Source organism: Nuphar pumila, chromosome 4, assembly GCF_984573655.1.
Source record: "Nuphar pumila chromosome 4, dmNupPumi1.hap1.1, whole genome shotgun sequence".
NCBI classification, from domain to species: domain Eukaryota; kingdom Viridiplantae; phylum Streptophyta; class Magnoliopsida; order Nymphaeales; family Nymphaeaceae; genus Nuphar; species Nuphar pumila.
In genome coordinates, this window is record NC_143252.1 from 106,735,503 (window position 1) to 106,807,591 (window position 72,089).

General features: G+C 36.6%; 2 protein-coding genes across 3 annotated transcripts; both read left to right on the top strand.

Annotated features, from left to right (window-relative positions):
* Positions 1-37,771: 37,771 nt before the first annotated feature.
* Positions 37,772-41,807, top strand: LOC149840443 (glutaredoxin-C5-like). Of its 2 annotated transcripts, XM_090004431.1 has the most exons (2): positions 37,772-37,788; positions 41,486-41,807. In XM_090004431.1, the coding sequence occupies exons 1-2, from the start codon at positions 37,772-37,774 to the stop codon at positions 41,805-41,807; spliced, it is 339 nt and encodes a 112-aa protein (XP_089860557.1). The 2 variants fall into 2 exon arrangements, with proteins under 2 accessions (XP_089860557.1, XP_089860556.1); XM_090004430.1 differs by lacking the exon at positions 37,772-37,788 and having other exon boundaries at positions 41,436-41,807.
* Positions 41,808-50,147: 8,340 nt separating this feature from the next.
* Positions 50,148-50,519, top strand: LOC149840444 (glutaredoxin-C1-like). The gene has a single exon (XM_090004432.1). The coding sequence runs from the start codon at positions 50,148-50,150 to the stop codon at positions 50,517-50,519; it is 372 nt and encodes a 123-aa protein (XP_089860558.1).
* Positions 50,520-72,089: the final 21,570 nt, after the last annotated feature.

Sequence of the window (72,089 nt, forward strand, 5' to 3'; positions counted from 1 at the left end):
TTAGCATTCAACTAAGTTTATGGTGTGATTTTCAACAGGTTTTACTGTTTTTCAGTAAATATAAGGAGCTCTGAGCACTGTACTTGTAAAGGATTTTCGGTGAAAAGCAATTCAAATCGGCTAAATACCCGAGGTGAGTGTTATCATCATAAATTTTTTCTCCTCTCCCTCTGCGACAGTGAGAAGAAACGATTCTGCGAGTCAAACTCGACCGAAGTTTTTGAAAATAGTTTTGAAAATTACTCGCCTCTGTTTTGAAAATTTATGGAAAAATTCCGTGGAATGGGATCCGTCTGTCGGTACGAGGTTTGACCGTTCCTAGCGCCTTTACCAGGGGTAATCGAACCAATGATCAATTGTGTATTTTGACTAAGTTAAAGAATCTAAATCATGCTCTATTTTCCTAGAATGCACAAAGAATCAGGCATGTGCTATGGAATTTTGAAAAGATGCAAGTTTTGAACGGATGATGTTTGCTTGGAAAGTTGAAATATGCTTGGAAAATGATTGGAATGTGCCTTGAAAATGGAATTCCTGGGAAAATCATTGAACTTCATTGGAAATTAGAAATTTGCATTGAAAAATATATTCTTAGGAAAACTTGGACTTTAGGAAAATCGATTTTGAGATTTGGATTGCTTTTCTGAGGAAATAAATTTGAGAATTCTGAGAAAATTAGGAAGTTCATCGGAGAATGACTTTTGAAATGGAAAATAGATTATCAGGAAAATCAGATCTTTGAAAAATCGATTTTGGGATTTGAAAATGAAATTCAGAATATGGAAATCTTGGAAAATCTTGATTTGAGCTTGGAAAATACTTTGAAATCTCATGTGAAAACTTGGAGTTCTGAGAAAATGAGATCCTGAGAAAGACTTAGAAAATTTTGGGAAAACTGATTTTTCTGAAATAGAATTGGAAAATGAATTTGAAAATAGTGCAAATTGAATGAATGAATGAATTTAAAAGAGAATTTCATTAAGGAATTGGGAAAATCTTTTTGAGTTTTGAGAAATGCAGTGCATTTTTGAAGTTAGCCTAAGAGTGTAGGCTGAATGTGGCTAATACGAAGATCATAAATCTTGGTTTTCTTTGTATTATGACTATTGCCATAAATATGAATCCCACTAAATTCATGAACTTCATAAGAGCTTGTGCATGTGCCATTCGTGTCAACCTTAGTGATTTTGGAAAATGTGCATATGCAACATACATCAAATATCAAATTTTTCAGAAATCAAACTATATGCAATGCAATCCTATTCTAAGCTGAAAAGTAACTCTTATTACAAATTATTACAACTTGATATTACATTGAATTGAAATAAAAGAATAAAAGCTAAGTCTTCTTCTTGGATGGTCCTACAAAACTAGAAAACAGTGTTAGCACATAAATGTAGGTTTTTTATGAATTTATCTGAAAATATTGGAAATTATCGGATATTATTCAGATATAAACCCAGAATCATACCCCCTTTGATATAAACATGAGAAATAAGTAATAAAATTAAAAAATAAACTTGGAAATTCGAAATTGGGGTAAAAATAACCAAAATGCCCCTGATGACCTTGAAATCAAGGTTTCTAAAAGATTTTTTTGTAAAATTTTGAGTTTTAAAAATCAAATGAAATAAATCAAACATAATATGATGAAATATGATGATATGCATGAAAATTTAGAAAATTAAAGTTTGGAATTTCAAAATTTAGGTCAAAATGACCAAAATGCCCCTGATGACAAGACTATGGCCTTGAAACCAGGGTTTTTTGAAATAAATTTTGCAAAAATGATAAATTAAAATGCAAATGAGACTGAAATCAACTCTAATATGACATGACATGCTTATTTATATGATAAAAACCCTAAAATAGCAAAAATATCACAAAATATCCAATTTGACTTGATTTTTGCCTGATTTTTGCCTCTGAATTTAAAAATAAACTAACATATAAAGCAAATGAACTTGGAATCGAGCCAAATTTGGCATGTACACCTAGAATAACTCTAAAAACAAAATTAAGCTCAAAAATCTATTTTTTTGTTATTTTATTAATATGGAAAATAACTAAAAATCCTAAAAAATCAGAATTTTGCCTAAAATGTTGATTATAAATGAGATTTTGGATATCAAACTTCCATAAACATTTTCCAAATTTTATGGGGTGATAGAGGCCAGTTAGGCAAAGATTTTTGCCTTTTACAGATTCTGGTTTTGACCTATGGTCGGAGCTGGACAGCTCCAGCAAGTTGGATCGGAATCTGGCGACTCTAGGATTTAGGGCAAACAGAAAGGTTCCGGGAGAAAATGTGAGGAAAATAGAAGACAGATGGGAAAATGGCTGGAATTGTGGAAAAATGTCCTTGAAAAACAGAGGCAAATTTCATCTTTTTGTAGAATTGGGATTTAGGTTACGGTTTGGAAATGAGCACGTTGTTATCAGAGACCTGAATCTCTGGAATTTCTGGATATTGGAATCTGTCAGACATAAAATATAATTTTGGGAAAAATACGTGGACAATCCAAAAAATTTCCAAATTTTGTAAAATGATAGAGGAATAGGTTAGGAACAACTTTAGTGTTGAAAGTTTTGATAGACGACTCATGGATTGAACAGACACAACACATTAAAGTCAGTCTATACCCTGACAAGGAAAAATCAAGGTTTTTCCAAAGGTCTGGGAAAATTGATTTTTAACAGAGGTCAAATCTACTTATAAAGATCCCAAAATTTTCAGACAATTAGTAGATTTTACCTTGATACTATTATAATTTTTAGGGGGAGACTCGGATCTCCCACGAGGGTGATTCCGGATCCTAAAGTCTACTAAAGCTGGATCTGGAATATCTAGAGAACTAAAAACCTAGTTCACTGTTTGATTTCTAAAAGGAGGTTGCTGAACCCGATTCCATCTGAACTTTTTTTTAAGATATTAGTAACAAACATACGCCCTTAACATAAAAAATTCAGAATTTTACGCTATGAATTTAAATATGCAATAATGATTGGGCCATATGTTGGATTACAAGAAAAATATGTAACATAAAATCAGGCTATATGAATGACATGATGATGAAGAGATCTTAGGATGCAATGTTTGAATATGGGACATGATAATGAATTGAAAATACAAAGGAGGATACAATATTCCATTGATGTTAATAATTGGAATGAGAGGTTCTATCCATTAAACGGATGAACCGCTTCATTCACGTGATCTAAGCATGCTAACCTTATAATATCTCTTGTATGTCATTAGGTATCTAAAACTACCCTTTTAACATAGGTATTTCAATTGATTGCATATGAGATGCATCATCTTGTTTAAGAGGATAACAAGGGATACATGTGTAGAACAAGAGAAGGCATCAACTTTTACCTTGGGTGGCAAGTGCACTGGTTGAGCTTGGAGTGGGTGTGGGAGGCTAGAGTTATTGCTGTAGCTGGGTGACGATGGTGGAGGTTGTCAAGGTTGAAGGAAGCTGGAACATGGGATTGCAATGAAGGGACTGTACCAAGAGAGGATGCAGCGGCTGAAGTGGGGCTGGAGAGGGTTATTCTTGCTGCTGAAGATGGAGGGTTGCTTGATTTTGCTGTGTAAGGAGGTGGTTGCACCCAATGAAAGGCCATTACTTGCTATAATGGCTGATGGAGTCCTTGGAAAAGGTGGCTGCACCTTGTGAACCGGCTAGAGGTGGTGGAAGGCTGAAGCAATGGACTTCAAGGGGCTGCAAGAGGTAGTTGTTGCTAGTGTAGCTGGAACCAAAGGAAGAGAGAAAGAAAAGATGGGGCGTGAAGAAGAGAAGAGAGTTTTTTAGAATGAGAGAGAGAGAGAGGTAATGGTAGAAAGAAAGGGGTTCAGCCGTCTATTTTCTTTTTTAACAAAGAAAACTTAGGGTTTAATGAGTTGGGGGCTAAGGTTGAGAGGGATTAATGAGAGATATGTTTACGTGAATGGCATGGGCAATAGGGAAAGGAAGAAAGGGAAGGGAAGAAAGAAAGAAAGGGAAGAAAAGAAAGGAAAGAGGAAGGAGAAAGGAAAAGGAAAGAAAAGAGGAAGAAAGAAGAGGGAAAGGAAGAGAAGAAGGGGGAGCTGGAGGATATCCACGTGAGTGGGAGAGGACAGGGAAGAAAAGAAGAAGAAAAAGAAGAAAAGAAAAAGGAAAGGAAAGAAAGAAGAAGAAGAAAGGGAAGAAGAAGAAAATGAAAAGGGAAGAAAAAAAGAAGAAGAAGAAAGAAAATGGGGAAGGAAAAAGGAAAGAAAGAGGAAGGGAGAGGGGGCTGGTCGACCCCCTTGTGGGTCCCACCTTAGGTAACAAAAAGAATAAGTAACCTAAAAAAATAAAGAAAATATAATAATAAATTTTTTCTTATATATATATATATATATATATATATATATATATATATATATATATATATATATATATTAAAAGGAAATTGCAAATGGATGAGCCATCTTAGAGCGGGTCCAAATTCCAATTTTGAAATTCATTTTGAATATTAGAGGGGTAAAATAGTTTTTTCAAAAAATTTCCAGACAAAACGAGCTATTTTTGGTAGTTTTTGAAACGAGCTCGGATTTTGAAGTTCAATACCTCGTTGCGAAGCAAATTCAGTGTAAAATTTTAAATTTTGAGTTTGAAAGAAATCTAAATTGTTATTCTCGAGAAATATTCTCAAATTTAGACTCTTGGGGGTAAAAATGTTAATTTTGAAAACCCAGGGTTCGAAATTGATTTATGAAAACCTTTAAAACTCAATCTGGATTAAAATTTATGAAATTGGAGTTCTGGACTTCGAAAATAAAATGAAATGTGATGAAATGTTATGAAATGCTGAGAAATGATATGAAATAATGAGAAATGACATGAAATGCTATGCGAAATGCAAACCCTGGATGGAGAATTTTGGATATTAGACCCTGATTGGTAGTTGTACTAGTTCAAAAAGCATTAAAATTGATAAAATTTACAAAATAGTTCAAGAAATGGTTTTCGGGCTCTATCGAGCTAGAGTGACACTAAAAATCATGGTTTGAGCTGAATTGAACTGAAATGAGCTGGATTGGGCTGAGTTTTAGAGTTTCAGAACTCAAATGAACTGACAAGACACTGACTCAACTGACCTTTCCGACTAAATTTTCAAGAAAAGCTGCCATTTTTAGAGAAATGGTACATAATGGTCACTAGAGTGAAGTGAATTATGAATCTGAGCTGGGTTTGAGCAGAAACAAAGATCAGTAATACTGACATAAACTAAAATCAAAGTTTGAACACTATCTCAATCAAGTAAACTCAGCTCAATTTCAGCTGAAATAACTGAAATGGGCTAAAATGGGCTCATAGACACTTGAAAATGGTTTTGAACTAAAACTAGAGCACTTGAACTTTTGGTGAGCTCAAGTTAGACTCTGGAGAATATGACTGACTATGAATGACTGACTCATAAACAATTGACTTGGATTTGAGTGAGAAATGAGCTCATTTCTGAAGAAATGGTCTCATTTTGGCAGGAATGGTCAGAAATGAAAATGACCTTCTCACTGTGAGCTCAGGTGAGCTTGAAATGACTGATATTCTAATTGTTCTGAACTGACCAATGAGCTTAGTTAACTCCGGCTGACTAGGGTCCAAGATGACCTAGGGGTAAAATGGTAATTTTCCTAATAAAAGTGTGTAAAATGGTAGTTTTCTAACACAGACTCGGAGTTTGACTCCTACATTGACTTAATAGGGTTAGCACTGCACGAAGATGATTGTTTGAGAATGGATGAGCAAAATTTGGGGTGTTTACAGTGAGTAAGTGATGCAAGCGCGTCACATGTTATTTAATTTATTAGATGCAACACTTTTTTGTTCACACACTCACTTAGTTATGGATATCTAGGACTGCTTTGATGGAGTTTGGAGATCATGTTGAGCATGACTTTAATGTATGAGAATAGAAGTATTCTTATTTTTTGAGTACGGATTCCATGCTAGGCATGGTATTAGTTAGCAAGATATTGGAGTATGTTTGCTGCAGGTACATGTTTGATATTGTTTTGATATAAATGATTTGAATGTATTACAATGTTTGATGTTTCTGTATCCATGCTTGCATGAAGTTATTTTCCATTTGATTATGCCTTCTATGTAAAATTGTATCATAAATTTTTTGTTCAAATGGATATATTTGTGTCATCATAGCATTATTAAGATTTTCTTTTAACTAGTGATGAAAATATCTGTAATATTTTAGGACAAAATGACTGCAAACCGTGAATGAATGTATTGTAGTATAGTTGATAACGAGGTGTCGCATGAATATATGGATGATGTTGATAGTTTTATTGAATTCGCAAGGGCAAGTGTCAGTACAGTGGATCCTACCGGTCGAATCAGATGCCCCTGCACGATATGTAAAAACAATCAATTGTAGAACCTCATGGCGTTAGACATCACCTATACAAGAAGGGTTTTGTTAGTGGTTATCAAAATTGGACGCTTCATGGTGAAGAATTTTGGAATAATTATGATGCAAGGGTGGATGTGGTGCACAATAATTCATATGTGGACCTGATATTTGATGTTGCAGGACCATAAATTGGTTCTGCTTTGAGACATAGTGATGCACCAACTAGGGTAGAGGAAGAAGCAACAAATGATGCAACTAGTACATTCTATGACTTACTTAGAGATGCTGATAAACCACTGTAGAATGGTTGCGAGAGTCACACTATCCTGTCTGCAGTTCTTCAACTACTGAATTTGAAGTGTGAGTTTAATTTGAGTCAATCATGTTTTGACCGTCTGTACTCTATTATAAAGAGTATGTTGCCCAAAGATGAAAAATTGCCACAAAATCTCTACCGTGCGAAGGTTATGGTCAATGCTCTAGGTATGAGGTATCAAAAGATAGATGCTTGTCCCAATCACTGTATGTTGTATTTTAAAGATCAAGAAAAAAGCAGATCATGTCCATTATGTGGACATCCTCGGTTCAAGTCAAAGACAAAGGAAAATGGTAGTATAAGGTCAAAAGAAGTGTCATATAAGTCAATCTGCTACTTCTCTCTCACCCCTAGATTGCAACGTCTTTATATGTCTTTGAAGACAGCTAAACAAATGATATGACATGCAAATAAATTTTGACATGATGAAGACAAGATCACACATCCTGTTGGGGTAGAAGCTTGGAGGCACTTTGATCATACTCATCAGAACTTCGCTTTGGAAGTAAAAAATGTTAAGTTAGGTTTATCTACAGATGGATTTAATCCGTTTGGGGGTAGATCAACCTCATACTCGTGCTGGCCAGTATTTGTCACACCTTACAACCTTCTTCTAAGCTTATGTATGAAGCGTCAAAATCTTTTCTTGTCTCTATTGATCCCTGATCCGATGTCTCCCGGTCAAAATCTTGATGTATATTTGAGGCCATTGATTGATGAACTGAAAATACTGTGGGATGATGGTGTTCTGAGGTACGATGCCCACAAAAAATAAAACTTCAATATGAAGGCTGTTGTTCTATGGACAATCAGTGACTTCCCTACATATGGTATGTTATCTAGTTGGAGCACACATGGGAGGTTAGCATGTCCGTACTGCATGGAGGATACAAAATCATTTAGATTGACGCATGGAAGGAAGCCGTGCTGGTTTGATTGTCACCGTCAATTTTTACCCAGCGATCATCCGTTCTGACAATAAAAGAATGTGTTTCGAGCATGCACAACTGAAAAAGAAGGTCCACCAACAAGGTTGTCTGACATAGAGATTTTAAGAAGATTGTGATACTTTCCATATGGACAGACAGATGCCCGTAGGGCAACACCCTTTATTGGATTTGAGAAGAATCACAATTGCACAAAAAATCTATATTTTGGAAACTACCATATTGGCCAATCTTATTGATACAACATAATTTAGATGTCATGCATGTGGAAAAAAATGTGTTCGATAATGTATTTAATATAATAATGAACGTGAAAGGGAAAACGAAGGATAATCCGAAGGCATGTATGGATTTAAAAGTGATATGTAAAAGATCAGAATTGAAACTCAAAGAGTACAATGGCAAAGTACTGAAACCAAAGGCCAAGGTATGTCATTGGTACAAATCAAGTAAAGTTGGTATGTCAATGGTTGAGACAGTTGAGATTTCCAGACGGCTACGTTTCTAACATTGCTCGGACTGTGAAGATAGATGATGGAAAGTTATATGGGTTGAAGAGCCATGATTGTCATGTCATTATGCAACGGTTGATACCCCTATCATTCTATGATATGTTAGACAAACCTATATGGGGGTAATTGTTTGAGTTGAGTAGATTTTTTAGAACATTGTGCGCAACTGAAGTTGTAGTATCTGTGGTAAAGAATCTAAAGGAATCTATCATAACTACTATTTGTCAGTTGGAGAAGATATTTTCACCAGCATTTTTTGATGTTATGGAACATGTGGTCATATATTTGCCATATAAACTTAGGGTTGGTGGACCTGTGCAATATCGATGGATGTACTCATTTGAAAGGTATATGTTTATTTAAATTTTTCTTTTCAATACTATTGAGAAATTTATTGTAATCCGAGATGTATATTGTTGACAGATGCATGTTTGACCTCAAAAAAAAAGTTCAAAATAAAGTTGTCGGTGAAGGCTCTATTTGTGAGGCGTACACCTTGGAAGAGATTTCAAATTTCTCATCTATGTACTTTGAACCTCACATTCCAACACGTTACACATGCCCACCTCATAATGATGATGGAGAACAATTAACTGAAACTGACAAATTGTCTATATTTCAACCACTTGAATATGCATTTGGCAGTTGTCGGTGAGGACTCTTGAAAGATCGAGAGGAAGACGCAACACAAATATATATCCTTTTCAATTGCTCAGCAATCGACCCATACATTAAGTAAGTATAGTTAATACATAACATTAAGTTCTATACGTGTGTACATGGTTCGGTAAAATACGTTTATGTTAAGTGTAGATGATTTAATCTGGAATTGCGAAGAAAACTTTCACAACTCACTGATGCAGAAGTACAGAAAGAACGTGAAAATAAATTCATGGTATGGTTGAAAGAGTTGGTAAGGATGTTTGTATATATTTTTTTCTTTATACAACAATAAGATACTTGTCGTGATCATAGTCCTTGTTTAGGCTTATAGGTCCACCATGGTGATGTTAAAGATAAAAAAATATGTGATTTACAGAATGGTCCGTCTAAAGTTGTGCAGTGTTATAACGGGTATATCGTAAATGGTTATCATTTCTATATAAAAGACTACAGTGTTAACAAGTCAACCATGAATAGTGGTGATGCATCAAGGGTAGCAACTATGGTGAAAATGAACATGACTACTACAGTGTTATAGAAGAAATAATGGAGTTGACTTACTTAGAAACAAATAACAAGTTAACTTTATTCAAGTGCCAATGGTTTGATCCCACAACAACTAGAGTCGACAAAGTCTCAGGCATTGTGAAGGTGAATGGTAAGTCAAGGTTTGGAACATGTGAACCATTCATATTAGCCTCACAAGCTCAACAAGTGTACTATACATCATATCCGACTACAAGAAGTCAGATATAAATGAATTGTGGGCAGTTTGTAAGGTGAAGTCTAAACTATACTCCGAGTATGATCAGTTACATGAAAACAAGATTGATGAAGATGATGAATACTATCAATCAGATGATATGTATGACTTCTCTTATGGTCACGATGCCACACATGGTATGCATGTCATATCTCTATTGGCTGATGGCACATGCATGGAAGAATGTGATCCAAATGATATACGAAGTAGATGGACGCTAAATGAAGAAGAAGAAGATGATGATGACGAAGAGAAGGAGGAGGAGGAGGAGGAAGAAGACTATGAAAGTTAGACAAGTGATGATGAGTCATTCACGAGCTAGTGAAATACAACTTGTAATACAATTTGATCTGAATGATCTAAATGATTAGAATGTTTTGAATGTATAGAAATGTATTGTACTGATTTGAATATATTGAAATGTGTTGCAATGTTTGAATGTCTTGCATGAAGTTTTTTTCAATTTCATATGAATGATTTGAATGTATTGTATTGATTTGAATATATTTAAATATGTTGCAATGTTTGACTGTCTTGCATGAAACTTTTTTCAATTTGATATGAATGATCTGAATGATTAGAATTATTTGAATATATTGAAATGTATTGCAATGTTCAAATGTCTTGCATGAAGTTGTTTTCAATTTGATATGAATGATTTGAATATATTGAAATGTATTGCAATGTTTGAATATCTTGTATGAAGGTTTTTTCAATTTGATCTAAATGATTAAAATGCTATGAATGTATTGAAATGTATATTATTCATTTGAATATATTGAAATATGTTGCAATGTTTGAATGTCTTGCATGAAGTTTTTTTCAATTTCATATGAATGACCTGAATGATTTGAATGTATGAAAATGTATTGTATTGATTTGAATATATTGAAATGTGTCACAATATTTAAATGTCTTGCATGAAGTTTTTTTCAATTTCATATGAATGATTTGAATGTATTGAAATATATTGTATTGATTTGAATATATTGAAATGTGTTGCAATTATTGAATGTCTTGCATGAAAGTTTTTTTAATTTGATCTGAATGATTTGAATATATTGAAATGTATTGCAATGTTTGAATGTCTTGCATGAAGTTTTTTTCAATTTGATATGAATGATCTGAATGATTAGAATATATTGAAATGTATTGCAATGTTTGAATGTCTTGCATGAAGGTTTTTTCAATTTGATCTAAATGATTAGAATGATATGAATGTATTAAAATTTATTGTATTCATTTGAATATATTGAAATATATTGCAATGTTTGAATGTCTTGCATGAAGTTTTTTTCAATTTCATATAAATGATTTGAATGTATGAAAATGTATTGTATTGATTTGAATATATTGAAATGTGTTGCAATATTTGAATATCTTGCATAAAGTTTTTTTTCAATTTCATATGAATGATTTGAATGTATTGAAATGTATTGTATTGATTTGAATATATTGAAATGTGTTGCAATTATTGAGAATTTAAAATGTATTGAAATATATTGAAATGTATTGTATTCGATTTTCAAAATATTTTAAAGAAATATTTAAAATTTTTATAACAAATTAGCGACGGAGTAGCGACGGATAATATCCATCGATGCTCCATCGTCAATTTGAGGTAGTCGTCGGTTTGCGGTGGAATTTAAGCCGTCGCTAATTAGCGATGGATATTCATTCGTCGATAAATGGTAATGACGAAAATAGAGACAGATTGAATTCCGTCGCTTAACCAAATCGGTCTCTGTTTAACAATGAATTCATGACGTACATGATCCGTCGCAACATAGCGACGGATTGGCGGTAGATAAATTTTGTCGCAATTTAGCGACTAGGGTTATGCGACAGATGATATCCGTCGCTAGTCCGTTGCAAAATTCGTCATAAACATATACAATGATGGATTAGCGACGGATAGCATCCGTTGCCATTACGCATTTTTCTTGTAGTGATGAGACTATTTCACATCATCAAAGTCCAAAAGTACTCCATAAAGAAGTGGTCCTCAAATTGTTTTCTCCTTTGAATTAACTCATCATCTCTTCTTACATCCAACACATAGTTGAGATACCCTTGCCAAGATTCGGTTTCGATGAGACAAGAATGCAATCAAGGTTATTGTCACGACAACCATCCGTCATCTTGGATGAGGTGTGTGGTAGGTCCAGCGATTCACAGCCAAAACCATCATCAACACTATGGCCTCTTTGCATAGCACCGTCCGTCAGCTTGGATGGGTTATGCATAATCGGCATAACGCCATCTGTCATCTTGACATGATTAATTGAATCCATGATTTTATGAACACAAATAATCGAAGGGTGTCTTCCAAAAACACCAATTAACTCGATCATAAGCCTTAGCAAGTCAGTTTTGAAAAGCACATAGTGTTTCTTGCTTCAATGCAATGAATGCAATAATTCATGGTCCATAAGAACCCTCAAGGAAAGCTCTTTGATTTTGTGAAATAATTCATTGTGGAATGGAGCTCATGCGATTGACCATTAGCTTTGAAATAATCTTGTAAAGAAAGTTGCACAAGCTAATTAGTCTATACTTGGAAAGTGAATTTGCACATTCTTCTTTTAGAATCAAACACTATATGCGTAGTATTAATGCTCTTGAGAAACTTCCTCTTCTGGAAAATAGCTTTAATTGCCAAACAAACATCCTGTTTAATAATGTGCCAAATAGAAGTATAAAAACTATCTGAAAATCCATCACGGCCAGGAGCACTTTTCCCATCTAATCCGAACACTGCTTGTTGGATCTGACTCTATAACGGTGACATTTAGGTGTCTATGTTATAGGGTTTATAATTAGGGCATGGTATTGGGCCCTAATTCGAACTCTCTCTCTCTCTCTTGCCGGACTGCCTCCTCCCTCCTCCCTGCTTGGGTGATGCCTCCGGCCACCACCTTCGATCCCTACAAAGGGTGACACCGCCTAAACCCTGCCAAAGGATATCTTCGCTCTCTCAATGTGATTTCTCTAGGTGACACCGTTGTTCACCACCTCTGATCCTTGCTTGGGTGACACTGTCAGACAATCTATGTGATCTCTCTCTTCTCTGCTCAGGCGATGATTCCTGATGAGCCTCTCTCTGCCCTTTGCGAGTGTGTGTATGATTTGAAAACTTGTATTCTTTTCTTAAAAGCATTTAATCTTCAAGTGAAGTACGAGAAATCTATATTTGGGAAGACCTTTGCTATGCCCACCAGCCATTGTGTGATCCCTTTCACACATAGTTTGAAAACCTAGTAACTTCTTAACTCATTTAGTATCAGATATGTCCAGTAATCCTAAATAGTGTATGTATGTTTTTTTTTTTCCAAAAGGAACTGAATGAAACGAAAATCAAATACAGAAGTGGAAAAGTGCTTGAGAAAGCTGTTCAAAAATGTTTCTGGCACATTTAGGCCACACTGGCCATCAGTGCAGTAAGGATTTGTGAGCAAAGGCAAAAATAGTTGCAAAAATATGGAAATTACAAATCGGAATAGAAAGTCGATTCTTCAAACACACCATGGAGTGAGAAACGGCAGTTTTAGTTTGAAATAGGGATAAATATTAGGTTAACCTTACAAAAGGAAACAATGAGAAAGATAAATTGAAAAAATTAGACAGAAATATTGCTTCCTACAAGAGTTTTTCTTAAGAAAATAGGAATCATGTTGGGGTTAGAATCATTGCAACCGGAAATGGTCCCTTTAAAGTTATGTAAGGGACACTTTCCATTTTGCTTTTTGAGTGTTAAGGAGTTCCTCTAAAGATGTTGAAAATATGCTCAGTTTCAAAAGATTTAGAAAATATACAAACTAATTTTTGGATACCCGCATTGATCCACTTTATCCTTAAAAATACAAAAGTTGAACAACTTAAATATGTAAATGAAATCTTTAGACACTTTTTGAATTGTCAAAAGAATTCTCTTCTACCCTTTCCCTGAAGTAGATGACTATTACTTGGAAATCATTTTAGAATTGAATGCTGAAAATTTGATTCAGCAATTCTGAAGTCACTTGAATTCACACGAGAAACTCCAACTTGTCTCCACCAACAAATCATGGTGCCCATGTTGAAGATTCTGTTGACATCCAATCCTAATCAAAATATTTAGGTAGCATGAGAAATAGCTAGGCGACTAAACAACACTGAAGATAAAAAAGAATGAAATAGAGCACCAAAATCGTAGCTCAAACCCCTTGGAACATGAGAGCAGATCAATTAAGCATGATGACTAGCCAACCCTGAACATTTTGCCCAACCATGAAGAGAAAGCATCCAATGAGGGAGCATATTCCCTACAAGCATGCATGTATAGTGAATTTAAAAGCATTAGCTTACTGCTTGGAAAACACAACCATATGATAAAACTTCAAAAAGGGTGCTGAAAAATCCTTTAAATTTCATAGAACTTAACCGGGTCAAATGACGCTAACGTGCTGTAACATAGAAATCATTGAACACATGATGGACAACTATTTAATAAGGATTGTTGTGTAGATTTATTCGTTTTTGTGTTGTAGATGTCATTTAATAGGTCTGTTTTAGTTATGCTGACATTGTGAAGTGCATATTAGCATCATAATGATAATTTGACATGCTTTAATATATATATATATATATATATATATATATATATATATATATATATATATATATATTTGTTGAATTGGTATAAGCAACAGGTTCAAGTTTCATCCGGGGATATTCTGCCCCTCAGCCATGAAAAGTATAAAAAGAAGAGGGGGAAACAAAGAAGTTTAATCTTTCAATCGCATTCCCTTTTCTTGGTTCAGGTTCAAGCTTCAGATGCAGTCATCTAGTTTTGATTCATCAGTTTGAGGCATATATATAAGAGAGAGAGAGAGAGAGAGAGAGAGAGAGAGAGAGAGAGAGAGAGAGAGAGATCATTATGTTAATTCATGACAAATTCAATTTCACCAATATTAACAGCTGCTAATGAGAAAAAATATGAAAAGCAAAAAGTCAAAAGCTTATGAGATACACTCAGCTGATTGAAAATGAGACTTTCCAGTAGAAAATCATTTCATATATCAAGTGGTTGCTTGTATTGACAAGCAATCTGAATGATTTGCAAAGAGCTCGCCTGATAAAAAGCATTTTAGTTATTTACTAGCATGCATGAATCTCTATATGGTAATGGTGTTTTATAAGAAAACATCATTTTCTCATTTTTTATACAATCATCATAGTATGTCATGAAATTCCAAATTTAAATGTTTTCAAATGACTGTAGTTAAGTTTGCAAGCAGAGTTTAATTTAACGAGAATATAGTTTATCATCATGCTACCGTGAATAAGCAACTTCATCTATCATAAAGAAGGGTGTGATGAACGTCTTACAAGCATTATAAGACATTATAAACATCTGAAGCAGAAAGACATCCTCTCCGGGGAATCAATTATGAAGCATGGAAAATCTTTGAAACTTTTTCATCAAAAGCTATTGGACGATAAATATTGGATAAATATCTATAAGTAAATAAATGTTCAAATTTTTAGATTTTTGTCTACTAATTTGGTTAACATGAGACATCAAAGAAAAATTCGGTGAACAAAGCCCAACAAATGGTCTAACATATCACTAGATTATCTTTGTACCTCAAAAAAAATCATACGAAAGTAAGTTATTTATTTCCTAAGTTTTTTTTTTATATAGTAGTACAATGTTAAATATGTTAAATGCAATAGATTCTAAATTTGTTATTTGCATACTCTTGAAATGGAAATGAAAGAACTAATGGCGAGTGACTAATAATTAGGAATGAATGTATACATAAAGGACCATTTTTATTATTATTTTCGTAGAATTTTAGTATTGGGCTTCACAAAAAAAAATTAAGGGACCGTTGAGCTGTGCTTTTTTTGTGGTAAAACTCAAGAAACAATTTCGAACGTTGAGTGGGAAAAAGGGAAAATTAACCATTGTAATGCAATCCAAATGCTGAAGGAAAGATTCAATACCATCTTTCTGGAACAATGAAAGTGAAATTTCAACCGAGCCCTAGTTGATTTCATGTAAATGGGATTTTGGCTTTCATGTTCTTTCCCCCTTCGAGAGTTACAATATAATAGTATATGCTTGGCCAGGTCGCTCAATTGGCAGCAGCACTAAGGAGAAGGTGCTGACTCCTTGATTTCAGGTTCAACTCCCACAGTGTGCAGGTGCCTTTAACTGGTGGGCTACGCAAGTAAGGCTTAGATGTTGGTGACATCAGCTACGGTTTATTTCATAGGGGGGCTGGGCTCACCACATGGGGTTTATCTTGGGCTAATTATGTGACCCAGCCCTTGGCGAGAGTTCCTTGTCACACACACACACACACACACATATATATATATATATATATATATATATATATATATAGAGAGAGAGAGAGAGATGAAAACCTACCCACTAAAAAACATGCCGAACTTACCCACCACACAATTTATTGGATTTTTGGTATTTTTTTCAAAATTCTCATATGGATACCATCTACATGCTTATTTTTATAGGAATCAGTTCTTGGAGCATTTTACTTAGATGCATGGATAGCTTTTTATAAGTTTTAAGAATATATCCAAAATTCATGATCCAAATTTCAATTTCTAGTAAATCAATCATAATGAATACATCTATACAGTCAGAATTTAAAAAAAAAACACAAAAAATTTTCCATTGGGTAGGTTTGGCATATTTTTTAGTGGGTAGGTTTTCATTTCTCTACACACACACACACACACACACATATATATATATATATATATATATATATATATATAGAGAGAGAGAGAGAGACAGAGAGAGAGAGAGAGAGAGAGAGTGGTGGTGTGCTGCCCCTTTTTTCATTAGGTCACTATTAGAAGACTCAAAAAATCACAATTTTACGTGTTTTATGTTAGATTTGAATTGTTAAATGTGTTTATCATTGCTTATTTATTAAGAAGCAAACTTTATTTCAAATTTATTTGATGTAAAAATGTGAATATTTTATCTGAAGAATTTAATACCTAAAATGAAATAAAATATAGTGATGCCTATATGATGCCTAAATTCAAATATTAAAATGTTAAAGACTCAAACATCCTCACTAAAATGGAAAATCTCACCAAAACCCAACAATGGCTGCCGCCCCACTTGGAGAAGACGACAGCCCCTTTAAAAAAAAATTGGTTCTATGTTAAGTATGATGTAAAATAAAAAATTGATTGTGCTATACTACCAAAAACCTATTCTAGAACATCAAATATGCACTTAATCTATCACTAAATAACATAAAATCTATGTAATTTGGAATTTCAGAAATAAAATCTAACGAAAACTGGACTCGGTTTAAAAAAAAATTAAAGAAAAAGAAAAGAAAGAAAAAGAAACGGACCTACCAGTCAGTCTGAAGATGGTCCACGGTTCGAGGATGCACCCACGTCTTTCACCTTAATGAATATATCCTTGCACTTTCAGCAGCCTTAGAGAAGCAAGAAGGTGGAAGGAAAATCGATGGATGAGAGAAAAAGTAATGCTTGAAAAACTCTATGGCGGTGAGGCGATGCCTGGAAAACTCCTCGTCACGATTAAAACATGTCCAATGGCTTGTTGGTTTTATGCAAAAATATAATCACCAAGTGAAGATTAGACACAAGAATAAGACAAAACAATAAGAAGATGGAAGGGAGAGGGAGGTGGAAGAATTCCGAAAAACTCCACAGTGGGAAAACACCCGAAAAACTCCTCGGTGCGATGACAAAACGTATGAGCTTGAGGAGGAAGATGATAATGAAGGACTCTCAACCTTGGATAAAAAACGCCAGCCTAGAGGACGTTCCCTATTTCTTTATTCAATGTTATTTTATTTTTAAAAATACTTTTAATACAAAATTATTTGCAAAGAGCCTCAAATATTCCTCTAATTTGCTCACAGGACCTAGGCACTACCTGGTAGTTGAGGACGGGTTTTGAAGCTTGGATTGGATTTCATGCTATACTCTGGTCCACGATCCATGATTTGATAAGTTTCATGTAGGTCTGGATCTGGATCTTCTCTAAATTTGCTCCGTTACACAAAAATACTCATAATTTTACCCTTTTAACTCTGAATTGGACAAAATTTTGAACATAGCTCCTTAACACCTGGAACAATATAAATATGGGTTGTAAACTATAGAAACATGGATAAATACATGCATACTATGTCTAAACTATAATGCATTTCATGCATTATCACTTGTCATAATCACATGATTCAAAATAAGTTTTCTACTAAAAAAAATGTGTAGATCACATATGTAACATTTGATCTACAAAAGATTAGAATTTTTTTTTAAGAAAAACGTGATTTCTACTCATTAGTTCCTTACTTTCGTTAGTAGCCAATATTTTCCAAACACACACACACACACACACACATATATATATATATATATATATATATATATATATATATATATATATATATATATATATATATATATATATATATATATATATAGAGAGAGAGAGAGAGAGAGAGAGAGAGAGAGAGTAATGGGTCCGTGCTAAACCCATTTGATGTTAAACCGTGTACTAAATGGGGTTTTCAGCTTTTCTGGTGCTTTTTATGTGGTTTCGACCCTATAAATGTGTTGGGCATGGTCGATTTACTAAGAATTCACACCCGGATAATGTGTTTTATGTAAAAAAAAATGATGTTTGGAACCTCAAAATTTTACAAAGATTTTGGACTGATGATTTTTCAAACTTTTTAAAAACCCACCCATGTTTTAGAATCAAACTTTCCAAGAGCTGATTCCTATAAAATCTAGTACATAGATCACATTTGTATGGTCAGAATTTAAAAATAAAATGAAAAAAGCTTGAAAAACATATTTAGCACGCGGTTTAGTACCGACCCATTACTCTCTCTCTCTCTCTCTCTCTCTCTATATATATATATATATATATATATATATATATATATATATATATTCAAACACTTAAATTGTTTGAAGATTATTTGGACAAAGTGTCACCGTTGATCACGTGAGATCAAACGGCGATGCTGTCATCTATTTTTTTGTGCTACAGACTTTTAGCGATCTGATAAAAGAATGGGTGAAAAAATGCAGGTTTAGTGGCAGTTCAAAAACCACTAGATGTGCGGCAGTGTTAAAGATGTGCGGCATTACACTGAGCGTCCGAATGAGTTTGAAGGAAAACCCGTCATATATATATCACCATGCTAGAGTGAGATCACTTGAAGCAAACAGGATCATGGTACATTTGAAATATTGGGTATCCAGCACCAAAGCTCGGGGGGTTCTCAATGGTTCGAGGCTATGCTAAAATTAGGTGGGTCCACACCCTAATCCGATTAAGAGGAGCTGAAACCAGGTTCGAACCCAGCTCCGACCGAATCTTTCGTAAGAAAAACCATACCGTGGGTATGATAAGAATGATGTAAACTAAACACGATCTATACCTGATACAATAATATCTTTTCATGTTTCTTATATTAAAAATTTGCAGATCTTAATCATGGTACTATTGCTACCAAACCCTCGCCCCACTAGATCCAGTAAGTGTCTGGACTGGGTCGTACCCCCACTCATTGACATCCCTACAGTAAAGCAGAGAACTCAATGACTATGTTATAAACATATTCATGAGCATATGACAGATTTTCCTACATACTTTTTGCATGTTAATTTCTACATTAATGAATTATTGTTTATAAAGGAATATTTTGTCTACTAATCGGAGGGGTATATATGATACTGCTCTGTACGTTCTTAACATGGTCTGTCCATTGGCAAGGCCCAAGGTCTCTTGGGTAGAGCGGATCCTGTCAAACGCTGGGTGAGGGGTGGGGTTTGTGGTTGTAAACGCTGGATGAGATTGCTAATCTCACCTGGGGTTTGACAGGATCCGCTCTCCAAAGGAACTTTTTTGGGCCTATGTCCAGTTACATTTGGTTCATTTGCATTTTGATGGCTTTTTACTCATTAAGTTTTTTTTTCGTAAAGCTTAAGAGATTGAAAATATTTTTATCATTTCCTTTTCTTTTCTTTTTTTTGCAAAGGAAGCTATATCTATTATTTACCTTCCCACAACGGATTGCTTCTTCAGTGGAAAGAAAAGACCACTTCCAACCAAACACAGGGGTTTACCTTGCAGGTGGGCCCATTAAGTGACCTGGTTCTCGGTGAGGGCTCCTCAACATAAAAAAAAATAAAAATAAAAAAATAAAAAACTACTTGAAACTGTGAGGGCTAAATGAGATAGCTGGTCTGCTATGTTATAGGGACACACCATTTTGGCAGCATGTTCCTAGTGACACTACCGGTAGTGGTGCAAACAGATCGGATTTTGGATCAGATATTTTTAGATTTGAATCCAAACCCAAAGTTTACAACAACAACAAAAACTACTACGCCTTCATCCCAAAACAATTGGGGTCGGCGATATGAACCAACAAAGAAAATCATTCTGGATCTTCCATATGAATCCTTCTCCTCCAATCATTTCTATCCAATGCCATGTCCTCGGTGAGGTTCAAAGCATTCATATCCTTTCCTATCATCTCCATCCAAGTCTTCCTAGGCCTACCCCGACCTCTTTTAACTAATATATTTTCCCATTTCTCCATCCTTCTAACTGAAGCATCATTAGGCCTTCGCCAAATATGTCCAAACCACCATAAACGATTATCTCTCATCTTATTTTCAATGGGTGCAACACCTACCTTCTTACGTATCTCCTCATTTCGAATCTTATCTTTTATTGTATTTCCACACATCCATCTAAGCATACGCATCTCAGCTACACTCATTTTTTGAATATGATGTCTCTTGGCAGCCCAACATTCCGTACCATATAGTAAAGCGGGCCTAATAGTCATCCTATAAAACTTTTCCTTCAACCGCAATGGCATTCTACGATTGCACAACACTCCAGTTGCACTTTTCCATTTCATCCACCCAACCTTTATCCTATGATTTACATCTCCATCAATTTCTCCATACTTATTGAATGATAGATCTCAAATTTTTGAAACAATCATCCACCGGTATTTCTTGCTCACCAAGCTTCACTACACTCCCATCACTACTTCGTTGCTTACTAAATCGACATTTCATATATTCTGTCTTACTCTTACTCAACTTAAAACCTCTTGCTTACAATGTCTGTCTTCATAATTCTAACTTAGCATTAACCCCAACTCTAGACTCACCAATCAAAACAATATCATCAACAAACAACATACACCACGGTACATTTTCTTGAATTGATCTCGTAAGCTCATCCATCACTATAGCAAATAGGAAAGGGCTTAAAGCAGATCCTTGATATAACCCAACCGTTATAGGAAAATTGGTTGTCACCCCTCCACAAGTGCGGACATTGGTTACTACTCCTTCATACATATCCTTAATTATACTAATGTACTTGAGAGAAACACCTTTCTTCATCATTGTCCACCAGAGAATGTCCATAGGTACTCTATCGTATGTCTTCTCCAAATCAATAAAAACCATATGCAAATCTTTGCTTCTCTCTCTATATCTCTCAATAAGTTGTCTAAGAAGATGTATAGCTTTCATAGTTGATCTTCCAGGCATAAAACGAAATTGATTCTCCGATATCATGACAACCTTTCTCAGCCTAAACTCAGTATGACTCATGAGTTTTATACCACGATAGTTTGTGCAATCTTGTATATCACCCTTATTCTTATATAGAGGCACCAAAGTACTCTTCCTCCACTCATTAGGCATCTTATTTGTCCGCCAAATCTTGTTAAAAAAATTTGTCAACCATTCTAAACCTTTCTCTCCCAAGCATTTTCAAGCCTCGATAAGTATACCATCTGGGCCAACTGCCCTTCTTGATTTCATTTTCTTCAAAGCCTCTGCAATTTCTTTTTTTTTAAATCTTGCGCATGAAGTCACAATTCATCTCATGAAAAGGAATGGACAAGTCTCAAAGATCCTGAGCATGACTTCTATTAAATAGATTATCAAAATAATCTTTCCATTTCTCCTTAATCTCTTCATCTTTGACTAAAACCCTTTGTATTTCATCTTTGATACATCTAATCATACCCAGATCCCTCGATTTCCTATCTCTCATATTTGCAAGCCTATAAATATCCTTCTCGCCCTCTTTGGTATCCAACTTGTCATAAACCTCCTTATATACCTTATCCCTCGCGTTTTGAACTACTTTTTTAGCTTCCTTCTTTGCTATCATATACTTCTCCAAATTCTCATTATCATGACTCTTACTTAGATTTCTATAACACTCTCTTTTAACCTTAATAGCTAATTTGACATTCTCGTTTCACTATGATGTATCATTACCTAGCGGTGCACCGCCTTTAGACTCACCAAATACCTCTTTAGCCACCTTTCTCATGCCACCCGCTATCTTATTCCATATTGAGTCTGAATCCTCCTCGAGACACCAATCAACTTCCTTAACTACCTGCTCTACAAACATTCTTTTTTTAGCTCTTTTCAGCGCCCACCACTTAATTCTAGGATCTATCCTATGTCTATCCCTTTTGCGGTATTGTCTAATTCTAAGATTTAAAATTAAAACTCTATGTTGTGTAGCTACACTTTCTCTCGATATAACCTTACAAACGATGCAACAACCCCTATCTCTCTTTCTAAGTAGGAAAAAATTTATCTGACTCGTATTAACCCCACTTTTAAATGTTACTAAGTGAGACTCCCTCTTCCTAAACCAAGTGTTTGCTTAGATCATATCATAGGACAAACCAAAATCTAAAATCCTTTCTCCACTTTCGTTTCTTTCTCCTATACCATAGCCTCCATGGATACTCTCAAATCCATCCCTACTAATGCCTACATGTCCATTAAGGTCACCGCCGATGAAAAGCTTTTCACCATAAGATATCCCTTGTACTACTCCATCTAAATCTTCTCAAAATTGATGCTTAATGGAATCATCTAAACCTACTTGAGGTGCATAAACACTAATAATATTAATAATATCCGTACCTAATACTAATTTAATAAGTAAAATCCTATCACCCTTCCTACGAACCTCAACTACATTATCTATAAACTCACAACTCATAACAATCCCTACTCCATTCCTATTTCTATTTATTCTTGTATACCAAATCTTATATCCCCGAGGTTCTATCACTTTTGCCTTCTCACCTACCCATTTGGTCTCTTGTAGACATAAAATATCAATTTTCTCCTACACATAACATCTACTAATTCTACCAACTTACCAATTAAAGACCCTATGTTCCAAGTGGCTAACCTAATTTTATGGTCTTGGACTAACTTCTTTACCCCCACCCGTCCAACAAAGTGAGGGAACCCTTGCCTATTTGACACTACACCCGGGCGCCGGTGTAACGCGTCGCTTCCGGGAGACGACCTAGAAACCCTTGCCCATTTATCACTGCCTCCGGGCCTATAGAGTACAATGCGTCGCTTAGTAGGGAACGCCCCAACGAAATTCTCATATTGGTTCATATTCATAGGGTATGACTAAGTTTTTATGCTGACTGTCACTGACCTACCACAACCCTCCTATTTTATCTGGGATTGGAACCGACAGTGTATAACTAAACAGTTATACACAGGCGGAGTTAATTAATTTTTACCGAAGAGCCAAGGTTGGATCCAAATCTAAAATACATATGGTCATATCGGATCCAAAAAAAAAAAGAATAAATACAAGCTATTTGCATGGATTAATCGTCTTGGATATTGATTCATATCAACTCCAGATCTGACTTAAAATTATAATCCAAATCCAACCTGAATCCAAAAGTAATCTGATTGAGCATATCCAAATCCAATCTAAATGCACATTTGGATTTTACTTAAAGAATTGAAGTCCAGAAATAACATGCCTGATCTGGAACGGATATCTGACCATATCTGATCTGTTTTCTTCCCTAACTAACTAACTCGTGGAGATGGACACTAATAAGTACAACTATTATTTTAATAATCTTTTAATATTTTAGTAAAAACTATCTTTGATATTATAATAATAAAAAATATTTTTTATTAATTAATTTAAAAAAAGTTATGTATCCATGTGTCCTATTTTTTAAAACATTTCGAACTTGCAAGTCGAATTTGTTGGAGTGGGATTGGCTATGTGGAAGGCCAACTATATAGTCAGCTCAGGACAACAATGTGCAGTTTTTGTGTGGACGAGAAAGATCGTTGTTTTCCTTCATGCCTTGAAAGCTTTGCGAGGCACAGTGGCGTACAAAATATGTGTTTAAAAGGAATGAATCCTTTGGGTCAAGGAGACACTGAAAGGGCAGTGTTTGCTTATTGCGAGCTCACCAACCACCAAGAAAGTGAACTATGAATGAGGGCTTATGCGCGACGGAAGGTCACAGTGGATTGCGGTGGACCGTTGTTGGAGTTGCTAGAGGCACGCTAAGGTATGAGACTCAGTGTGTTCGAAAGTTGCGACAATTGTGGGTTGAAGCCAGAGTGTAGGCACACCTTTGGGTTCGAGGGTGCCTTGTTTGGTGAGGGCAGTGCAAGGAGAAGCTCGACTGTCGCTCTGTGTTGAGGGCAGCGCGGGAAGGATTGTCTCGGCTGTCGCTCTGTGTTGAGAGCAACGCGAGAGGGAGTGCCTCGGTTGTCGCTCGTGTGTGCCGGCATACTCTCCACGGACCACAGTCAGGATGACAGGTGGTGTGCAGACCGAGTATGGCCGAAGTGGCGCAACCTGAAGTGACCGAGCCAATGAGTGAGCAATGAGGGCTTACGGGGGAGCCAAGTGAGTGGAACCTCCAGAATGGGCTTCATCTTGTTTTGGCGGTCTATGTATGAACCACATGGTCGAGTGGTGAAGTTGGGGCGAATGGGGGCGCTCGAGTGTGAAATTGGTGGTGTGCAATGAGGGCACACGTGTGAAGCGAGCTGAGACGGCAAGATGTCGTGCGGGCATGGGAGACCCGTTTGAAAATGAGGACTACGCTGGGGTCCTGTGATTCTGAAAAGGGAAAGGAACTGAATGGGAAGGTGCACATCATCCAGATGGATTGCGTTGTCGAAGGGAACTCCTTAGGTGTTAAGCGAAGAGATCGTCGAGGACGACGATGGCTTGAGTGGGGGAGAATGTTGCACATGAAATCTCGGAGAGCCTTGCAACGTGCCATAGGTATGGGACTTGGTGCGGTGCATGGGGTTGAAGAGACGTATGCATGCTACTGATAGTGTCGTGTGCCTGAGCTTTCACTCATCTTTGTGACATAGCTACCGGTTAGATCATACTATCACAATCAAGAGGTCTCGGATTTGAATCCCGTGGCATAAACTGCAGGAAAGATCACAACTAAGAAGGCTTAGAAAGTTGATGCATTGATTAGGGTGGAGGCCATCATTTTTGTTGTCATTGTTTTCTTATTACACTACAAAGAAGAAGAGAAAAGAAAAAGAAGGTGCAACAAAGAAACAAAAGTGGGGGCAACATATCCCTTTATTTGTGGCCTTCCAAGAATGCAAAGCACACTACAAGAAAAACATCAATTAGCGACAGAAATAATCCATTGCAATTTTGCGACGGATTAGCGAGAGAAAATTAGCCGTCCCTAAAATTGGAATTAGTTACGAGATTTGCGATGAAACAATTTTGTCGCAAAATCTGTCGCTAATTAGCGCCATATTTAATTTTGTCGCAAACTATATCGCAACTTAGCGACAAAAATTTTTCATCGCTAATTAGCGTCGATGTTGGCAATGAAATTGTTCTATCGCGAATCCATCGCTAATTTTTAATGTAAAACGCCCTTCTAGGGCACGGAATTAACTCTGCTCTCTCTCTCTCTCTCTCTCTCTCTCTCTCTCTCTCTCTCTCTCTCTCTCTCTCGCGCGCGCGCGCGCGCGCGCGCGCGCACGCACGCGCTGCTCGCCCCGACCACCTCCCGCTCTCCGACGACTGCCCTGACCACCTCCCGCTCTCCGGTCACCGCCCCGGCCATCTCCGCACCCGCTCTTCCGTCGACCGCACTGACCATCTCCGCCCTCGTGCTGCTCTCCGGCGATCGCCCCGGCCATCTCCGTCCCCGCTCTTCTGCCGACCGCCCCCGCGCTGCTCGCCATCTCCACCCTCGCTCTTCGACGACCCACCGACATCTCCCTCCGGAGACCGTGTGGGCCACCTCCCATTCTCCTCCCTCGGTGGTTCCCCCTCTGTCGCCCCTTTCCCTCGGGTGAGCCCTCTCTCCCACTCGCTATATTCCGGCCACCCAACGCCCTCAGTCTGAACTGGATGAGCGTAAATGGGTTCACTTTGATCCCTTTAGAGTTGTTTTTTGGATCATTTTTTGTCTTTCTTGATATATTTTTCTTATTGGGTTTCCATCATTTTGGGTTTTCTTGTGCTTGGAGATCGTGAATGCGTGGTTTCAGTTGTGATTTTCTTTGATGAGTTACGGGTTCTGATCGATGTTAATTTCATTTTTCTTTGCATATGTTTTTTTGTTTGTTCTTATTTCTAGCTTAGATTTGTCATAGATAATGATTTTAATATGATTTTCCCTACATTTTGCTTGTTTTGCCATTTTTTTTTATGAATCTGTTGTTTCTTCTCTCTAGCGTTCCCAACTTCTTTGCTTAATTTTCTTATTTATTCATAATTTGCCTAGATCTGTTGCATTTTAGGGTTTTAATCCATTTTTGTGTGCATTTTGCTTGTTTTATCCTTTGTTTTGGGCTCAATGCATGTTGTTCTTAGTAGTTCCTCTTAGTTGTTTTATCCTTTGTTTTGGGCCCAATGCATATTGTTCTTAGTAGTTCTGATCGATGTTAATTTCATTTTTCTTTGCATATGTTTTTTTGTTTGTTCTTATTTCTAGCTTAGATCTGTCATAGATAATGATTTTAATATGATTTTCCCTACATTTTGCTTGTTTTGCCATTTTTTTTTTATGAATCTGTTGTTTCTTCTCTCTAGCGTTCCCAACTTCTTTGCTTAATTTTCTTATTTATTCATAATTTGCCTAGATCTGTTGCATTTTAGGGTTTTAATCCATTTTTGTGTGCATTTTGCTTGTTTTATCCTTTGTTTTGGGCCCAATGCATATTGTTCTTAGTAGTTCCTCTTAGTTGTTTTATCCTTTGTTTTGGGCCCAATGCATATTGTTCTTAGTAGTTCTGATCGATGTTAATTTCATTTTTCTTTGCATATGTTTTTTTGTTTGTTCTTATTTCTAGCTTAGATCTGTCATAGATAATGATTTTAATATGATTTTCCCTACATTTTGCTTGTTTTGCCATTTTTTTTTTATGAATCTGTTGTTTCTTCTCTCTAGCGTTCCCAACTTCTTTGCTTAATTTTCTTATTTATTCATAATTTGCCTAGATCTGTTGCATTTTAGGGTTTTAATCCATTTTTGTGTGCATTTTGCTTGTTTTATCCTTTGTTTTGGGCCCAATGCATATTGTTCTTAGTAGTTCCTCTTAGTTGTAATCTTTTCCATGCTTTTTTGGGTAGTCACTCTCAATGATGAACAATTGTTTCTTGTTGTGGTTAGATTTAAAAAGATCTGAAGCACTGTAATTGGCAAACGTAGGTTAGAGTTCATAAATTCCATTTTACAGAGTTTGGATTATCTAACTAATCCGTGAAGTGATCACTCTCTGGCTCTTTGTGACTGTTAATCTCTAATCAAAATCATCTAGTCTTTTCAGCGTTTTGCTTTTTATTTAAGAGCATGTTTTTTACTTGTTTGCTTTTGTTGAGTTGTTAGAGGCAATTAATCTGATGACACCTTTTTTCTTATAGATTTTTCTATCGTTGGTAGTTAGACTTCTATTAGTTGTACCACACTGGCAAAGGCAATATAGGTTCCTTTTGTGCATTTCTCACACAATTATGACTTTTCTTCAAAAATGATTCAAATATGTTTAGTATCATATTAAAGGTAGGGATCATGTATAACTTGTTTAAACATAAAACCCTTGGTGTGAGTATGCTTATGTGAGTTGTGAATGAAGCAAGAAATAGTGTGGCACTTTGAAGCACTCAATGTTCTTTTTAAGGGCTTGATTGAGTTGGTCAAGTTGACCAATCATGTTTATTTGACAATTGACATAATTGGCTTTTTGCATTGTATTGTTTTATATATTTGTGCTTTGCAGGTACGTTGCTGAGCTAATTGCGCGATGATTAGTATTAAGCATCGCATGTGGCTAAAAAGTGCAATGCAAAAAGAAATAAGAAAAAAATACAAAGGCAAAAACAATGCAAATCGGGTAAATACCCATGATGAGATCACATGTTATTTAATTTCTTGGATGCAACACTTTTCTGTTCACACACTCATTTAGTTGTGGATATCTATGACTGCTTTGATGGAGTTCAGAGATCATGCTGAGCATGATTTTAATGTATGAAAATAGAAGTTTTCTTATTTTTGAAGTTTGGATTCCATGCTAGTCATGGTAGTAGTTAGCAGGATATTGGAGTGTGTTTGTTGTAGGTATATGTTTGATATTGTTTTGATATGAATGATTTGAATGTATTATAATGTTTGATGTGATTATATCCATGCTTGCATGAAGTTACTTTCAATTTGATTATGACTTCCATGTGAAATTGTATAATGAAAACATGCTTTAAATGAATGTATCGTGTTATGAATGAGTTTGTACATGAAAATGAATGATAAGTTATCAATGCTTCAAACATGTTTCAAATGAATGGTTTTGCACATGAAAATATTAAGTTATCAAATGTATGCATCATAGTTTGTGTGATTATATGATTATATATATATATATATATATATATATATATATATATATATATATATATATATATATATATATATGTGTGTGTGTGTGTGTGTGTGTGTGCGTGTGATATATATCAAATCATTACATCTACCACGAATGCATGATAAATTTGATATTTTCTTCATCATAGCATTCTGATGATTCTCTTTTAACTGGTTAGGATAATATCTGTAACATCATACGACAAAATAACTTTAAACCGTGAATAGATATACCGTAGGATAGTTGACAATGAGGTATCACTCGAATATATGAATGGTGTTAACAGTTTTATTAAATTTATAACGGCAAGTGTCAGTACAGTGGATCCCATAGGTCGGATTAGGTGCCCCTGCAAGATTTGTAAGAACAATCGATTTGTAGAACCTCATGGCGTTAGACATTACCAATAAAGAAAGAGTTTTGTGAGTGATTATCAGAATTGAATGTTTTATGGTAAAGAATTTAGGAACAATTTTGACGCACGGGTGAATGTAGTGCACGATAATCCATATGTAGATTCGATATTTGATGTCGCAAGATCAGAACTGGGTTCTGCTATGAGTCCTAGTGATGTACCAACTGGGGTAGAGGAAAAAGCACCAAACGATGCAGGTAGTAGATTTTATGATTTACTTAGAGATGTTGATGAGCCACTTTGGAATGGTTGTGAGAGTCACACTATCCTGTCTGCAGTTCTTCAACTACTGAATCCGAAGTCCGAGTTTAATTTGAGTCAATCATGTTTTGATCGTCTGTGCTCTATTGTGAAGAGTACGTTGTCCAAAGATGAGAAATTGCCACAAAATTTCTATCGTGCAAAGGTTATGGTCAATGCTCTAGGTATGGGGTATCAAAAGATAGATGCTTGTCCAAATCACTGCATGTTGTATTTCAAGGATCAGAAAAACAATATATCATGCTCGTCATGTGGGCATCCTCGGTTCAAGCCAAAGACAAGAGACAATGGTAGCATGAGATCAAAAGAAGTTTCATACAAGTCGCTTCTCTACTTTCCTATTACTCCTAGATTGCAACAATTGTATATGTCTTCAAGGAAAACTAAACACATGAGATGACATGCAAATAAAGTTTGACATGATGAAGATAAGATCACGCATCCTATTGACGTGGAAGCTTGGAAGCACTTTGATCGTACTCATCAGAACTTTGCAATGGAAGTGAGATATGTTATACTCGGTCTATGTACAGATGGATTTAATTCATTTGGGGGTAAATCAACTTCATACTCATGCTGACCAGTATTTGTAACTCCATACAACCTTCCACCAAGCTTATGTATGAAGCATCAAAATCTTTTCTTGTCTCTATTGATCCCTGGTCCGACCTCACTTGGCCAAAATATTGATGTATACTTAAGGCCATTGATTGATAAACTAAAAGTATTGTGGGATGACGGTGTTACCATGTATGATGCCCATAAAAAATAAAATTTCAATATGAAGGCCATTGTTCTATGGACAATCAGTGACTTTAAAGATCAGGAAAATAGCAGACCATGTCCGTCATGTGGGCATCCTCGGTTCAAGCCAAAGACAAGAGGCAATGGTAGCACGAGGCCAAAAGAAGTGTCATACAAGTCGCTCTGCTACTTTCCTCTCACCCCTAAATTGCAACGATTGTATATGTCTTTAAGGACAACTAAACACATAAGATGACATGCAAATAAAGTTTGACATGATGAAGACAAGATCACACATCCTATTGACGCAGAAGCTTGGAAGCACTTTGATTGTACTCATCAGACCTTCGCAATGGAAGTGAGAAATGTTAGGCTCGATTTATGTACAGATGGATTTAATCCATTTGGGGGTAGATCAACTCCATACTCGTGTTGGTTAGTATTTGTAACCCCATACAACCTTCCTCTAAGCTTGTTTATGAAGCGTCAAAATCTTTTCTTGTCTCTATTGTTCTTTGGTCTGACCTCTCAGAGCCAAAATCTTGATGTATATTTAAGGTCATTGATTGATGAACTGAAAGTATTGTAGGATGATGGTGTTCTCACGTACACTGCCCATAAAAAATAAAACTTCAATATGAAGGTTGCTGTTTTATAGACAATCAATGACTTCCCTGCATATGATATGTTATCTGATTGGAGCACACATAATAGGTTTGCATGTCTGTACTGCATGGAGGATACAAAATCTTTTAGACTGATGCATGGAAGAAAGTTGTGCCGGTTTGATTATTATCGTCGATTTCTACCTAGAGACCATCCGTTTCGACAATAAAGGAATGTGTTTCGAGTAGGCACAACTGAAATGGAAGGTTCACCCATAAGGTTGTTTCGAATAGAGATTTTAAGAAGATTGCTATACTTTCCATATGGATTGACAGATGCTCGCAACCTGACGCCCTTCCTTGGATTTGGGAAGGATCATAATTAGACAAATAAATCTATATTTTGGGAATTACCATATTGGCCGACCTTATTGATATGACATAATTTGGATGTGATACATGTGAAGAAAAATGTGTTTGATAATGTGTTCAATACGGTAATGAATGTGAAAGGGAAAACGAAGGATAATTCGAAGGCCCGTATGGATTTAAAAGTAATATGTAAAAGACCAGAATTGAAACTCAAAGAATACAATGGCAAAGTACTTAAACCAAAGGCAAGGTACGTGCTTGGACCAGATCAAGTAAAGTAAGTATGTCAATGGTTGAGACAATTGAAATTTCTAGATGGATACGTCTCTAACATTGCTCGACTGTGAAGATAGACGAGAGCCAATTATATGGGTTGAAGAGCCATGATTGTCATGTCATTATGCAACGGTTGATATCCCTAGCATTCCATGATAAGTTAGACAAACCTATATGGGGGTATTGTCCTAGTTGAGTAGATTTTTTAGAACATTGTGCGCATCGAAAGTCATAGTATCTGAGGTAAAGAATCTCGAGGATTCTATCATCACTACTATTTGTCAGCTAGAGAACATATTTCTACCAATATTTTTTATGTTATGGAACATGTGATCATACATTTTCCATATGAACTAAGGGTTGGTGGTCCTGTGTAATATCAGTGGATGTGCTCATTTGAAAGGTATATATTTTTTTTATATTTTATTCTTTAATGCTACTGAGAAATTTATTGTAATCCGAGATGTATATTGTTGACAGATGCATGTTTGACCTAAAAAAAAGGTTCGGAATAAAGCAAGAGTAGAGGGCTCTATTTGTGAGGAATACACTTTATAAGAGATTTTAAATTTCTCATCTATGTACTTTGAACCTCACATTTCAATATGTTATACATGCCCACCTCGTAATGATGATGGAAAACAATTTACTGTAGCTGACAAACTATCAATATTTCAACCACTTGGGCATGCCTTTGGCAGTTGCCGGTTAAGACTCTTGGAAGATCGAGAGCAAGACGCAATACAAATCTATATCTTTTTTAATTGCTCAGTAATCGACTCATACATCGAGTAAGTATACTTAATATGTAACACTAAGTTCAATACGTGCGTACATGGTTCGATAATATAAGTATTTGTTAAGTACATACGATTTGATCTGGAGTTGCGAAAAGAACTTTCACATCTCACTGATGCAGAAGTACAGAAAGAACGTGAAAATAAGTTTATGGCATAGTTGAAAGAGTTGGTAAGGATGATGACATGCATTCTTTCTGTGTAAACAACAATAGGTCACTTAATTGGTCATGATCACAGTCATTGTTTATGCTTATAGGTCTGCCATGGTGATGTTAAAGATCAAGGAATATGTGATTTACAAAATGATCTGACCAAAGTTGTACAATATTACAACGGGTACATCATAAATAATTATTGATTCCATATAAAAGTCTACGGTGTAAACAAGTCAATGATGAATAGTGGCATATGCGTCAAGGGTAGCAGCTACAGTGAAAATGAACATGACTACTACAGTGTTATAGAAGAAATAATGAAGTTGACTTACTTAGGCATAAATAATAGGCTAACTTTATTCAAGTGTCATTGGTTTGATCTCACAACAACAAGAGTTGACAAAGCCTCAGGCATTGTGGAGGTGAATCATAAATCAAGCTTTGAAACATATGAACCATTCATATTAGCCTCGCAAGCTCAACAAGTTTACTATACTTCATATCCGAGTACAAGGAAGTCAGATAGAAATGAATGGTGGGCAGTTTGCAAGGTAAAGTCTAAACTATACCCCGAGTATGATCAGTTACAAGAAGACAAGTTAACTGAAGAGAGTGATTACTATCAATCAAATGATATGTATGACTTCTCTTATGATCACGATGTCGCGCATGGTATGTATGTCATATCTCCATTGATCGATGGCACATGCATGGAAGAATGTGATCCAAATGATATACCAAGTGGATGGGCACCCAATGAAGAAGAAAATGACAAAGAAGAAGAAGAAGAAGAAGAAGAAGAAGAAAAAAAAGAAAAAGAAGAAAAATATGAAAGTCAAACAAGTGATAAGGAAGAATTCTTGAGCTAGTGAAATACATTTTATAATACATATATCTATTTGATGTGAATGATTTGAATGTATTGCAATGTTTGAATATATTACATGAAGTTAATTTTGATTTGATTATGTATCTTCAATAGGTATAGAGTTATGATTTGAATGTATTGAAATGTATTGCAATGACTTTAATGATTTGAATGTATTGCAATGTTTGAATGTATTGCATGAAGTTAATTTTGATTTGATTATGTATCTTCGATTGATATAGAGTTATGATTTGAATGTATTGCAATGACTTGAATGATTTGAATGTATTGCAATGTTTGAATGTATTGCATGAAGTTAATTTCGATTTGATTATGTATCTTAGATAGGTATAAACTTATGATTTGAATGTATTGCAATGACTTGAATGATCTGAATGTATTGCAATGTTTGAATGTCTTGCACAAAGTTTTTTTTTATTTGATTATGTATCTATGATGATATAGAGTTGTGTAACTGATCAAATTGTATTGCAAGTTAAGGATAAGTTATCCATGATTAGCAAGTTGTGTCATATCTTATGTTTTAATGTATTACAATATTTGATGTGAATGATTTGAATATATTGGAATGTATTGCAGTGACTTGAATAATTTGAAGGTATTACAATGTTTGAATGTATTGCATAAAGTTATTTTCAAATTGATTATGTATCTTCGATAGGTATAGAGTTATGATTTGAATGTATTAAAATGTATTATAATGACTTGAATAATTTAAATGTATTGCAATGTTTGAATATCTTGTATGAAGTTATTTTAGATTTGATTATGTATCCATGATGATACAGAGTTGTGTAACTGATCAAATTGTATTGCAAGTTAAGGATAAATTATCCATGATTAGCAAGTGATGTCATATCTTATATTTTAATGTATTGCAATATTTGATATAAATGATTTGAATGTATTGAAATGTATTACAATGATTTGAAGGTATTGCAATGTTTGAATGTATTGCATGACATTTTTTATTTGTTAGAATATGGTTCGTGGAGATTATAGTGGTCGAGCACCCAGTGGTAGCCAGTCTCAGCCTTCATCTTCATGGGCTGCTTCGATAGGTATATCATTTAACTAATTATATACTTGATTATTTTAAATACGCATTATGTGAATTTCTAACTCATTTTTTTATAGATGATGCTTTGCCTGCACATGACCCACCTACACCAGTTGTTTATACAAGTCACGAGACAACGCTGGATGCAGGGTCTTCTTAGTCTGACACACGATGACTCATTCAAATAGTGTATACCGATAATCGACCATAAGTATTTCATTTTCACTTATCCTATACTTATCTTATAAATATTGTATATTGATAGTTAATGTATACCAATTCATGTCCAGTGCGAGGTTCGAGCTACAAGAGAAAATACGAGAGATTAGGCATTCACTAGTTCAACATCTACCAGAACCGGTCGCTCAATGGAAAGAGTACCTGAAGGAGGTGTTTGACAGATTGTGGTCCTCATTTATGGTATACAATCGTTTCCCATAGTTAATGTGTTTTATATTTAATTTTTTGTTATAATCATGTCTACTAACTTTCTGAAATTATTTATAGGCTTTGAATCGCTTTGCAAATATGATGGAGGAGCAGAACGCAAGGAAGGTGTGGCAGAAGGTGGTTGCTAGTCGATTTGCAGACATGCTACACAATATGAAGACTGCAGCAAGAAAAGCATCTGGCAGGATAGATGATCCACTGCAGTGGAAGGGCCATGACCCTCCTACTATCAGGTCAGATGTTTGGAATGCAATGTGCGACAAGTGAGCGGGGCATAAATTTCAAAACCGTTCAGCGAAGGCTGCATAAAATCGAGCGAAGATGCTCGATGCCCATCTACACATAGGTGAATCTAGGACTTTTGGGAGCCACCTGAAGAAAATAGTAACTCATCAATATATATTGTCTATTTTATAAGTATTGTTGCATACCTGTTAAATAAATTTTTTATCATTTAACTTTGCAAGAAGCAGAAAAAGGAGACATTGTGCCATACAAGGATGTGTTTGTTGAAACACATAAACATAAGACCACGGGAGAGTTCGTATTAGAGAAGGCGAGAACGACAACGGTATGTATTTATTGTATTAATAAATATTGTAATATACAAGTTATCATAAATATTATAATTCTTAATTATTAATCCACATTGTAATCATTACTTTGTAGGAGTCATACGAGTAACAGATAATAGAGTGATATGGCGATGACTCCACTCAGCATCCGCCTTTTGAACCTGCAGCATAAGTGACTGCAACAGGTGAACCCAAAAAGGGTCGTGTGTTCGGGTTTGAGAGTAATATGAACACTTCACCAGTCATTGCCTCCTCCAGTCACGACTCTCAGACATCTCTCGTCAGCATCAACTCCAAGCATTCGACTGACCCGCCTAATTCTTGGGATGGTGTCCACCAGCTTGTTAAGGACACAATGCACGACTATTTACATGAATCAATTTCTGACATTGTCCGTAATGAGTTGTGCAGTTTTTTTCGAGACAGAGGAACCTCGTTTGCAGGTGCCTCTCATGTATGAAAGTTTCATGTGATTTGTTTTATGTCATTAGATTTCAAGCTAGTATATACATGATTAGAACACATATTTGCATGATTAAATCATTGTGAATTTTTTATGTTAGCCTTAGAACACATTTGACTTCGTTAATATCCTTCACTTTATTGCTAGCTAGATTTTTGTGTAATTCACTCATGTTACTTTGATTGCCTTAACTTAGGTGCATTGCATATAATTTATTTAATTATATTTTGTTTATCAATACTAACATTTATTTTCTCTTGTAGGATGCTGGAGATAATCAGCGTAGAGGAGCTGAAGGGGTAGATCGAGACAATGAAGAAGATGACGCACGAAATTTTGACAATGATTGGATTCATGCATTGAATTTATTGTACCTTCTTGTTGTTTCAAAAGAAAATCTTTGTAAATGTTCACTTGTAAATAATTAGAACTTGACGATGATTATAGTGGATCGATAAATTGTTTTAGTTGCTTTTTATATGTATTTTTAATGTGTACTTTATTTTTTATACACAAAAAATATAAATTATACAGAAAATATAAATTGTATCACAAGATTTTTTTCTTGATATTTATGTTTTAAACAATTTTTTTTAAATTTTTTTATTGTCTATGACAGATTGGCGACGAATATTATCCGTCGCTATTTTGTATCGGTGTCTAATTTAGCGACGAATTAAGGATGAATATTTATCCGTCACAAAAGTGAATCAGCCAATGTTTTGTGACAGATTAAAATTCGTCGCTATAATAGTGACAAATTAAAATTCGTCGCCAAACCAACTTTTTGCATATTAATGATGACCTTGAGATGAATCATGACATTCACTAATTCATCACAAATTAGTGTCAGAACTTATGACAAATAGTTTTTGTCGCTAATTAGCAACTAGAATTTTGCGATGAAAGTTATCCGTCGCTAAACAGTTTAGCGACAAATTAGGGACGGATTGAGATCATCGTTAATCCACATATTTCTTGTAGTGGCATGGCAACTTTTAGAAATTAGCAAAGTTTGTCTTCCCATTACATGATCTCTCTCTCTCTCTCTCTATATATATATATATATATATATATATATATATATAAAGCATTATTTAGTAGAAAACAAGTTTTGAATCATGTAATTATAGCATATATGTATGTTTTTAAAGATTTTTTCAAATCAACGACTCACAATGTATCAAAATTTCATAACTTATAAAATTCTATTTTTATGTCCAAAAAAATAGTATCCAAAGTATGATTCTTATCAAATAAAATATGTTGGGTACATCCATATATGGTTTAATAGATAAGATACAGCCTACAACCATGATTTCTAGTACCTAGGAGTAGGTACTCCTGGAGCACCTTAGCATTACTATATATATATATATATATATATATATATATATATATATATATATATATATATATATATATATATATATATATATATATATATATATATATATATATATATAGCCGCCCAAGAGTGCAAAGGATGACAACTTCTAGAAATTAGCATTGTCTGTCTTTCCATTACATGATCTCTCTCTCTCTCTCTCTCTATATATATATATATATATATATATATATATAAAGAAAGAATTATCAGTGAAAATGTTTGAACTGCTGATCCCAAACTAATTTAGGTTAAGAAACTGATTAAAGAATAAAAAAATCAGGGAAAACTAAACTGAGTTGCAGCCTGCCCCACTCTCAAATCTTACTACAATTTGAATATACAACAAAGTTGAGCTAGATCAGGGTGAATCTAAATGGACCCACCATGGTGTTCAAGGCTGGAATATTACACTGGTGGTGATCCATTGGACTCATTATTAGAATTGTGAGCCAGTTAAATTTTGTTCAGTATGCATGACTGAAACCAGTTGGATCTGTAATTAAACAGATTTAGAAGCAACAGGATCTGGACTCGTTTTTTTTTTTTCGGTTGGGGGGCTCCCATCTGAAATCCGAGTAAGCTCTGTAATATTGCATTAACCATTTTGGGAGGATGGATCAGGTGATTTGACCAAACACAATTTTTTGTGTTCATGGTTAGGGGGTACCTGCCGTTTGGAAAGTCTGTGGCTAAGATGTGAATAATCCAATAAATGGAGTCAGTTTGTAGGGATGCAAACTGGTCGGATCTGGAACAGCCAAATGCACAAAATAGGATCCGAAACGGCAAAAAATTGCCAAAACTCTATCCTGGATCCCACTCATTTGCATCTGGATAAGCCAGACGTCAACTCAAGCCAAGACATTTTACAAAGCCTTCTATCTTTTATAAAAAAATTTGCTTACTTAAACCTATAGCCAGGGGTTCAAAGAGATGTCTACAAGAGCTCTGCTGGTTGACCAAAAGATACAGGGCTGATACCGATACTAACAACATTGTTCAAGACTTCCTCCTCAACAGTTGTCTTCTAAAAGTATTCAACAAAACTCTTGGTCATTATACCTAAAAAGAATATGGGTTTCTGCCTCAGGCGCAGGTCAATGGATCCTCTGTCTGGTTCTTTAAGATGCACCGCAGCCTGCGGCAAGGCTGCCCATTATCTCCACTGCTTTTTTATATTGCTCTAGAGTGTCTGGCGTTGCTTTTCAAAAGTGCAGTCGACATTAATTTCATCAACCCAGTATCCTTTCATGGCCATGATTTTACAATCCACCAACCCAGGATCGCTACCCACCGCTTACTTGGGCTGGTCACTCAGAACTCGATGAATCAAAGCACACGCAAGGCAGCCGGCCGGTTATTGAGAAGGTGTCCTCCCAGCTTCAAGCTTGGAAAGCGAGATATCTATCCTTGGCTGGGAGAGTTACAAAAATTAAGTATTTCCTCTCCTCCATCACTTGTTATTTTATGTCAGTTTATAGCATCCCTAAGAAGGTGGACCAGCAACTATAAAAAATCATGAGGCAATTTCTATGGAGTTGGATCCCTACAAAAGCGAAATTATCCCTTGTTGGGTGGGATGTATGTGGTGGTCTTGGAATTCAGAAACCGAAGATCTAAAGAACACCCCACTTCTCTGCAAATGGTGGTGGGACATTGCCCTGGATGACAAAGGATCATCGTGGTTATCTTTTATCAAGAACAAGCACAATCTGATCGACCCTACTAATGCTTGGCTTATCTCCTCTTCTCTCTCCCCTATATCAGCAATTTGGGGATGCTGGATGAAAGCCTGGCCAACCTTCCTTGAACGATGCTCTTTCGATACAAATGATCATGAGAAACTCTTTTTGAAAGTCAAGCTGGGGTTAGGCAGACCCCTACCTGTTATACAACGATACCATTGGGATTTGAACTTGCAACGTCCGAACACAAGGTGGCGTGCACTAGCTGCTCGTACCAAACAAGCAGAGCCCCAGCCCCCTTTGGTAATCATGAGAAACTCTGTTCTAGTTGCAAGGTCGATCATGTCTTCTCCGTCTCATCGTGCTGCTGCTTTTTTTTTTTTTTGCACAGAGAAAGCTGGGGTTAGACAGATCCCTACCAGTTATACAACCATATATCATTGGGATTCGAACTTGCAACATCCCCAACACAAGGTGATGTGCACTAATTGCTGCTCTTTAGCCACGCCTAGGTCCTCTCCTTTTTCGGACCATTGTATACGGGGCTCGGGCCAATCGACCAGATCCCAGGTTTTTGCTTGGATCCTATCACTGGATAAGGTCCAAACCCGATCGAACATGCAGAAATGGTCCTGGCCAGTTTTCAAAACTGTTATTGAAGGTGTGACCGAACCCAATCTATCTGAATGTCTACCTATAATAATACTTCAGCTGCAAAATATGTAAGCCTAGCTAGTTAGGAAACAAATAAGTTGGATACGAGCGCATATCTTTATATCTTTATGGATCCAAATCTACATCCAGATACTGAGAAAGAACTCTGAACATAAACTCAAGATCCAATGCAATAGAGTTAAATCCAGACAGAATTTTAAATGATAATGTAGGAACTCAGTATGGGCCGGTTTGTTGGATTTTGATATTATTTCTCGGTTTCGGTGTATATGTAAAAATCTCATTTATTTTGATTTAATAGAAAAGAACTATATATGTTCACAACTTGTTTAATTAAACATACATATCTTAGCTGTCTTGAATTTTGGACCCGCAATGATCTATGACCTGACTCAAGAAATATGTTGGAGATCATACAACGAGAATTTTAAATGGGGTTTATGGAGATAATGAAAGGCTTGAGACAGACTGAGAAATATGTTAATGAATTTCTGCTTCTCCTTGGCCTGTGAACATGAGACCCAAGTGCCAAACCACATAAATCTTATATCCTTCTTTTTCTTCTTCTTCTTTATCTCTTTGTGGTTGGCTTTATGGTTTGGTTCGTTGTTTAAATAAAAAAATTTAAATACTCATGAATATAACACTCAAGCAGGGTGTCTAAATCCAATCCGTTTGAAGCCCGTAGGAATCCCTATTCCCAACAGATTCAGTATTTAATTTTGCATGGAGATCTTAATCCAAATCCAATTAAAGTGTAAATCTAGCTAGGGTTTTAAACTAGTGAGATCCGGATTTAGTTTTAGCTTTTTTCTATCTGTCTCCAAATCTGATTAAGTCAGATCTGATTGTCAGAGTCAGTAATGCATAGATCCGACCCGGATCCGATTTATGGCATCCCTATTCCATAGGGACAAGTTGGTCATTAAGAATCTCATCCGGGACAAACCCGAAAACCTAGAGAGAGAGAGAGAGAGAGAGAGAGAGAGGATATTATTTTCATGGGACCCACGACATGTTCAGTTTGAACGTCATCAGGTCCACGACAGGAGACCGTTATGACATCGCGGCAGCTGACGTGGCAAGCCGCTGCCCTCCGGCTCGGCTTTACCGTACAAAAACGGGGAACAAAAAAAAGACTCTAACCGACAAAAAAAGCCGTATAGGCCCGATCCACATCAAACCAAATCATTCACCTTTCCCTGAACACACCCAACCAACCATAAACCAACCCACACAAGGAAACCCCAAATTCAAATAAAAAAACAAAAGATAAAATAAAACCCCTCTAAAACCCTAGCCCGAACCCTAAGGTGACGTTGGGAAGACTGTCTATGCATAAAAAGGGGGGCAGGTTATAAAAAACCATTTCTTTTTTCCTACTAAAAGAGTCAACGAGGAGAATGACTGCAAAGCCCGTCCGGATCTTTAACATACCCCCCAACCCTGCTTTTTTGGGGACCCCCCAACACACTCGAATCAAATTTCCGCATCGGCCTCTGTAGAGTAGGGTCCAGGTGTGGGTCAGTGGGCTCAGACCCTCGACCCAAGCTCTCCTTTCTGGGGTTGCCCCGACAACAAGGACGGACAAGCCGTCCGTTTACCAACAAAACCCTCCTCAGTCCTGATAAAGCCTGCCACCTTTGTCCACTACCCTCCCCGTCCCACCAACCATACTCCCAAATATGCCCTGCTCATCGTTTCCAAATAACCAAAATATCATACTTCTAACTTTTTGGTTGCGTCACAATCATGATATCAAACCAGTTAAAATAATAGTTTTCTTCTTGGAGCAGGTTACTGGACTAAGATACAATCTTTTATATATGACCATATAGCTTTTGTATCCCAATCGGTTAATCCGAACAGATCGAGTAAGTTGGTCAGAAACTCAGACTTAACAGAACCAAACCCAAAACTATTTCGTCCGCAGGCGAGGGCATATCTGCCATTTTCGCCGTCCATGTCAGCATGTGGATGCGGTGACGACCGTAACAAACAGCAGACAAAAGGAAACATACGAAAGCAACCCCGATTAAATAAATAAAAAAACAGGAAAAGGAGGGAAATCGACGGCCACCACGCTGTCCCCTTCACTATAAATACCACACTCCCCACCCTCCATCATCCCTCAACTCTCTCTCTCACTCCAACACTTCACTTCTTCCTTTCTTCCTCTCTATCTATCAATCTCTTCACATTCCATTCCCTTTTTTTGTTGGTGGCGGTGGTGAGGGATGATGCATTACTCGGCGGAGGCGTGGAGGATGTACGTACAGCAGGCGAGAGGGGACGCGATGGAGAGGGTGGAGCGGCTGGCGTCGAGAAGCGCGGTGGTGATATTTAGCGTGAGCTCCTGCTGCTTGTGCCATGCGGTGAAGAGCCTCTTCTGCGGGTTGGGGGTCAGCCCGACGGTGTACGAGCTGGACGAGGACCCGCGCGGCAAGGACATCGAGAGAGCGCTCTCCAGGCTGCTTGGTAACACGCAGCCGGTGCCGGCGGTGTTCATCGGAGGCAAGTTGGTGGGGGCGATGGACAGGGTCATGGCCTCCCACATCAACGGTAGCCTGGTGCCTCTCTTGAAGGAAGCTGGCGCTCTCTGGCTCTGATTCAGAGAGACTTATATATATATATATACACAAAGCGATGAGTCTCTTTCCTTCTCTTCTTTTTTTTTTCAACATAGCGAAGAGGGTTTTATGGGGAGATAGAGAAAGAGAGAGGGAGTCGTTGGGAGTGATGGGATGGGTTATATTCATTCCTAACTCCATTTTGATCACTACGTCTCTCTCTCTCTCTCTCTCTCTCTCTCTCTCTCTCTTATCGTTTCTTTTCTGCTTTGGTTACAGGATTTTTTTCCTTTTTCTTCTTTTTGGTTTTGGAGGCTTATTATCGTGTCACTTACTAGTAGGTAAAGACTGGATTAAGGAAATGTAATTGGTGGGGGAGTTCCTTACTTTTGTATAGAGAAAAACACTTGAATTTTTATGAGTTGGGTCTTTTGCTTATATCGTACTTCTGTACTCGACTTTTTCTTCTTTTTCCATGTTTTTCTTTTTGCATTGCTTGGGGTGAACCATGGTCTTGTTTGGATAAGGCTCTCCGGTTTCTTTACGGTGCATGAATTTTAAGAGATGGGTATTCGTTACATTAAGATTTGTATGGGATTTGCATGGTCACAACCGTTCTCTCTCTCTCTACTTTTGTTTTTAAATAACCAAACGGAAAGTTGAGGGATTCGAACTCGAGACCACTCGGTTACGATAGTGAGACTCTCGCCGGTGCAGTTGCAACATGAAAGGCTATGATATGGACCTAATTCATGCATCAACTTAGCGTTCATTCAAAAAGTTTACTATCTGACTTGTACTATTGACTAAGTATCTCATTGAAAATCTCTGTGTAATCACCACTCCGGCTACTTTTCCGGCCACCCGTTCCTCTCTCTAAGCTTGTTATCCTTTCCGGCCGGTAGATGGAGATTCTTGTCAGAAAAAACTGTTAGTGGGGACGGGGAACCGTTTTCCATCTCTCTCTCTCTCTCTCTCTCTTGCTCAAAGCAAGCCGGGCGGGGTGTACGGCGCGTGCTAGGTTCGTTTCTTGTTGATGGGATAAGCATCGGTGGGGACCACGCCCTGGCGCGCATGCAAACAGCCTCTCTTTCCCTCAGCATATTCGCCACGTGCCACGTCAGTTTATATGCCGTTGAGATGGTAGTAAGTCCACGTCAGACAGGCTTCTCTTTTATCCTCTCCACGTCATCTGGATTGAGAAAAAGTTTGACCGTGCGGAGAACCTAAGCGACGTCAGCCACTCACACGCGCGCCACCACCACCACGTGATCGAACCTCCGTCCCTCCCAAAGGGCTCACAAAAGCATTTCTCCATCTTTTTCAAAAATTACATCTATACCCTTGAGGAAAGGTTGGGAGTAACGGCAGGAGGTTTAGTCCACTAGACGGGCAATTAGGGCGGCTCATGTTCGCCGAAGGGGATCGTTCTAACTTGTAAAATAGGCATGGCAAGCTGAATATGAATAATAGGTATTTAGCTATATTTGACATGTATATTTTTTATAATCCAATTTCTTCAAGCTTTAAAACAATGTATTTCTCTTATAAACAAGCCAGCTCGAACTCGGCTCATTATGAGCTTGAGCTTGAGCTTGGTTCACTACAATAATGACCTAAGCTTGAACTCTTCAAGCTGAGCTTCTTCAACTCGTTTACCGGCCCTACAATTCATTTTCGTGACATGAAAGTAAACTTGAACAAGCCAAAGCTGGTGGCGCCCCAATAAGGACGACGGCTTCAATGTTGTTGATTACAGGACCGAATTAAAAGACAAATCCTGGGGTTAAAAAGAAAAATTAACGTATGAAACGATGGCAAAAGAACCTTGAGTTGGCTTTACCGCCAGTAAAAAGTTGACTAGCCAGAGGTGGAGGACTTTGCTTTAAAAGATATGTATGGTAACATTAGTTGAGATTTAGCCCAAGTTTACCAGGCACTGTGTGTGTGTAGCGGGGGGGGGGGGGGGGGGGGGGGCAAGGTTCTTAGTAATCAAAAAAATAAGAAAAACACTACAAGAAATTACCTTTTTACAGTTGCACCTCTTATACAACATCAATAATGAATCATGTCATGACATACATTACATAAGTATAACATTTTTACTGGTGTGACCTTTTTTCACGGCAATAAAGTAAACATCTTTATTGGTGTGAGTGTATTTTGTGCCAGTAAAGATGTACATTTTACTGCCACGATATTAGTTAGCATCAGTATAACACTATTATTGGTACAAAAAAAATCATGCCAATGAAATAAACGTCTTTACTGGCACGAAAAAAATTGCCTCAGTAATAGCTTACGATGAAAAAATATAAATTAAGGTTTAAGAAACATGATCTACATCCCGCGTATGTTGACATTATTTTATGAAATCATCAATAAAAGTTATAAAATAATTATTACCCTACGAGTCGAAGTAATTTTCAAAATCACATATATCACAGTGTATTAAATCTAATAATTTAAAAGTTCTTTCAATACTCTGAAATGGCTTTTTGGCAAACTTCACATTAATATAAACATCACATTTTTAATTAAGAAGTTTAGTTTTGCATTTAGGAATAATTCTTAAGTTACTCATGCTTCCCAGAGACTTATAATTTATGTCTTATTCTAGCATGTCATAAAGCATATTGAGTCAAGCATATAAATACAATAATAATTAACTTTATTACTCAAATTAAGTTTGAATAACCCATTGATGATGTAGCATTTGCTTACAAACTTATGGTTCTTCAATGGTATAATTCTGTCAGATTTTATTACAAATTTGAAACCATCAGTTGTAAGCAGATAGGCAGATGCATGACTTTTCGTGACGGTACGTGATACACATTTTGCGGGGTTAAACATTTCTCGAAAATGAAGTGAAGTTATACACTCCATTTTTCATGAACTTTAACTTCATATTTATTTCTCATATAAATCATATGGTCTTTCCCCACAGTTGCGTATGTTTTGAAAATACTTCTATCATTCCACAAATAGATCAACGATCTAGAATCCGCACACCAACTTTTATCCGAATTAATCAAAAATATCTCACTAACTATAGCTACTAGGTCGTCATCGGGTTTACTAACTTTATTGTCTTGAAATTTCTTCCCGTGTCGACAATCTCTCTCATAGTGCCCAGTTTTCTACAAGTATAACATGAAACAATCTTTCTCTTTTTAGTATCAAATTTGGATTTTGTTTTCTTATTCTTAAATTTGGGTTTGAACCTTGGTTTGCATTCAACTATGTTACCTTAGTACAAACTTCTTTTACTTCATCTTTTTTATCTTGAAATCAAGCTTCCTCCTTGATTTTAAAATATTAAAAAAGTTATTCAAATGTAAAACTCTTCATTCTTATGTTTTAATTCATTTCAATAATCTTTTCAAGATGGAGATAATTTGTAAATGATTACAGCCAATTGGAATGATTAATCAAGGTTCATACCCTTAGACATGATTTGATTAACCAAGATCTGCATCTCATGGGCTTGAGTTAGCAGTGGTTTATCATCGAAGAATTTAAAATTCATATACTTGTTAACAAAAACCTTATGATTTATGACATTGTTTGCTTTGTACTTACTTTCAAGGGCTTCCCACAACTTCCTTTTAGTGCTAACTTTTGAGTAGAAGTCAAAGAGGGTGTCAGATAGTGCATTCAGTATGTTCCATGACACACGAAGTCATCCTACTTTCACTTTTGTCTCTTGTATTTTTTAGCAATGGTTTTGTCTTCCCGTACTTTAGAACAGTCTTTCGTGAGCACATACACTACATTTGCAATTTTGAGGAAGATAATCACCTTGTGTTGCCATCTTTTGAAATTGGTGTCATCAAACTGACATAACTTGTGTAGCTCCTAGTTTTCAACCTTTATTACTTTTAGAGTTTGTGTATTTTAATTGCTTAATTTTTAATTTATTTAGTGAATGTATGCTAAATGTGCTTTTTCTCATATATGATTTAGATTTTAGGGTTTTCTATTTTAATATAATTTATTTATTGAAAGCATATTAAATATATTTTTTCTCATATATTATTTAGATTTTAAAGGGTTTATATTTTAATTATTTATTTTATAATTTATTTATTAAAATCATATTAAATGTGTTAGTTTTCTTATATATAATTTAAATTTTAAGGGTTTTATATTTTTATTATCTATTTTATGATTTATTTTTTGAATGCAATCTAAATAATTTTTTTTCTTGTATATAATTTAGATTTTATAAGCTTTATATTTTATTTGTCTATTTTATGATTTATTTATTGAATGAATGTTAAATGTACTTTTTTTTCCAGATATGATATAGATCTTAAAGATTTTATATTTTTATTATTTATTTATTTATTTATTGAATACATGTTAAATATATTTTTTTCTCATATATGATTTAGATTTTATGGGTATTATTTTTAAATTTTTATTTTATATTATTAAATACATATTAAATATATTTTTTTCTTACATATGACTTAAATTTTATGAGTTTTATATTTTAATTGCCTATTTTGTTATTTATTTATTGAATATATTTTATTATTTATTTATTGAATGTATGTTAAATATATCATTTTTTCCATACATGATTTAGATTTTAGAGGTTTTATATTTTAATCATTTATTTTATGATTTATTTATTAAATATATGTTAAATATGTTTTTTCATATATTATTTAGATTTTAGGGGTTTTAAATTTTAATTTTATATTTTATGATTTAATTATTGAATGCATGCTCAAATTATTTTTTTCTTGTATATGATTTAGGTTTTAAGGGTTTTATAATTTAATTGTCTATTTTATAAGTTATTTATTAAATGCAAGCTACTAAATGTATTTTTTTCTCATATATGATTTATATTTTAAGGGTTTTATATTTTAATTATCTATTTTATAAATTATTTATTAAATATATATTATTTATTTTTTTTATCATATATTTAGATTTAAGAGGTTTTACATTTTAATTATCTATTTTTTGATTTATTTTTTGAATTTATATTAAATATATTTTTTTCTCATACATGATTTATATTTTAGGGGTTTTATATTTAAATTTGTATTTGATTTCAACTTATTATTTAATTTTTAATTGATGCAAAATCTTAGACTAGTATCATTACAACCATCAACGCATGAATCTAAAACATCTGCTTAGTCATCAGGTAATTGTTATGTCATATTGATAATTTAATATTATTTATTGTAACCAACAAATTATCAATAATTATCTTTTCAATACAACGGCTAATAGACAACGAAGGTATACACGTGCTTTAGCTATTATAAGCTTTCAATCGAGATAGAAGTACAAAGTTGTCATTTATAAATATAAACAACTTAGAAGGTGCTATGCACAGTACCTTACTACCTACGTAAAAGCTATAACAACATGAGATTTAGGGCAACCCTTGCCCTGGGGTTTGAAATCATTCTAATTCTAAGTCATGTCTAGTTGAGGCACCCAAAGTGTGATTTTTGATAAAAAGAAAAGTTTTCACCCAAGGGGTTGGAGGAATTTTTGCTATCAATTTTTTTTTATTAAGCCAACCATTCACTAGGGGTGGCAATCTGGTCGGGTTGGCGGGTTGGCAGGTCAGCATACCTCAACCCAATCCCGACCCGTTTATTAAACGGGTCGGCTGTGACAAACACTAACCCGACCCATTTAATAAACGGGTAACCCGACATGACCCGCCAACCCGTTTAATAAATGGGTTGGGTCGGGAAAACGGGTTGGTAGGTAGCGGGCGGGTTGGCGGGTCGATGGGTTGGGTTAGCGGGTTGGCGGGTTGACCCGCCCGCCTAACCCGTTTATTAAACGGGTCAGCCGGGTTGGCATACCCGCAACCCGAACCCGACCCGTTTATTAAACGGGTTGGCTTAAGCCCAACCCTAACCTGCCTAAGAGGCGGGTTGGCGGGTCGGGTTGACCGGTCGTGTCAGGTTTTGCCACCCCTACCATTCACCCACAACACATCTCATCATCACATGGGCTGCTACAAGCAGCTTCCTCCGTCTCCATTTTCCACCCACCCACTATCATTTTCAAGTCTCTCTCTTTAAGGTGTTGCTGATCGACCCGCTTTCCTCTCATTTTTCTTACATTTTACATTCTGTTTTTCTTATGCTATACAAATAAGTGAAAAATTCATTTAGAAAAGCCATATCAAAACTTCTCTTAGAGATTTTTTTTTTCTTGTGATAATTTTTCTTGCTTGGGAGTTGTCAGAATTTTGCCTTGGTTACCGATTTTGTATAGGGCAGAGAAAGCTTCTTGATTAAGAAACAGACAGTAATAAACACGTCACAAAATGCCCTCCCAGTAGGCAGGCGGGGCTGAATATCAGTGTTTTCCAGAGATCCATAGTCCAATACTTTCGAAAGTACAACGCACCTGACTGGGCAGGTTCTGCTTCCCCTCATTTAAGCTCCAAGTTCCAACTCTACATCCACTCTGCCCCCAATAACCTTATTTGATCCACATTGTACCTGAAGGTTAAAGCGGATCCAGGGTCTTTTTTTTTTATCCAACCCATAATGCACGTAAAGGGTTATTTTGTTATATATGAAGTCAAAGCTGAAATTCGTATTCTTTATAACAAACGAACTCTCTCTCTCTAACAAAAAGTGAGATAAAAATTGGACATTGCTTTGCGCACCATAACGCAATTTTGATACAGGAGCGTATCTCATTTATCTGTATAAGTGGGTGCATCCAGTCACTTCCCTAAATGGGTAGCACGTGTCATTTATCTGGATAAAGTGTGCATCGAGTTACTTCTCTAAAAGGGTGGCTTGAAGAATCTCTCTCTTTACTGTGAACCGTCTTATCCCAAAAAGTGAGATATACAAGTAGGGATGGCAGTGGACCGGTCGTCTCAAAATCCTGCCCTCCATCCTAGCCTTCATCTTTGCATTGGTTTTGATTTTAACCTCCATCCCGTTTCATGTTCTTCATCCCCGGTTCAAATAACAAGATGGAGCGGAGCCCATTTCCCCTCGATCCATTGCCATCCATAAAGAAAGATTGAGACGGGAAGCAGATCAGGTCATGCTGAACATGAGCGTTTTTGCTCATGTGAACATCGTGGCCGTCTGTTTGCATTTTAGATGAATGCCACGTTGTTTTGTTGACTTTTGAGCTTTTTAAAATGCAAATCGGATGGCCACGATGTCAGCATGAGAAAAAACGCTCATGTTCAGCATGACCTGATCTGCTTTCAGCAAGGCGGGGATTAAGATGAAAATGGGGGGCGAAGAAAAGCATAAGTTCATCCCCAGCTCCATTCTTGCATGGTTTTTTATTTTAACCTTAATACCTTCCTCCATCCTTGTTTCATGTCCTTCAGTCTCGTTCCAAACGAGAGTAAGGCTAGGCAGGGCCTCATTTCTCCTCGATCCACTGCCATCCCTATATACACTACTCGAATCAAACTGCAGCATATCCCGTTTAGGACAAATAAAATCTCTCTCTCTCTCTCTAACATAAAATGGAAGAAGGGAGGAGGAAGAAAGAAGTAAGGGGACCAGGTGTGGATCAGCGGGTCAGGGCCTCGTTTCTCTCCGATCCACTGACCAGGTGTGGGTCAGCGGGTCAGGGGCTCAGGCCCTCGACCCAAGTTCTCCTTTTTGGGGTCGCCCCGACAACAAGGACGGACGCATGCGCAGCCGTCCATTTACCAACAAAACCCTCCTCAGTCCTGATAAAGCCTGCCACCTTTGTCCACCACCGTCCCCGCTCCAGCCAACCATTCTCCCAAATATACCCCACTAATCTTTTCAAAATCACCAAAATACCATCCGTCCTTCTAACTAACTGTTTTGGTTACGCCACAATCATGATATCAAACTACTTAAACGAATAGTTTTCTTATTGGAGCAGGTTACTTACTAGACTCAGATCCCATATTTTATATATGACCATATAGCTTTTTCTATCCCAATTCCCAATCGGTTAACTCCAAAGCAGATCCAAGTAGAAGTTCGTCAGAAACTCAGACTAACTGAACCAAACCCAAACTATTTCGTCCATAGGCGAGGGCATATATGCCATTTTCGTGGTTCAAAAAAATCCAGCCTTCCATGTCAGCATGCGGATGCGGTGACGACCATAACAAACAGCAGACAAAAGGAAACATACGAAAGCAACCCCGATTAAATAAATAAAAAAAAGGAAAAGGAGGGAAATCGACGGCCACCACGCTGTCCCCTTCACTATAAATACCACACTCCCCACCCTCCATCATCCCTCAACTCTCTCTCTCTCTCTTCCACCCCAACACTTCACTTCTTCCTTTCTTCCTCTCTATCTATCAATCTCTTCACATTCCATTCCCTTTTTTGTTGTTGTTGTTAGTGGTGGTGGCGAGGGATGATGCATTACTCGGCGGAGGCGTGGAGGACGTACGTACAGCAGGCGAGGGGGGACGCGATGGAGAGGGTGGAGCGGCTGGCGTCGAGGAGCGCGGTGGTGATATTCAGCGTGAGCTCCTGCTGCATGTGCCACGCGGTGAAGAGCCTCTTCTGCGGGTTGGGAGTCAGCCCGACGGTGTACGAGCTGGACGAGGACCCGCGCGGGAAGGACATCGAGAGGGCGCTCGCCAGGCTCCTCGGTAACACGCAGCCGGTGCCGGCGGTGTTTATAGGAGGCAAGCTGGTGGGGGCCATGGACAGGGTTATGGCGTCCCACATCAACGGCAGCCTGGTGCCCCTCTTGAAGGATGCTGGTGCTCTCTGGCTCTGATTCAGAGAGACTATATATATATATATATAACAAAGAGATGAGTCTCTTTCTTTTTCTTCTCTTTTTTTTTCAACATAGCGAAGAGGGTTTTTGAGGGAGATAGAGAATGAGAGAGAGGGAGTCGTTGGGAGGGATGAGATGTGTGGTATTCATCTCTAACTCCATTTTGATCACTACCGCTCTCTCTCGCTCGTTTCTTTTTCTACTTTGGTTACAAGATTTTTTACCTTTTTTTTTCTTTTTGGTTTTTAAGGTTTATTATCGTGTTACTTACTAGTGAGTAAAGACTGAATTAAGGAAATGTAATTGGTGGTGGAGGTCCTTACTTTTGTATAGAGAAAAACACTTGAATTTTTATGAGTTGGGTCCTTTGCTTATATCGTACTTCTGTACTCGACTTTTTCTTCTTTTTCTGTGTTTTCTTTTTAGCATTGCTTGGGGTGAGCCATGGTTTTTCTTTTTCTGTGTTTTCTTGCTTGGATAAGGTTCTCTCTCCGGTTTCTTTACGGTGCATGAATTTGAAGAGATGGGTATTCGTTACATTGCAATTTGTATGGGATTTGCATGGTCACAACAGTTCTCTCAATGTCTCGCTACTTTTGTTTTTAAATAATCAAACGGAAAAGTTGAAGGATTCGAACTTAAGACCACTCGGTTACGATAGTTAGACTCGCCGGTGGAGTTGCAACTTGAAAGGCTCCAATATAAACCTAATTCATGCATCAACTTAGCGTTCACTCAAAAGGTTTACTATTGACTAAGTATCTCGCTGAAAATCTCCTGCCACCCGTTCCACTCCCTTGGCACGTTTGGACATATGTAAGAAAAGTGATCAAGGTGAAAAATCAGTACGCTTTTCGCTGAAAATAAGTATTTCAGACTTTTTCTTTGAAAGTTTTTTTTTATAAAAAGTACACTTTTTTATAACAAACATTCTTCCCAAACAAAAGTGAAGGAATGTTTTCTAATGATTGCCATCATCCATCACTCACTTCCTCATCCCTACATGATTTTCCATCATCCATCACACTGCCACTACTACTACCACCCATCATCATTTACCTTTGAAAAAACTATGCCAAAGAAGCTTCACCATCACCGCCGCTATGATGATTTTTCACAACCACCACCCATCATCACCCACCTGAAAAACAGTCCGCGCAGAAGAAGCTCCAACACTATCACCGCCGCTCTCTTGTTTTTTTAAGATTTTTCATTTTATTTTTCTCATGCTTCCCAAACAAGTGAAAATTTTTTATTTTTAAAAAAAATTATCATATCAAAATTTTTCATATACAAAATTTTATTTTCCTATTATAGTTTCTTTTTTGCTTTCAAATATTCCTTAAGTTTGTTATCATTTCCGGTATGTAGACAAAGATTCTTGTCAGAAAAAAACTGTTAGTGGGGAAGAGAAGTCCATATCTCTCTCTTGCTCAGAGCATGCCGGGGGTTAGGTTCGTTTTTTTGTTGGTGGGGCTATGCAAGCCGGTGGGGACCACGCCCTGGCGTGCATGCAAACAGCCTCTATTTCCCTCTGCCTGTCTCCCCCCCCCCCCACGTGCCATGTCAGCTCATATGCAGTTGAGATAATCCGTCCACGTCAGCACGGTTGAGGGCAGAGCACCTAAGCGACTTCAGCCACTCAACGCGCATGCCGCTACCACCACGTGATCGACCCTCCCCCTCCCCTCCCTCGCCCAAAAGGCTCACAAAAACATCTCACCATCTTTTCCTAAAATTACATGCATGTCCTTTCGACAACCGTTCCTTGTCTTGGATTACCAGCGAGAGGGTTCCTCAAAGGGGTTCCGAGCATAGTGACAAAAGTTAAAAACGGTAAAATCTCGGGAGATTTTGAAAATTTTCATAAAATATCGTGTTTTTTTGGCAATAAAAATAAATAAATAAATAAATAATTTTTATAAGAAAATATAAATAAAACACTACATTCTCATGAGATTTTTATAAATCTCACGATATTTATTACAGAGGCATAGTGACAAACGTTTTTATTGGCAATTTCTCATTTTTTCAAAAAACTTGCCAGAAATTAAAAAAAAATCCATAAATCTCGCTTTTTTTTCAGCAAAATCTTGGCAATAAAAAATTTAATTAAAAATATATAAAATATTATTTTATAAGAAAATAGTAATAAAAATTATTTAAAAATAAAATACATTATTTTTTCGCGATAAATAGTCATTTGAAACGTAAATATCGTGTTTAAATCACGATATTTATGTTTTTTCATAAATCTCACGATATTTTGTAAATCTCGTGAGAATTTGTTGTTTTAAACTTTCAGGCAATTTCTCGCAATCACTACAAGAAAAATGTCAATTAGCGACGGAAATAATCTGTCGCAATTTTGCGACGGATTAGCGAGAGAAAAAGAGTCGTCCCTAACATTGAAATTAGTTACAAGAATAGCAATAGAATAATATTCATCGCGAATCCGCCGCTACTTAGCGACAGATATTATTTCGTTGCAAACATGTCGAAACTTAAAGACGGCGTAGCGACAGATATTATTCTGTCACTTATTAGCGTGGGTGTTGGCGACAGAATTATTCCATCGTAAATCCGTTCTCTGACGACCACCTCCCGCTCTCTGGCGACCGCCCCGGCCACATCACTTTCTTCGACGATCGCTCCGGCCCCCTTTGCACCTGCTATTCCCCCGACTGCCCCGCGTTGCTCGCCCTGACCACCTCCCGCTCTTCGGCGACAGCCTTGGCCACCTCTCGCTATCCGGCGACCGCCCCGGCGATATCTGCACCTGCTCTTTCGCCGAACAACGTCTATGCTGCTCTCTGGCGGCCGCCCTCGCTCTTCCGCCGACCACCGTCGCTCTCCAGCAACCCAACGACAGGAAAGTATGCCAGTGAGCCTCCCGTACCCTCGCCTCCCCTCTGTCCCTCTTTCTAAAATATTGTCGGCAGGGGAACCACCCCCTGTCGACAATATTTTTCGGCAGGGGATCCGCCCCCCCTGTCATTGCTATTTTCTGGCAGGGGGTTGTACCCCCTGCCCTTGTTTAAGCAAGGGCGGCAGGGGCCCTTGCCCTTGTTTAAGCACGGGCAGCAGGGGAATCTGCCCCCCCTGTCGTTCTTTTTTCTTGGCTGGCAGAGGCGGGCGCCCCTCTGCCGCTGGTATTTTTCAGCGACAGGAGGATCTGCCTGCAAGGGGTGGAGCCTCCCTGCACTTGTTTAAGCGACAGCGGTAGGGGGATCCTCCCCAACTGCCGTTGTGTTTGCTCAGCCGGCAAGGGGCCCTACACCCCTGTCGCTGGTACTTTCTACCCTTATTTAAGCAACATCAACAGAGGGATCCGCCCCCTACCATTGTGTTTGTTCAACCGGGTTGGTATTTTCTTGTGTCTTTATCTTTGGCGGGCAAGAGTAATGTGCATTGCAGGTGCGTAACAGAGCAAAATGTGCGATGTTTAATGCTAAGCATCGCATGCGGCTTAAAATACTATGCAAAAATAAATAAGCAAAATGCAAATCGGGTAAATACCCGTGGTGAGTAAGTGATGCAAGCACATCACATGTTATTTAATTTCTTGGATGCAACACTTTTCTGTTCACACACTCACTTAGTTGTGGATATCTAGAACTGCTTTGATGAAGTTTGGAGATCATGCTGAGCATGATTTTAATGTATGAAAATAGAAGTGTTCTTATTTTTGGAGTACGGATTTCATGCTATGCATGGTAGTAGTGAGCGAGATATTAGAGTGTGTTTTCTGCAGGTACATGTTTGACATTGTTTTGATATGAATAATTTGAATGTATTACAGTGTTTGATGTGTCTGTATCCATGCTTACATGAAGTTATTTTTCATTTGATTATGTCTTTCATGTGAAATTGTATCATGAAAATATGCTTCAAATGAATGTATCATGTTATGGAATGTGATTTCATATTTCTAAATATCCTCGTGATGTGTATAAATATGATGTGATGGTGTTACACACGAAAATATTGAACTATCAATGCATGCATAATAGTTCATAGAATTGCATTTTATGTTAAGCATGTTTGTGGTTAGAGGAGAAGAAAATTTATGCATTAATTGAAACAAAAAATTGCTCACAAACAATCATTAAACAAGAATTAATAGATAAATTAGATATTTTTTTCATCATAGCATTATTGAGATTCTCTTTTAACTGGTGATGATAATATTTGTAACATTATAGGACAAAATGACTGTAAACTGTGAATGGATGTACCGTAGGATAGTTGATAATGAGGTGTTGCATGAATATATGGATGGTGTTGACAGTTTTATTGAATTCGCAACAGCAAGTGTCAGTACAGTGGATCCCACTGGTCTGATCAAATGCCCCTGCACGATGTGTAAGAACAATTGATTTGTAGAACCTCATGGCGTGTACACATCACCTATACAAGAAGAGTTTTATTAGTGGTTATCAGAATTGAACGCTTCATAGGGAAGAATTTTGGAATAATTTTAACGCACGAGTGAATATGGTGCACGATAATCCATATGTGGATTTGATATTTGATACCGTAGGACCGAAAATGGGTTATGCTATGGTACATAGTGATGCACCAACTGAGGTAGATGACGAAGTAACAAACGATGCAGCTAGTAGATTTTATGACTTACTTAGAGATGCTGATGAGCCACTGTGGAATAGTTGTGAGAGTCACACTATCTTGTCTGCAGTTCTTCAACTACTGAATTTGATGTCAGATATAATTTGAGTCAATCATGTTTTGATCATTTGTGCTCTATTGTGAAAAATATGTTGCCCAAAGATGAGAAATTGTCAGAAAATCTCTATCGTGTGAAAGTCCTGGTCAATGCTCTAGGTATGAGGTATTAAAAGATAGATGTTTGTCCGAATCACTGCATGTTGTATTTCAAAGATCAAAAAAATAGCAGATCATGTCCATCATATGGACATCCTCGGTGGAACATGTGATCATACATTTGCCATATGAACTAAGGGTTAGTGGTCCTGTGCAATATCGGTGGATATACCCATTTAAAAGGTATATATTTTTTTTATATTTTTATTTTTAATACTATTGAGAAATTTATTGTAATTTGAGATGTATATTGTTGACAAATGCATGTTTGACCACAAAAAAGGTTCGGAATAAAGCAAGAGTAGAGGGCTCTATTTGTGAGGCGTATACTTTAGAAGAGATTTCAAATTTCTCATCTATGTACTTTGAACCTCATATTTCAACACGTTACACATGCCCACATCGTAATGATGATGAAAAACAATTTATTGTAGCTGACAAATTATCGATATTTCAACGACTTGGGCATGCATTTGGCAGTTGCCGGTGAAGACTCTTGGAAGATCGAGAGCAAGATGCAACACAAATCGATATCTTTTTTAATTGCTCAGCAATTGACCCATACATCGAGTAAGTATACTTAATATGTAATACTAAGTTCTATACCTGCGTACATGGTTTGGTATTATAAGTATTTGTTAAGTGCAGACGATTTGATCTGGAGTTGTAAAGAAAACTTCTACATCTCACTGATGCAAAAGTACAGAAAGAATGTGAAAATAAGTTTGTGGCATGGTTGAAAGAGTTGTTAAGGACAATGGCATACATTCTTTCCATGTAAACAACAATAAGATACTTAATTGGTCGTGATCACAACCATTGTTTATGCTTGTAGGTCTGCCATAATGATGTTAAAGATCAAGGAATATGTGATTTACAAAATAGACCGACTAAAGTTGTGCAATGTTACAACGGGTACATCATAAATAGTTATGAATTCTATACAAAAGAGTATGGTTTCAACAAGTTAATGATGAATAGTGGCATGTGCGTCAAGGGTAACAACTACGGTGAAAATGAACATGACTACTATGATGTTATAGAAGAAATAATGGAGTTGACTTACTTAGACACAAATAATAGTGTAACTTTATTCAAGTGTCTTTTGTTTGATCCCACAACAACAAGAGTCGACAAAGCCTCAGGCATTGTGGAGGTGAATCATAAATAAAGGTTTTGAACATATAAACCATTCATATTAGCCTCGCAATCTCAACAAGTTTACTATACTTCATATCCGAGTATAAGAAAGTCAGATAGAAATGAATGGTGGACAGTTTGTAAGGTGAAGTCTAAACTATACCCCGAGTATGATCAGTTACAGGAAGACAAGATTGCTGAAGAGGGTGATTACTATCAATCAGATGATATGTATGACTTCTCTTATGGTCACGATGTCGCGTATGGTATGCATGTCATATCTCCATTGTTTGATGGCACATGCATAGAAGAATATGATCCAAATGATATACCAAGTAGATGGGTGCTTAATGAAGAAGAAGAAGAAGAAGAAGAAGAAGAAGAAGATAACGAAGAGGAAGAGGAAGAAAAAGAACATGAAAGTCAAACAAGTGATGAGAAAGTATTCTCGAGCTAGTGAAATACATCTTGTAATACATGTCTCTATTTGATGTGAATGATTTGAATGTATTGAAATGTATTGCAATGATGTGAAGGTATTGCAATGTTTGAATGTATTGCATAATATTTTTTATTTGTTAGAATATGGTTCATGGAGGTCACAGTCGTTGAGCACCCAGTGGTAGTCAGTCTCAGCCTTCATCTTCACGGGTTGCCTCGATAGGTATATTATTTAAATAATTATATACTTGATTAGTTTAAAGGTGCATTGTGTGATTTTCTAACTCATTGTTTTGTAGGTGATGTTTCGCCTACACATGACCCACCTACACCAGCTACGCATACACATCACGAGACAACGCCGGATGGAGGGTCTTCTCAGTGCGACACACGATGACTAATTCAAATAGTATATATCGATAGTCGATCATAAGTATTTCATTGTCAGTTGTCCAATACTGATCTTATAAATAGTGTATATCGATAGTCGATTATTAATGTATATCAATTCATGTGCACTGCAAGGTTTGAGCAGCAAGAAGTAATATGAGAAATTAGGAAGCCACTATTGCAGCATCTTCCAGGACCGGTAGCGCAATGAAAAGAGTACCTGACGGAGGTGTTGGGCAGATTAATGTCCACATTCATGGTATGCAATCGTTTATCATAACTAATGTGTTTCATATTTATGTGTGCTAACTTTCTAGAAGTACTTGTAGGCTTTCCATCGTTTCGCGACTGCGAGCGAGAAGACACGAGGGTAGTGTGGTAGAAGGTGGCTGCCAATCGATTTGCCGACATGCTGCACAATATGAAGTCTGTAACAAAAAAAAGCAGCTGGTGGGATAGATGATCCACTGCAGTAGAAGGGACATGGGCCTTCTACTATAAGAAGAGATTATTGGGAGGGCATGTGCGACAAGTAGACGAGCAATGAATTTCAAAACCGCTCAGCAAAGGCTGCACAAAACCGAGCGAAGATGCCCGATGCCCATCTACACACAAGTAGATCTAAGATTTTTTAGAGCCACCAGAAGAAAATGGTAACTCATCAATATATATATTTTGTCAAATTTGTAAGTATTTATGCATACTTATTAATCAGTTTTTTTATCATTTAATATTGCAAGAAGCAGAATCAAAATCAAATTATTATTGTTAGGTTTCTTCAAGGAAGCTATCCATATCCTTGATATGAAAAGAAAAGAATTTGTTCTAGTATCATAAAAGCAGTTTAAGAAAAGGATATTGTTGAAAGAATTTCACATGAATAAAGATGATTCTTGGTAGTTTGATATCTAGGGTTTACCATGATGATCTTTTTGCACTCTTCTGAGACATAGAAAATGAGCTTTCCTTGGGGTTTGGTGAGAATTTTATCACACCAACCCTCAACTCGGTGATGTTCTGATTTTCCTTGGAAGGACACATCACATGCTCTTTCAACTTGAAGACGATCTGAGTCTTCTTTGGTCATAAAAATTATATTGATAATATTGTCTCTTTAATTGAAATCTCTTGATAATCTTTTACGCTTTTTTGAGACATGAAAAGTGAGCTTTCTTGGGATTTGACAAGAATTTTATCACATCAACCTTAAACTTGGTGATACTCTGTTTTTCACTGGAAGGACACGTCACATACTCCTTAAACTTGGAGATGATTCGACTCTTCTTTAAGCCCAAGAATTATATGATAAAATTGTCTCATCGAATTGAAAATCTCTTTATGATAACAGTGTTCAAATATCTTTAAGAGATTGTCGGGAGGTTCATCGCATCAGCCTTTAAATTGACGATGATTTAAACTTTTCCTTGGAAGGACACGTCACATACTCCTTCAACTTGGAGATGATCTGAGTCTCCTTTGACCCCAGGGGTCGAACTCATCCATCGGTCTTCAACTTGACAATGATTAAGAGATCCCTTTTGCAGATAGTTGATTGTAGCTTGATTGATTAAAGAAATATTGAAATTGAGATTGAGTGAATTCTTTTATATCACCCATGATATTTTCACTGCCTTATTACCAGAAGAATAGTCTTTAAAAATATGCCATAGCTAGGATCAATATCAGTTCACTTATGGCTTTTCAATATCATTAAAATTTTCTTTTGGCGGTCATATCGAGGATTTTTTTTCATCCTTTTAGTTGACCAACAGAAAAGCTTGAATTTTCTTCTTTCTTCGCAAAAGTCTTGTCCTTTTGGAAGAAATACTGAAGGTATTATAAAGTAAAATTTTGTGTAATAAAATTTTGAGATCAACAATTGTTTTTTATAGCAAATTGGCAAAATATTCTTCAAGTCCTTGGTGAAAGAAATTACTTGACATCTGATTGACATATTTGTGACTAAATTATCCTATTCTTTCCCCAAAGGAGAGACTCAGGCTTGACCCTTACCTGAACGGGTAATAAAAAATACTCTTCTCTTCCTTGAAGAGGAGGTGTTTGCAAAATGAACTTTCGAAGAAAAATAAAGTTTTTGTCAAAACTCCCTATCTCTAGGCTTCTCTTATGGAAAGGTGGCAGATAACAAAGGTTGAGAAAAATGTCATAGAGGAGTGAGTTCATCACACTCTCCCTGGAAAAAGGGTCCCCAATGACAGGATGGCCTAACAAGAAATATTTGGAGGGTTACAAGGAGAACGAGCTTTCGTCAAAACTCTCCCTGGAAAAAGGGTTCCTTGTGCAATAATAATAATAATAAATTGCTTTGCAAACTGTTCGCAAAACACGAGTCCCTTCAAACTCTCTAAAAAAAGGGGTTCAACAAACCAACAAAAATTGCATGTGAAAAGAACGATCTCCCTTGAACTCTCCCTACAAGAAAGGGTCCCTCGCAAGAGAAATGATTGATAATTGATTTTGAGCCAATTGGCAGACGAATTCGACACGAAGGTCAAATCTTGGATGACCATGATTGGCGGATGCAACCCAAAGGTTGGAAAATAATGATTGACTTTGATATAATTGATAACCCAAAGGTTTGCCTGATAAAAATTGATGTTTAGAGGTCCAACTGACAAAATCGATGAAATAGGTGACCCGCAGGTATGATTGATAAAATTTGATTGAAAAAAAAAATTGGTTGATAAAAATTGATTGACCCGAGGGTCTGGAAATGATTGATTTCGACAAGATTGGTAACCCGAAGGTTCGCTTGATAAATTGGTGACCCGAAGGTCGCTTGACAAAAATTGTTGACCCAAAGGTCGATTAGACAAAAATTGATTGACCTGAAGGTAAGTTTGATAAGAATGGTCGACCTAGAGGCCTGATTGATAAAACACGATTGATAAAAAAAAATTGATTGACCCAGAGGTCTGACTAACGAAATTGGTGACCCGAAGGTCGGTTTGATAGATTTGAGTGACCCGAAGGTCTGATAAAGATTTATTGGCTAGAAAATCTGAAGATTGGCATTGTGCTTGAACCCTAATGGGAGACTAGTGTTTAGACTGAATTTTGGAAGAGCGACCAATATGAAAACTGAATTTTGAAAAAGTGCCAGCATGAACACTAGGTTTTGAAAAGTACTAGTACAAACACTGGATTTTAAAAAGTACCAGCACAAACACTCGATTTTGAAAAAGGGGTACCAAAACACTGGATTTTATAAAAGTACCAACACAAGCACTAAATTTTGAAAAAGGGGTACTAGCACGAACACTGAATTTTGAAAAAGTACTAGCATGAGCACTGGATTTTGAAAAAGTACTAGCACTGGATTTTGAAAAAGAGGTACCAACACGAACACTGGATTTTGAAAAAGTACCAGCACGAACACTGGATTTTGAAAAAGTACCAGCATAAGCACTAGGTTTTGAAAACAAAGTACCAGCATAAGCACTGGGTTTTGAAAACAAAGTATCAGCACGAGCACTAGGTTTTGAAAAAGTACCAGCACAAACACTGAATTTTTTGAAAAGTACAAGCACAAACACTGGGTTTTTGAAAACAGAGTACCAGCACGAGCACTGGGTTTTGAAAACAAAGTACCAACACAAGCATTGGGTTTTGAAAAAGTACCAACACGAGCACTGGATTTTGAAAAATTACCAGCACGAGCACTGAGATTTGAAAAGTTACCAGCACGAACACTGGATTTTGAAAAAGTACCAGCACGAACACTGGATTTTGAAAATATACCAGCACGAACACTGGATTTTGAAAAAGTATCAACACAAAGCTGGGTTTGGAAGGAAAGTTTGAGTTAAAACTCGAGTCTTCAAAAGAAAACTAGACAAATTGGATTTGAAAGAAGATTTCAGTCAGAACTCGGATCTTCTAGACCAATTCTTGAATTTAAAAGGAGGTTCAAGTAGAAATTCAATTTTTCAAAGCAAAACTAGATTAATTGAATTTAGAGGAAAGTTTCAGTTGGTACTCAGGCTTTCTAGACCAATTCTTAAATTTGAAGGAAAGAGAATCAAATGAATTGGATTTGAAAGAAGATTCCAATTGAAACTCGGATCTTCTAGACCAATTCTCAAATTTAAAAAAGGGTTAGAGTAGAGGCGCAAATTTTCAAAGGAAAACTAACCGACTTGGATTTGAAAGAAAGTTCGAGTCAGAACTCAGATTTTCTAGACCAATTCTAAAATTTAAAGGAAGGAAAGAAATTTTGAGTCAGAACTCAAGTCTTTAAAGAAAAAACTAGACCAATTCGGATTTTAAAGGAAAGAAGATTCGAATCAGAACTCAAATCTTGAAGGAAAATCAGACCAATTTGATTTTAAAGGAAAGAAGATTCGAGTCAGAACTCGAATTCTGAAAGAAGATTAAACCAATTAGGTTCTAAAGAAAAAAAGATTTGAGTTGGAACCCAAATCCCAAAAGAAAACCAATTCACATTTAAAAGAAGGAAAATTTGAGTCAGAACTCGAATCCCGAAGGAAAGTTGAACAAATTAGTTTTAAAGGAAAGAAAAATTGAGTCAGAACTCGAATCCCGAAGGTAACTGGAAAATTCGAGTCGAAACTCGAATCTTCGAAGGAAAATCAAACCAGTGTGGATTGGGTTCGAAGAAATTGACTAATAAAAATTGGGTTTAGAGAGTTCAACCAGTAAAAACTGGATTTAGGAAGTTCGACCAACGAAAATCGCATTTAGAGAGTTCGATCAGTAAAAACCAGATTAGAGGGTTCGACTAGTAAAACCCGGATTTAGGAAGTTCGATCAGTAAAAATCAGATTTAGGAAGTTCAACCAGTGAAAACCGGATTTAGAGAGTTCGACCAGTAAAAACTGGATTTAGAGGGTTCGACCAGTAAAAACCGAAAGTTTGACCAGTGAAAACTGGATTTAAGGGGTTCGACCAATGAAAACTGGATTTAGAGGGTTCGACCAGTAAAAACTAGATTTAGAAAGTTCGACCAGTGAAAACTGGATTTAAGGGGTTCGACCAGTAAAAACTGGATTTAAGGGGTTCGACCAGTGAAAACTGGATTTAAGGGGTTCAACCAGTGAAAACTAGATTTAGGAAAAAAGCTTAACCCGAAGATGGATTTTGGCAAGATCGGCGAAAATGGTTTTGATAAAAGACTCAACCCGAAGGTCAGATTGGGAAAAGACTGGTGTTTTAAAAAGTGCTTGTTGATTTATGACGGGAGAGTTTCAATCTTCACCCTCACGATGACTTGAACAACTGCCAGGGTCTCAGGATTTATCCCTTATCCTGAATAAGTAAATACATTTGATATAAATTGATGCAAATGAATATAAATAAATACAAATAAATGGTGGAAGATTTTGTTTGATCCTGCCTGCATACAGGATAAAACTGGGATTACATTGCCCCTTCAAAATGACAAAAGCAAAATGAAAGAAATGATATGGCATTGGCATCATTCTTTTTCTTTGCATTCTGAAAGAATGTTGGCAGGATAGCTGATTGATTCGCTAACTGCCTCAAGAAGTCCTCTGTTGATGCCATCCTGCACGATGTTCTTGAAATTAGAGCAATGTTCTATGTCATGCTTTAATGCTCAGTGATACTTGCAGAATTGATCTTTCCATTTTTCTATAGTGACAAAAGGATCAGTGGCCTTCGGAAGTCTGACCATATCTTTTGCGAGCATGTATGCGAGAATACTCACGAGTGTTTGATCTAATGGGATAAACTTGCAGTCATAGTTCTGACTGTCGCGCTGTATCTTTTGTCGAGTACTTGATTTCTGTCGACACTTGACCAGGACAGTCGATCGGTCCTCTTTTTCATCCTCAACGAAGAGATTCTTGTCGATATAGTCTTGGACAATGTTCTTGAAGACAAAATAGTGGTCGGTATCGTTCCCTATTGCCCGATAGAATTTACGGAACTGACTCATGAAACTTCCCATAATCGTGGGAGGGTCCTTAGCTCTTGGAAACTTGACTAGTCCCATGGTCAACATGTATTCAAAGACTACTTCGAAAGACTGCTCTAGGGGAGTAAACTGTCGGTCATAACCCCAGTCGTCCCGCTTTATCTTTTCTTTCTGCTGGGATTTCTGATGAGAACTTGACTGGAAAGGCTTGTTGTCTTGCTTGAAGGTATCTCCCTTTTTTGCCTCCATTGATGCTTCTGTCGAGCTTAGGACCTCCCGTACTGTTGATGTTGCTAGTGATGTTTTTGGAGAAGATGATAAATATCTTCTTCTTGATGAAAGCCTTTCTAGGACTGTCTTCAGCTTGCTCGGACATCATCTTAATCATCATTTGCTTGAACAACTGATATGCAGCAGGATCGATGTCATCCCTGTCAGTCTAACTCTATCCTCTGGCAGATCTTGGAAAATTCATCTCTTCTTGCTTGCTGCTGAAATCACTGATGCACTGATATGGTGGTGCCTTCTTGCCTGATATGATCTGAATCACTTGGGAATACCGATGCTCTATGCAGAATAAAATGGGCAATTTAGATTTGAAGAGTAGTTTTAGGATAAAACAAATAGGGAAAAAATATTTGATGAGAGTTAGGTTGATAATTTAAAGGATATCCCATTACCAGGGATTGGGTCATTGTTGAAATCATGACAATTGAGTTGTTATTCTTGTAAACAACTAGAATATACCTTGTTACCTAAGTGAGGTCGTCAAACCATGATAAAAAGATTATTTGTTGAAAAAAATGATTTTATTAATAATAGACTTGACAAAGAGGGGGCAGGCAAACAATTTGCCACCACTCATGATAATCAGAAGGCACTCGAGGGTTAGAAAAAATAGTGAGGGTAACAAAAGAATCTCAGGTGTGCTTGGCAGAGTGGTACATTCTGGACCACTGAGCAGACTTTAGATCAAATTCTGACACAATGTCTGACAATAATCGAGCTTTAATGCACTTTTGTCTCTATGAGAACTGCCTGACACATCGCTTGGTCTGGTAATAGACGAAGAAGAATGGTCTGAGTAACTTGAATCTTTTGCCATATGCGTAGATGTATCGAGGAAATGACTCTTGACGGTCGAAGTAGTCCCACACGATTTCTTCCTCGTGAAGGTTCTCGATCAAAAATTTATACTGAGAGATAGGTAATGGTTTCTTGTTGTTATATCTGAATGAACTGGCTCGAGTTTGCACATGTCGAAGAAACCAAGACTGTAGATCGTAGATATACCCTTCTACTAAGATAGAATCTTTAAGCACAAAATGGGTCAATCTACGGTATAAGAAGGCAAGTGCGGCCATGGCAATCGAGAGACGATTGGTCTGCCGACTTCCCCATTTTCACAAAAGCTGTGGTTGAACTTTTGTAGTGGTATTTTTAAAACATTATTCTCAATAAAATTATTTAGAAAATCGTCAATCAAAAATAATAAAAACTGTCTTTCCACGATGTGGCAAGTACGGGTCGAATCCTCAGGGAACGGGATACACTCAAAATTATCTCTAAAATTCAATTTATTAATATCAATAGAGTTTACAACTAAGTTAACATTACATTTCTAATTGAATTACAAACTATAAATGAAAATGACTGAAATAGATTGCTAAGTCTTCTCCAGATCGCCAGGGGTAATTTTGTCTTTTTACCACACATGCATTCGCACTCGCATTTTAAATACACCTGTTGATCTGTTTCTAACTTATCAACCTAAAACAACAAATATAAAAAGTCAGTATGTAATCAATAATTAATTCTAAATTACATCTAAAACTACTTCTAAACTTAATGACTAACCTAATACTACAATTAAACTAAAAATAAAATAAAATGCAAAATCAAATTAAACTAACTAATGATGTTAAATCCAACTAAGCTAACTACTGTTAATATACTAACATTATGCAGGAAAATAAGAAAAACTGTCGAAAATCAGTTAAGTAAGTAAATGACTGTTTTGCTCTTATTATAGTGCAAAATTGGATTCTGATAGGTTTTTGAAAACAATGAATTTGAAGAGGCAAACAAATTTCAATTTTAAATATTTTTCTTTTGTTCTCTTTCTGACAGATTCAAGAATCTGTCAGACTTCACGGATTTGAAAAACTCATCTGGAAGCTCCGAATATAAGCGTTTCAAGTTTGTAGAAAATCTGGAAATCATTTGTCACGAAATTTAAAAACTTGAAAAACATGATTTTGAAAAATGCTTAAAAGTCAAACCAAATCAACTCAAAATGAGCTGATTTTTGGTTTGTAAACAGTTAACACACTAATGAATAGAATAAAATAGTAATTTTGGAAAACTAAAAAAAAATCACATAAAATAATGTGTAAGTCAATGCAAAATTCTGGTTTTTATTTCAATGTACTATTCATTTGTTAAAATCCAATTTGTGCATTTTTCCTTAGAATACATGCAATAACAGTCATTCACAGTCTTAATACTAACTAACTAACAGAAAATAAAATTAATTAAACTAAGAAAATAAAATCTAAATTAACTACCTACATTACTTGTGAGAAATACAAATTAATGCTAGAATGCGTGCAAGTGTTAAGCTAATTCACACTAATAAAATCAACTAACCTAAGATAATTGAATTAATATCAACTAACTAATTAACTACAAGCATAAACATTAATTCTAAACCTATCTATTTAAATGAAGTTAATACTACTTGAACTTTAACTAAGGTTAGTGACTAACTAGGGTTAGTCTAGGGGACGACTTTATATTTGACTTTGACTTAGGCTCACGCCCCTTAGGTGGACCCTATTTAGAAACTAACTAAATGTCTAAATGCAATGACATGTAATTAACTAATATGCAATATTGGCTTTGAAATGATAAGCACTAAGATACACGACTTTACTTACCCTAAATTGATACTATACCTAAGTAAGACAATGAATAAGCTAATCTATGCATTTAAAATTGAAACTTCCACTAAGACACCTAAGAAATCAATCACTTACCTAATTGGTTACATTACACGATTTTGGCTAACTTTGAGCACTAACTTAACTAAAATAACTCAGCTAAGGTATGGAAATCAAAACAAGACGTTCAATTTAAAATCCAACCTAAACACTACAGCAAGAAGGTAAATTGAGATTTATGAGCTTGTCAAATTCACTTGCCTAAAATACATAGACTACCACACGAATTATCAATAACATAAAAAGTCAACACATACTAAATGTAAAATAGACTACTTTATACATCGACTTACTTGAACTAATCAATTAAAAATCTGGAACTTACCGTACTACATTCAAATTCAAAATCTACCTAAGGACAAAAATGGAAAGCTACACCAAAATTTGAAAAGAAAGCCACTACTTACTTAACCCAACACTACACAAGTTTCTAAAAAGCCCTAATTAAAAATCTATTCTTACTAAAAACAAATTTCACACAAATCTCTATGCTAGCCTAATGAATTCATTGTTGAATATAAAATGTTGACTTAAACATAAATTATCTTAACCTAGCTAATTTGTTCTACACGTCTTTTGGAAATCCTAATTAAGAGTTACAATATGCTAAAACCAAAAACACCAAGAGCCTTACACGATTTTAATATTTTTATTGCTGGGAAATGTATGATCTATTGTAGCTAACCTAATTGAATTAATTACCACTGAATAATATATCAAAACAAACAAATAAGAATCAAGAGAACTACACTACTCGCATTTTGAAAATAATACTCTATCCTAAGCTTTAACACAAGAAGTGCATCTAATGAAATTATAACTAAATCAATCTAATTTCTAAGACTCACCTACTGTTAACAAACTGCTAAGACAGAATATAAAAATTAAAACTAACGTTAATACTGATTGGGAAATTAATACTAATACAGCCTAATGACCAACCCTACCAGCCGATTGGAATTAATGATAGGATCGGTTATTGCTTAATCCAATCGACTAACTCATAATTTCAAGAATTAATCTAACCTATTCTCGGATTAACAACAGCCCTTTTTACTGATAAAACATTGTTGTAAAGGCTGAGATTAAATCTAAAAAGAGTTTACGAGAACAGTAAAACGTGAATGGCAAAATCGGCTAGACATTATCTAGCTGGTTTTGCTAACTCAATGTTTTTCACACTAACACCAAAATGAATTTTTTAAAACAAACTAAACTCGATCTTAGGACTGTTGAAACACGACTTACAAACAGTGGTTTACTGTAAAGAAAAATCAGAAAACAAAACTCATCACTTGAGTATGACTCGACTATTACAAGGTTGACTCGATTTACCTAAAAGAGAGGGGAAAGGGAAGATCATACCTCAAGGGAGATCCGACGAAGGTGAAAGAGAGGTAGAGCGGTTAATTGGAGATTGGATCCACGCCCACATGTTCCTTAATTGTCTGTTGCATCCTCTTTTACTGTTGCACCCATTGGAGAGCTGAATTGAAGAAAGGGGGAAGAAGAAGAGGAAGAGGACCATACGGGGGAAGAGATGGCCAACTCCGGGGTGTAGATGGCACACCATCAAAGCCATGCTCCACCATTGATCTGCAGCATCAACAAGAGAAATATATCAGCCATTAAAAGAATGAACAAAACAAAAAGTAAAAAGGGGAAAGAAAGAAACACGCCATAGGTGTGTGAAGTAGAGAGGGAAGAGGGAAGAGGGAAGAGAAGAGAGGGGGAAGGCATTTTTCCAAAGTCCAAAAAAATGTCTAATATAAAAAAATCTAACTATTTATATTAGTATTTTAGTCAAATTCTAATAACTACCTAAGTCTAAAGTTAGCTTTCAACTAAGTTACTAGAATATATGTTATTTGCATCTAAGTGCTAAAATGAGTTAGCAAGAGGTAGTTTTCAGAAAACATTCTTGAAATTTACTTTGAATCACGTAGATTTGGATAAAAATGAGGTTTGGATCCAGTCCAAGATCTGAAATTGAGCCTCTGGATTGGATCTGGACCCGTTCTGCATCAAAAATCGATCTGAAACACTAAAAATGTGATGTTTTTCTCAATTTAACTCCGATTAGATTGAAATTCAAACCGAGACCTCTTTATATCAAAATGCATCCATTCATGGTTCTAAACCTCAAAAACACATAAAAAGGCATGAATATTATATTAACATAATGTGCATTTCAAGCATCATCAAGTTGTATTGTTCTAATATCGACATAGTTTTGTTCATCCTGAAAGAAGGTTAGTCCCACAGTGCACAAGACCATCGCATGTTGTATTCTCTCTCGAGTTGCTCAGGATAAAAAATTGACTTCTGCAAATATCCCATATTGTTGGTATAGTTCAAACAAATCGACATATTGGCTCTCATATGCCTCTATCAGTGGCTAGGATCTACATCCAGTCATCTAGGTTAAAGTGTCTCGGGGGCCCAATCCCTTGACATTGATCAAGAATTGTTGCTCTATCGAATCCTTCGGCTGACCAGTTGGCTTAGTGTAAACACCCTCAATTTTTCTCAACCATTTTCAAACACACTCCTCGTGCAGTGCCAATCCTGTTAGATCTGTGTAGGAGTCCAACCCCAAGTTTATGTCAAAAAACTACCATTTTACCCACTTTCATTAGGAAAATTATGATTTTACCCCTAGGTCATCCTAGGCCTCAGTCAGTCGAAGCCAACCAAGCTCATTGGTCAAGTTCAAAATAGTTAGAATATCAGTCATTTCAATCTCATCTGAGCTCACAATGAACAAACCATTTTCATTTCTTACCATTTCTGCCAAAATGGGATCATTTCTTCAGAAATAAGCTCATTTCTCACTCAGATCCAAGCCAATTGTCTCTGAGTCAGTCATTTCCAATCATACCTATTCCCCAGAGTCGAGCTTGAGCTAACCAGGAGTTCAAGCGCCTCAGTTTTAGTTCAAAACCACTCCTAAGTGTTCAGTAGCCCATTTTAGCTTATTTCAGCTCATTTAGCTGAAATTGAGCTGAGTCCAGCCAATTGAGCTAGTGTTCGAGCTTCGATTTTAGTTTATCTTAGTATTACTGATCTTTTTTCCAACTCAAACCCAGCTCTGGTCTGTGATTCACTTCACTCCAATGACCATTTCTCTAAAAATGACAGCTTTTCTTGAAAAATTATTCGGAAAGGTTAGTTGAGTCAGTGTCTTGTTAGTCCAGTTGAGTTCTGAAACTCTAAAACCCAGCTTAATCCAGTTCATTTCAGTTCAATCCAGCTCACACCCTAATTTTCAGTGTCACTTTAGCCCGGTAGAACCCGAAAATCATTCCTTGAATCATTTTGCAAATTTTATCAATTTTAACACTTTTTGAACTGGTACAAGTGCGAATTGGGGCTTAATATCTAAATTTCTTCATTCAAGGTTAGCATTTTGCATGGCATTTCATACCATTTCTCATCATTTCATATCATTTCTCAGCATTTCATAACATTTCATTTCATTTTCGAAGTCCAGAACTCTAGTTTTATAAATTTCAATCAAAATTGAGTTTTAAAAGTTTTCAGAAATTAATTTCAAGCCCTGGGTTTTCAAAATTAATATTTTTACCCCTGAGATTCTAAATTTGGAAATATTTTCTCAAGAAAAACAATCTGGATTTCTTTCAAACTCAAAATTTCAAATTCTAAACTGGATTTGCTTCGCAACGGGGTATTGAACTTCAAATTTTGAGCTTATTTCAAAAACTGCCAAAAATAGCTCGTTTTGTCCAAAATTTTTCTAAAAAGATTATTGTACTCCTATGATCCTCAAAATGAATTTCAAAATTGGAAAGTGAGCCCACTCTAAGATGGCGCCTTCATTTTCAAATATATATATATATATATTTTCTTTTCTTTCTTTTCTTTTCTTTTCTTTTCTTTTCTTTTATTTTTAATTTGTTTATTTTTTTAGAGGAGGTGGGACCCACAAGGGGGTCGACCCCCCCCCCCCCCCCTTTTCCCCTTTCTTTCCTTTTTCTTTCTCCCTTTCTCTTTCCTTCTTCTTCTTCCTCTCTTTTCTTTTTCTTTTTTCTTCTTCTTCTTTCTTCTTTTCTTTCTTCTTTCTTTCTTTTCTTCTTTCCCTTCTCCTTCCACTCACGTACAGCCTCCCTCCTTCTTTTCTTTCCCTCTCTTTTTCTTCTCTCCATTCTTTCTTCCTTCTCTTCTTCTTTCTTTCCTTTTTCCTTCTTTCTTCTTTCCTTCTTTCCCTACTTACTCCAACCCATTCACGTCTTTTTCCTTTCTTTCTCATTAGTCCCTCTCATTAAAACCTAAGTCCATTTCATTAAACCCTAGCTTTTCCTTTCCTATTGTCTAAAAAAAAGATACCTCACGGTGGACTACACGCCCAGCCCCTCTTGAGTTCCTCCTCTCTCCCCTTTCAACCCTATCTTCTCTCCCATCTTCCTCCTTTGCTTCAGCCCTTCCATCCACATCAAGCTACAGCCACCTCCACCGCTAGCTTCTACTTGATCAACATCTCCTTTCCAGCCACATCACCAAACTCCAAGGCAGCAACCTTGCTCCAACCTTCTACCACCTCTAGCCGGTTCCCAAGTTGCAGCACCACCAATGAGATTCTCTCTCCAGCCAAGGCACAACAGCAACCCGCTCCACCATTCCAGCTTCTCCACTACAGCTCCAGCCACCAGGTTGTATGTGCATAATAGTTTGTGATTGAATGTATGATATTTGTTTTCATCTTATTTTTCCATATTTTTCCCAATTTTTCCAAAATACTGGATAATTTTTTAAAATACCTTATTTTCCATCTTTTGTGAAATATCTCTTTTTTCTCAAAAACCTTGGCCGATTTTTCCAAATTATCCACTTTTTCTTCAAAACTCCAGGTGATTTTCCATTCTTTCGTTTCTCTGGACTTCGAATTTTCAGCATTTCACTTTATCCTGCCTGTAATTTTCAAAATTCTTGTATTTTTCCAAAGTCTAATTCAAATCTTCCTATATTTCAGTCCAATGGCATTCAGTCAGCCTGACTTTGTCTTTCCTGAGGGTCACATCTCCTATGAGGTGCGACAAAGTCTTCCCGAGCATCGAGCTCTTAGCACTGGACCCTTCTTTCCTCGGTGGTACTATACTTGATTCAAGAACTTCTCTCATATGTTTTTGGACCACTTGAGCGATTGCGGGTTGGAACTGGCATCCGCAATGGGAAAGTTGACAGTCAATGGAAATCTGATCCATGCACTAACAGAACGGTGGAATCCGCGCACTTGCATATTCTGGTTCCCATGGGGCGAGATGACTCTGCTAATTAATGAGTTTTCAGAGATCATGGGATTGCCCGAGCCAGGCGGTCAGCTTGGAGATCTATTAGAGCAACAGTTTTTTATCAATGTCAAGGGTTTGGACCCCCCGAGATGCTTTATCTCGCATGATAAGGCGTAAGTCTTGGCCACTGATTAAGGAAAATGGAAATGAATATGTGAACCTGATTGAGATCTACCGACAGTATGGGGCATTTTTAGAAGTCAGCACATTATCCAGAATAGCTCGAGAAAGAATTCAGTATGCGAGGGTCGTATGCACTGCAGGGCTCGCTTTCTTTTCAGATATACATGTGTATGGCAAGCAGTTCAAGCTACTTGGCTCATTTTCCTGTACCTACTACTATCCAGAGTGATGCATCAAGCAATTTTCGCAAAGATAGAAGCGCGTAGAAGCTCGTCTACTATCAGGAGTTGTGCTAGAGTTCAACCTTATATCAGCATTGTGGTCCGGAACATACCATTCTGCCAGATATGGCTGAGACTCTTTTGTTACTCTTCCACTTTTTTTCGGTCCTCGTGTC

What these genes read in the sequence shown, in the direction of transcription:
- LOC149840444 (XM_090004432.1), top strand. Translation starts at nt 50,148, where the DNA reads ATGATGCATTACTCGGCGGAGGCGTGGAGGACGTACGTACAGCAGGCG.
- LOC149840443 (XM_090004430.1), top strand. Translation starts at nt 41,436, where the DNA reads ATGATGCATTACTCGGCGGAGGCGTGGAGGATGTACGTACAGCAGGCG.